The following is a 61,780-nucleotide window of genomic DNA, read 5'->3' on the forward strand; positions in this document are numbered from 1 at the left end:
GAGGGACCAATTAAATAAATAAATAATAACACTTTCACAACAATTTTTTGGCAACATTTTAATATCGTGTTATTTTGTGATTAGTCTAAAATTACTTCACAATCAATAATAATAATCATAAACACCAACATAAACCAATAACAGAATAACACATAAATAATATTAAAATATTATAAAAAAAATTATCAAACAATTATTATCCTAAATAAAAAGATTGCAGTTCTTAAGTATCTTTGGTCATTTTCTCCCCTTGAGCTTGGAAACAGTTTAAATTGAAGGGCGGATAATTTGAATTGAGAGAATGAATGATAGAGAACTTTAATCAAACAGATTGTGTGTATTGCACGGGCTCAGCATCAACATCACCTCACCTCTCATATACAAACCTTTTTTCGTTATGTAAATTAAGTTCTCACGACAAACTTATTTTTTCCTTCCATGACCCTACCTAAGTTATTCCAAAATGTGTAGCTTCATGTCATGCCTCACCAAAACTTCTTTTGTTGCCTTTAAAGAAACTTTAACAATCTCACTTAGAATGATAACGGATTGGGTCTTCTTACTCCATATACTAAATAAATATATCCTATTATTTATCCCATTATTTATCATCATGAAAAAATATCTATAAGTTTTCTTTTATATATATATATATATATATATATATATATGCGGGTATTTATGGATACTAACGGATATTTCTATAATTTATCTTTTAATATTGAAATAAAATTATTTAAAAATAATTTTTTCAAATATAGATTCAGATAAAAAATAATTTTAAGTACTATTCAAATCAAATTATAGTCAATAAAATATTAATATAAATAAATTTGGGTTTTTAAAAAATAAATTTAAATGAGCAATATCGAAATATAAATATTTAAAAATAAATATTTTATAAAATAACTTCAATTTTCATATGCTCAAATAAAAAAAAATTAGAAATATTTGAAATCAAAATTTAATTAATTATTTCATGATTCATATTTTTCTGACTAATAATAATTTAATTTTAGTAACTTAAATCTACAAATAAATACTCAAATAAAATTCATTAATAATTATTAGTGAATATCATGTAACTTATTAGTAAACGAATAATTAAATACTTACTTATTATTTACATATATTTATTTAAAAATATTCATTTAATATCTATTATATATTTTATTCATAAATATTCGAGAGTATGGACTTTTTTGTCACAATAATCTCATTCTATGTATCTTGGAATTTATGAAAGTTCCCAATTTCCTTTTAAATTATCCATCTAATATTTTCAAAACTAACTAAAGAAACCAAAAAATGAAAAGAATAAATTTTAAACTTAAATCCATACAAAATTATACTAAATGGTTATAATTAAAGTTTAACGAGCATAAGAAATATTAAATTTGGAATACTTTAAAAATATGTATAGATGAAAATGATCATGGAAACAATTTTCTTTTAAAAGAAAGTTAAGCTCTAACACATATATTGTTTCCAATTTATTTATTTATTTATTTATATTAGCACATGTATTTTATTTTGGGAAGATTAGGAAATGAAGAAAATAAACCAACTACATGGCAAGCTAACACTCATGACATTAGCCGATAACAAATGATTATCTCACTAGGAGGTTCATGCACCTAAGTTGCCCTAAAAATTCTTACATTGATTATCTTTTCTCCAATATCATTTATAATCACTAGACTAACACATGATAAATTTTTAAAATAAGTTAAACAGGGAAAATATTCAATCTTAATTTTTAGTTTTAGTTGAGCTTTGAATTTTCACTTAGTCCTTACAATATGTTTGAATTTATGGATGTAATTTTTAAAAGATAAAATTGAGAAGGAATAATAATTTACTATTGAGATTTAGATCATAGATTTTGAAAGAGAAAGTCAAAAATGAAAATACCAATTGAAGATCGAGTGAAGACAAGTTACAAAGAGAGACATAATTGATTATGAGTTGAGAAAAATAAAGTTAAGTTATAGATATAATTCTCCATGACTTCCGTATCCACACAAACATCTGTTTCTGATAGAAAAAATGATCACTCTAATAGTTCTTTTGGTACTAATAATGTCATATTGTTTTTAGTTTGCCGTTTCATTGTTTATCGTTTACGTGGTTGATTTACTTTAAGTCAACAAATACACTTTTGAGGGTAAACTTTGTTAAATTTAAGAAATTGAATTAAAAAACAAATAAAACAAGAGTCAAATTTTAAAATATAAGATGAAGGGAAAACGTTGAAATTTAAAGATTGATGTGTTGGGAAGTCTGTAAGGAAAAGAACAACTTAAGCACAAATTCTGGGAAAGGGCACCTAGAAATTAATGATTCACCTGTGGGAAGGGGAGAACAGCAATGATCCACCCAAAACATTTTTGTCCCATGTTCTCGGTCTATGCTCCTATATTTTGTTTCCAACTATTAATCAACCATCAATTTACTCTCTAATAATCAAATTAAATCATTAATTATTGCCTTATAAACAAACCCACATTTTTTTCTTCAAAGGCGGCAGTTTGCAATTTGCATCTCTGCGTTGTTCACAATTATTTAAATTTCTTAATACACTGTTAGCCTCATGTTTCATCAATACCTACAACGTACGATATAAAGTCAAAAACATTCATTTTTATTAGTTTGGATGGATGTGAATTATTCAAAGAAAATAAAATTTGAAACAAACCTGCAGGTGAAATGAGTTGTTGTTTCAATTTGGATCAATCGAATCCTTAAGTTGTTTTAGGAAAAAAAAATACATTTATATAATTATATTGATAGGCTCTCGTTGAAGCTATTAAATTAATACTACTTTTCAAGGCAACTTCAGTATTGCCAAGTAGTATTCAAGAAAGTAGACAGGGTTGAAGTAACCCTGAGTCGTCTCCCAACGAACACGAAATTGCTTTTGAATATCTGTGACTCTTACGAATGCTATGCAATGCTTATGAATTAAAGTAATGGTTGAAGAGTGTTTAAAGAATAAATAAGAAACTTAAAAACAGTTACGATGAAATAGGCTAATTCCACTGCTTTTCCAAGATAGATTCATCATCGGTTATTCACGGATAATTGTTCAATTGATTATTGTTTAAGTTTCAAATTAATTAAAGTACATTCTTAATTAATTCGAGGACGATCATGCATTTAACCAAAGTAAATTCTCAATCAAATGCAAAACCTTTCTAGATTTTTCACAATAAATTCAACCAAAGTACATTCTCAATCAAATTCTATTGTGTTTAATCATGTCTATTCTTAAATCTCCTAACCAAATTAAAAGCTAATCAATCAAAGTAAATTCTCAATTGATTATAGTTGAAATTATTACTAATCAATCAAAGTACATTCTCAATTGATAGTAAAAACCATTTAATCATATGAAAGTTCCTAAATTAAATCAAAGTAAATTCTCAATTAAACCTAGAAACCCTAGAACTCATATAATCAATATGCATGTATTATGATGCAAAAATCTTTACTTTTAACAAGATAGAGAGATGAAAGACATAGAGAAAGAACAACTTAAATCAATAATCAAAAGAAACAATTGTATTACATCAATCTAACCTCAGAATCCATAATGGAATTATGGCAGAATAGCCCTAGATGCTTAGCTCTCCATGAATGGAGTTGAATACAAGATGAAAGAAAAGTGAGAGGAGTATGAGAGAATGAATGAATTAAGTGAAATCCCTTTTTCTGCCTCCCTTGGGTCTCTTTATATAGGCTTGATTGGGCTTGAACTCTGAATAGTTTGTTGATAAGATATTTTCTGTTGATATATTATATCTTTCAAATATTCATTAGATTAAATCAGTTTTAAAGAATATTTGATAGATATTAACTCAATTATCTTATATCCTATATCTTCCAAATAACTAAAAGATTTAGATAATGATAAAATTATTTGGAAGATATTTTCTGTTGATATTCCCAAATTAAATTCAACAACTGAATTTTATCTTTTAGATTTTCTGACTTTCCAAAATTACACAAATACCTTGAAATTTCCTCTATCTGCACTTTAGCCCCTTCTGAATTTTCCAAATAAAATCTGATTTGGGGCCTTGAATTGCCATTTGGACCAATAAAACTTATATTCTCAGCTGCACAAATAAACATTAGAACATCCAAGAATAATTATGCACTAAAACTCACTTTTTACGTCTCTTTATTTCCCAAACCCAACAATTCCAATCATCACAAATTCACTTAAAATCAACCATTTAAGCACAATTATCCCATCAAAAATTTGAATTTTAAAGCATAAATGTGGGCATAAATATGCACTCATCACACCCCCACACTTATCCTTTTGCACTCCTGGGCAAAATTGATTAATTCCAAGACTTTGTTCTGAGTCATTTTATTCCATATTTGCATTTGGATCAAAAGAATGAGTAGCACTAGACATAGATCAATCATCTAGACATTACTTTGTCATGGACATGCAAATGAAATCACTCTATTCTTCACACATAAGTTGACCTTTTTTGAATTCTCAAGAAAATAAAATATGAAAGATAACACTAAGTCAATATGTATCTATTCCTCTCCAACTCTCTCAAGTGTTTTTGGCTTGTGTTTATACTCAAAATACCCATGTAAGTAGACACCCTTGATATTAACAAGACTCTATCATTCACATACTTCAGAAAACATGCAATTATTGATCATGAGGGCTTTTTAAAGGTTGTATTGAGGCCAAGGCAAAGGTAGGCAATTTTCTTGGAATTTCTGAGCTTTTGAAATTGATATAGAAAGAGTAATGACACTTGATTTCAAAAACAACTCTATTTCTTGCTCTTTTGAGGAAGATTTTTTTCTTTTTCTTTTTCTTTTTCTTTTTTTTTCTTTTGAAAACTCCAACTTTTCATCTTCCTTTTTGCTTTTTTAATTGTTATTTTGTGGGTGAGGTACTCACCCACATACTTATTCATCACTTTACTTTTAACAGAATCCATTACTCCTTCTTCTTTCCAAAGGTAAGGAACATATGATTCTTCTTTTCTCATTTGACAATGACTGGAAACAAGAAAAATAGGCTTAAGGCTCAAAGGGGGTTCCAATGGATTAATGTTAGGACAAGTTTATTTGGCCAAGTAGCTAAAACAAGAAATGCCTCAATCATATCAAATCATGCATATTCTCCTTAGTTGCACAACACAGAATCAAGCTAACTTTTAGAGTATCAACAAAACATGGACAAATCACATAAAAAAAATAGGTATGGCACATGGTGGTCCATCCTTAACATTAAGCCCAAAACTCACATGGTTCCAAATTTCTTTCACAAAAGATTTAATCAGGAAATTCTCAAGTAAACTCAATTAGCAAATCATAAAAGCAATCCACTCATATCAACATGACTCATTTTTTTCTCTTGAATTCATGATCATTCCAGTTACTGATTCAAACTCTCAAATCAAATGCAAATATTTATTAAAAACAAACAAAATAGACAAACAAAATAGGGAACAAAATTAATTGTTCCCCCACACCCCCACACTTAAACTATGCATTGTCCTCAATGTATGCCTTATAAAATGCAAAGAAAAAGTATGAGGGAACTTACCTCCTTCATGGTGGAAGGAATACTAGTAGGACTTCATTGGAGAAGTCATCTTGGATAGGAATGTTATCTTTTCCCTTTTCAATCCTACTAAGATGGTCAACTACTACATTATGTGACCCACCTCTGTCTTGAATAGGAGTCAACTTGTCCTTCTCGTTCTTGACCATTGTGATTCCATATTTCTTGGGAACCACATGTATAGGGCCTACCCAAGTGCTGTTAGAATTTGAATATATAAGACCTGTTTGTAGCAACTTGGTGTCCTTTTTCTTTACAACCCCCATCAGTTGAGGATTCAGTCTTCCTTGAGGTTGTCTCACTGGTTTAGCATCCTCCTCCAAAAGTATTCTATGCATGCAAAAAGAAGGGCTAATACCAGGAATATCTGCTAAAGTCCAGCCCATTGCTCTCTTGTGGTCTCTGATAACCTGTAATAGCTGTTTTTCCTGCTCATCAGTAAGCAATGCAGATATAATAACAGGGAGTTTCTCATCCCTCTCAAGATAAGCATATTTCAAATGGGACGGTAAAGGTTTCAACTCCAAAATGGGTGGCTGCACCACAGATGGCAAACTTTTATTGCCTAAGGTAATCTCAGCCACCTCAACATCACACTCGAACGCCACAGAGGTATCATCTATTAATACCGAGTCCTCAAAATTACCTGTTTTACATTTTCCTTTTTCGTCCAAAATTAGGCAAGACATATTTGAAAAAGAAAAATTGTTTACAACATCACTTGATAAATCAATACAAAACAAAGAATGATCTTTAATCTGGTGCTTCCCAGCTTCCAACACGTTGAACCGCACCTTCTCGTCTCCTATCTCCATTGTCAATGATCCTGCATGCACATCTATCTTGGTTCGTGCTGTCATCATGAAAGGTCTTCCCAAGATAATAGTTGTTGGACTGATTCCTTCATCATCCTTCATGTCCAAGATATAGAAATCTGCAGGAAAGATTAACTTGTCTACTCGGACAAGGACGTCCTCAAGCACACCTGCAGGGTTAACTGTGCTACGGTTGGCCAGTTGAATGACCACACTAGTAGTCTTAAGAGGTCCCAAAGATAGAGAAGTAAACACTGATAAAGGCATTACATTTATGGGAGCCCCTAAATCTAGCATGGCATTGTCAAACTTTGAATTTCCAATAACACATGGAACAGAAAACATACCTGGATCCTTGCATTTTCGCGGTATTTCAATATGCTTCTTAATCAAACTTGACACATTTCTTCCCAAATTCACAACCTCATTATCCCTAAAACGCCTTCTATTTGTGCAAATTTCTTTCAAAAACTTGGCATATTTAGGAATTTGCTTAACAGCATCTAGCAAAGGAATATTGATCTCCACCTTTTTGAAAATATTTAAAATCTCTTGGTCTAATTCCTCCATTTTTTTGTTTCTCGGCTTCAACCGATTTGGATATGGAGGAGGTGGAGAATAAGAAGAAGAAGAAGTTTTAGAAGAAGAGTTAGAGGATACTAACCTGGATTTATCAGTGGTAGTCTCAGGTGATGGTTCACTTGATCCTCTATTGTCATCAATTTGCGCTCCTTCTTTCTCCTTATCTTCATCCTCTTAGGCTCCTTCAGGTCCTTCTACTTGCTTACCCGTTCTCAAAATAATAGCACTTACATTTTGCGGGTTGATCACTGTTTGTGCAGGTAATTTATTTGACTCCTTAGCCTCTAATTTTTCCACCCTGTGAGTCAACTATACAATTGATTTCTTGATTTCTGAATTTTGCTCAAGTATTGTCTTCATGAAATCTTGCATTGACATTTTAGGCTCAGATTGTTGCCTTCGTTGAGGTGGAACATAAGGTTGCCTGTTCTGCTGATATCTATTGGAGGACGAATCATGATAATTCTGGTATGGTCTATTTCCTCCAATCATGTTTGCAGCAAAAGCTTGAGATGGGTTTTCCACAGTGGTTTCCACCAAGCTAGGACATTCATCAGTATAATGGTTAGTTGAAATGCAAATTCCACACTTCTTAGCAATTTGTGGAGTTGAGGTTTTAAACAAACTTGCAATCTCGTCGAGTTTGCTTTCTAGCTTATTCAATCTTTCATCATCAACTGCACCATTATCAATTTCATGCACTCCCTTCAACAAAGTCACTGAATTTTCTCTTGTGCCATACTGTTGATTGTCTACTGCCTTCCGTTCTATTAGATCTATACCATCTTCTGGTGACCTGTCTAAGAAAGATCCTCCACTTGCAGCATCTGCCCATGACCTATCAGTAGGACTTAAGCCTTCATAAAAGCTTAGAATAAAATCTTCCATTTGGAGTTGAGGACATGAAGAACATAGTTTCTTGAATCTTTCCCAATATTCACTAAGATTCTCTCTATCTCTCTGTCTTATATCTTGAATTTCTCTGCGGATAGCTGATAATCTGGATGCAGGAAAATACTTCTCAAGAAAGAGCCTTTCAATAGTTTCCCAATTTGTAATCCATGCAGAGAGATAATACCACCAATCTTGAGCTGCGCCTTGAAGAGTAAAAGGAAAAGCTCTCATTTTAAGGCTCTCTATTGTGATCCTGGGAGATCTAAAGTTTTCACACAACATGTGAAATTGTCTCAAGTGTTTGTGTGGATTCTCCCTTGATAACCCATTAAACTTTGGTAAGGCATTTAACAGGTCAGGTCTCAGCTCCCACTCCTCATTAGGATATTCAATGTTACTTCGGATAGCTGTATTGTGGGAGGTGGCTAATTGTCTGATTGTTCTTTGTGCCATATTATTTGGGTTAGGATCAGGTAAAGGATTGGATGGTATGTTTGTGATTGGAGATAATGAAGGTGGAATGACTTCAGATGTAGGAAGTGTTCCCTCAGTAGAACACCCAAATTTCAATCTTCTCCGCAGCTTACGCAAATTCCTTTCAACTTCCGGGTTAATTTGATAAAATTCTCCCGGGTTAGCTCTGGTCATGCACTACGCAATCTGCTAGAAGTTGTTCCTTTGTTACTTCTCTTTTTCTTTTGGTCTTGCTTTAGACAAAGATTTCAAATAAGAGATAAGAGAGACTTGTTGGGTCCACTCCCAGGAAAGAGAGGTGCGTCACAATGGACAACTTAAGTACCAAGTCTTTCCTAGCCAGAGTGTACTCAAACTAGCCTCAAGTATTTCTCAAGAAAAATTCTTAATAAAAACAAGAACAAAGATTCTTGCTAAACCAAGAATGACTAAACACTACAAAATAACTCAAATTAAATTAAATGTATGTGCGTTAAATAAAAAAAATAAAGATAAAATAAAAAAAAATAAAAAAAAAAGAAAAATCAAAATAAGAATCAAAATATTTAAAATACTAACCGTATTCCCCGACAGCGGCGCCAAATTTGATAGGTTGTCGTTGAAGCTATCAAATTAATACTACTTTTCAAGGCAACTTCAGTATTGCCAAGTAGTATTCAAGAAAGTAGACAGGGTTGAAGTAACCCTGAGTCGTCTCCCAACGAACACGGAATTGCTTTTGAATATCTGTGACTCTTACGAATGCTATGCAATGCTTATGAATTAAAGTAATGGTTGAAGAGTGTTTAAAGAATAAATAAGAAACTTAAAAATAGTTACGATGAAATAGGCTAATTCCACTACTTTTCCAAGATAGATTCATCATCGGTTATTCACGGATAATTGTTCAATTGATTATTGTTTAAGTTTCAAATTAATTAAAGTACATTCTTAATTAATTCGAGGGCGATCATGCATTTAACCAAAGTAAATTCTCAATCAAATGCAAAACCTTTCTAGATTATTCACAATAAATTCAACCAAAGTACATTCTCTATCAAATTCTATTGTGTTTAATCATGTCTATTCTTAAATCTCCTAACCAAATTAAAAGCTAATCAATCATAGTAAATTCTTAATTGATTATAGTTGAAATTATTACTAATCAATCAAAGTACATTCTCAATTGATAGTAAAAACCATTTAATCATATGAAAGTTCCTAAATTAAATCAAAGTAAATTCTCAATTAAACCTAGAAACCTAGAACTCATATAATCAATATGCATGTAGATTCAAACACATTATGATGCCAAAATCTTTACTTTTAACAAGATAGAGAGATGAAAGACATAGAGAAAGAACAACTTAAATCAATAATCAAAAGAAACAATCGTATTACATCAATCTAACCTCAGAATCCATAATGGAATTACAGCAGAATAGCCCTAGATGCTTAGCTCTCCATGAATGGAGTTGAATACAAGATGAAAGAAAAGTGAGAGGAGTATGAGAGAATGAATGAATTAAGTGAAGTCCCTTTTTCTGCCTCCCTTGGGTCTCTTTATATAGGCTTGATTGGGCTTGGACTCTGAATAGTTTGTTGATAAGATATTTTCTGTTGATATATTATATCTTTCAAATATTCATTAGATTAAATCAGTTTTAAAGAATATTTGATAGATATTAACTCAATTATCTTATATCCTATATCTTCCAAATAACTAAAAGATTTAGATAATGATAAAATTATTTGGAAGATATTTTCTGTTGATATTCCCAAATTAAATTCAACAACTGAATTTTATCTTTTAGATTTTCTGACTTTCCAAAATTACACAAATACCTTGAAATTTCCTCTATCTGCACTTTAGCCCCTTCTGAATTTTCCAAATAAAATCTGATTTGGGGCCTTGAATTGCCATTTGGACCAATAAAACTTATATTCTCAGCTGCACAAATAAACATTAGAACATCCAAGAATAATTATGCACTAAAACTCACTTTTTACGTCTCTTTATTTCCCAAACCCAACAATTCCAATCATCACAAATTCACTTAAAATCAACCATTTAAGCACAATTATCCCATCAAAAATTTGAATTTTAAAGCATAAATGTGGGCATAAATATGCACTCATCATATATCATAACTTACTATTCCATTATGTAATTAATGACTCTTGGATCGACGAGATGAAATAATCAAGGAGGGATAACTGGTCTCATAGATCGCGATCAGCAGTATCATGCCCTATTCAACCAAGATAAGTACTGCTTATTAACCAATCACACACGATCTCGAAGATAGGAAACCAGATGGACAACTTCCAGCAATAAAGATTACTGGTAAGAGTTAATGGGTCATGATTGGGCTGTGATTAAGATTTCACTAATCACAAGCCCATATCGAAACCTATAAATAGAGATTAAAGGTAAGAAAGTATGTAATTGTATTTATTGCAAATTTAAGATTTAACTATGACTGCGATTGAATTAATACTAATTTGAGCGTCGGAATGTTTTTACAGATATATTGAACGATTTGGAACGAGAGTAGAGAAGAACTTTGATTAAGAACGTTCAGAACTATCTAAGTTTACTCGAAGTAAAGTGTGAATGAGTATTTTATAAACATCCTCGACCCTACTCTCGAAACACATTAGTTTAGTTATGTTAGTTTATAAATGCGAAAAAGAAAGTGTGAAAGGTTTTTTTTCTTAGGTCTACCCATTTGTATTGATGAAAAAGAGGAAAATGAATAATATCTTAACCTATCAAGAGTGGACAAACAGAAAACTATAGGATATTTTTATAAGGTATTGTTATATAAAAATAAGATAAATTCATAATATATAAATAAATGTGAATTTTATTTATATGAAGTTAAATTTAAAATTAATATATTATTGATGATATTAAAAGTATAGATTTATTATTTATTAGATTTATAATATTATTTATTATTGAGTCATCTTAATATATTTAGTTTTATATTTAAAATATATATCTTTTAATATAATAATGGTATATTAAAGATTCTATATTACCTAAAGATAAGGTGTAACATCCCAAAAATATAGTCTAAAACTATATAATAGAATAATCACATTAATTAATAATCCAGATCAGTCTTACACTAGAGTCGAGCGTACGCTCATGGCCGAACGGCCTTACAGAAAGAGTTACAAATTTAGGTTGTACAAGATAAGCAAACCTGATCGAACGGTTTATAAAAGAAAATACCGAACGGTCATTCCTAACAAAAGAGAAGGTGATCAAACGACCACCTTACTATAACTAGACTATTGATCGAACGTCCTACTGTTCGGTCCTACTGCTCACATCCACACGGATGATCATTGCAATGACAAGGACGGACGTACAAAAACAGACAACACAGGAAAACACAGGGTAAGCTTATATAATTTAATTCATATATACACATACAATTTACTCAATCAAACACGTACGATATATTTCATCCTATGTTTCATATAAATCATAATACTAGACTGACTCGTCCGGACTGTATGAAATTTGCGTAGCTACAGGCGTTCGTGCACCCGGGTGATGTAGTAACTAGGATGCCCTCAACAGCTGCCACCCGAGGTTAGCCCTATCTGTCCAAAGTACCCCTAAGGACTAGGACCTCCTGCCGTTCCCACACATGACCTACCCTCCTCTACGTGAAGACGAGTACCCACGGAACATCAGGATGAACAGCCAGCTTAGCATGCCCACAGTCATACTTTACAATTCCAATATTCATACGTGAGTCGTTCCTCCCCGGAACGCTCGTTCATAATCCAACACATTTCATTCATGTCATATTCTTCTCCTCTTCTATTATCAATCATCTTAATTTTATCTTTCATTATTCATCATCTCAATTTCATCTTTCATTATAAATCATTTCAATTTCCTCTTTGTTCAAAGATTTATAAAGACACCAGATACCGAACGTTCAATCCTCACTCAGAACGAGGACGAAGACTTGGGACGAGACCGAGAGGGTTACTGTCGGTTTGAGAAAGAAACCGAGTGTAATAGATATAGCAAGAAACGAATGGATCGACCGTTCATTACAAAGTGAATTAATTATATGAACTGACCCGTGATAGCACTAATCGAACGCTGAAAAAGACCTCGCCGCTGAAAAAGACCTCGCCGCTGAAAAAGACCTCGCCGCTGAAAAAGACCTTGCCAAGTGCTACGACCTAGGCTGGAGCCAATCGATACAAACACTTCAAGACATTCCAATAACAATACTTAGAAGAATTCACATCAAGAAACCGAACTTTTATGAATATTTAGCTTATTTAAATTTACGTCAAGAAATCCGAATGCCAGTCAATGACCGAGCACGGTAGAGAAGAAAATTCTATTGAAGTTAGACGAACACTATTTTTCATCAAGATAGATTATACAAGAAACGAGTACGAGCACTTGGTGTAAGATCGAGCACTACTCAGTACGAGCGCTTGGTGTAAGACTGAGCACTAATAAACTTATAATAAAAGGCTTGATAAATATAATAAGATACTATTGAAGTAGTGTTTACGAAAAACGAAAATATACAATTACATAGATATAAAAATTTTAAGTTTAGCACAGGATACCCAGATACAACTATGCTTGGCCGAATGCTCAAGCATAGTATTATCATACGAGGACGCTCGTCCTCAACTAGGATTCTCCCCAAATGAAAGAATCCCATTTCAACTATGTTTACCAGAAAAACCGAACGGTCAATGACCGTTCAGTAGCGAACGTACACTTTCATATGAGAAATTTCATACCAAAATCATTTGTTTTCAAACTCATTTCTTAACATATAGTTTCATAACTTTATACATTCATATCATAATCAACTTTCATACTTCATAAGATCCATATCATATAAGTTTCATATAATTCATACATCAGAACATAGCAACCATCATATATCATATAGTCAAATATCACAATAATCATACTTCACTTTGATTTAGCAACTCGAACAAACGTTCATGCAACACCGTAAACATACAAATTAAATTAAATAAGCTTCCCTTACCTCTGAGCGTGAACGAACGTTTCCAGAGGCAGAATACAATTTCACCACTACCGGTTTCCCTACCATCAACGCTCGACAATTCCAACTACACAAAGCGACAACCCAACACTATCAGAACCACTCATTTTGAGAATGGTGATCAACATAGGAACCCAGAACTGGGTTTGCATGTTTAGGAAACGAACGACTGAGTGAAAAGAAAGACTTACCCGCTTAGCTTCACAAACCGAACGGTTTATCTGGAAGCTCTTGACGCCGGAAGTGCTTCTACGGTGGCTGAACGGAGATCGGAAAAGGGAAAGTGAGTGTGTTCTTAGAGAGAAGATGAAGAGGATGTAGAGAGAAGGATGAGAGAATGGAATTCTTCAGAAATTTGAAAAGAGGATGCATGCAGAGAGTGGAGTAGATTTTCTGAAAATCCAAGTTTTGCTTCCCACGCCAAAACGAACGTCCCCTCATCTGTCGACACCTGCTTTCCACTAACTGATTTCCGGATCCTCTTCGCTTGACACCTGGCGTCTGTCATATGAGTGTCGAGCTCCCCTCTTGACACGTGAACTCCACTAAAACGATACGTGCGTGGATTTTACTGGTTCTGACATAAGGTAAATTTACATAAATATAAATTTTATTTAAATTTTTTTTTTGTTAAATTTAGAATTTTTCTCTTAAAATATATATTCAATTTTGATATCGTTTTAAATATTATAATCCAAATTAGTGTAATAAATTATTTAATTTCATAACTTCACGATGGTTGCGATATAAAAAAATTGATGAAATTATTGTCTTAAATTTTTTTCAAAAAAAAAATCATATAATTATTACTTTTGTTCTTGTTGAAAATCTTTATGCATCATTTCATTATATGTCCTGTTCATATGGACCCATTGTTATTGATTCATAAATGTTTTGAGGTAGTTTATTTATTTTGAACTTAAAAAATATATCAAACAACTGAAATGAAAATTAAATATAATAAAATATGTTACATATGAAAGTATTATGATGTATATAATTGCAATAAAATTTATATATATATATATATATATATATATAATATTTTATTCATTGTTAATTTAAGTTGATCTCAAAAATTCTAATCACTAAGTTTTTATTTAAATTGAAATAAAGTTAATTATTAAATATTAAGTTTATATTAGTGATTTTGATTTTGTTTCTTATAAAATAAATATTAACAAAATAAATCAAGTTATAAGATGTATATACAATTATATTAAAATTTTAATTCTTCATAGTTTTATGAAATTTTATTAGTGAATTCAAACATTATTTGCAATATTATAAATTAATTACTTACTAATCAATTATTATTCTATTTTAATTCATACTCCTTCTTATTGAAATTAAATTAAGAATATTTATGTAATTTTTTATATTATTCAAATAATTGATTTTCTCCAACGTTAATGAAATTTATTAAAAGAAATTTACTTTTAATATTTTTCACATTTTCTTCTTCAATCCAAACAATTTCACCTTACATATACATTTTCTTTCTTCTTTTATAGACAAAGTATCGGTTGTCAAAACAAGCATTTATTTGTGTTAGATGGAGAAAGAAATGGCTAACGTAAGAAAACGAACAACTATTTTATTAGAAAACAAATCATTAATTAAGATTCTTGATTTATGATAGGTAACCTTAAAAAACAGATAAAAAGGATTGGAGGAATGATAATTACTAATAAAAGGCATATCATTGGTTTAGTTGAGTTTATTGAATTTAAAATATCAAAATTGATATCTAAATTAATTATGATTGAATCTGTTTGGTTTTGGTTCAGACTAAATTGGATTATTTACGGTAAAAAACCGATTAAGGATGATGTCGGTTTTTACTTGTTCGGACAGCTCAATATCATTTGGACATATCATCAATGGTAATTATGATTAAATTAAGACAATGGTTAAAATACATTAGCATAACAACTTGAGGATTAAATTATTTTTGCAAGCATATTTTTTTCGATCTTAAAGAGAATTGAAACCAGGAAGTGTAAAGTTAAAATAAATTTGATTTTTTTTTGTAAGATCTTTACATAATATATTCAGTATTTTAATAACAGATTAATAAGTTAAAATTTTAAATAAATTTATAAGGTTTGGACTGGATTTTCAAGTTGATGGGATTGATTTCAAATTGATGGGACTGAATTTATAAGGTTCAAATTCTTATTTTTGAACTCTGGGTAGCTTTGCAATTAATGGTGAAGCTAGAAACTTACATTAAGAACTGAAAAAAACGGTAAAAAATGAAAAATTAATTATTTGTTTCTCATGCAAAAAGACAAGAGGAAGTGGCAATTATGTTGTAGTGAACTATCAATAATACAGAAATTTAGATTTATGTTTCTGGTGCAAAAGAAATGTCTTTGAAAATGTTACTGTTGTGCCAGAATTTAAGTATCTTTTAATCAGTTCAAGAGTGAAAGAAGATATGCATAAATTTGAATGAACATAACTTTCCTATATTTAGGATTTATTTCGGTGAATTATTTTTATAAATTATTCTGAGAGGGAAAATTTTCTCTTTTAATAAATTTTTTTATAAAGGAACTCATCCAATAAACTAGGAAAAATAAATTTAGAATGACTAAATTATTGAATTCAAACGACATTTTGAATAAAGGGTTTGTTTGTTTCCAATGATGCAACTTTGCGATGGTTGTCCGAAAATCGAGGCAACAAATTGCCAAAAACGAAAAAATATTACACCTTCATCTTTTCGACCATACATGGGAAGAAAAACTAGGAAAGTTGTTTTTTTCGAAATTTTATAAATTAGCGTCTAAATTTAGTCTAATTCAAAATTTCAGATCAATTTAGAATCAATAATGCTATTTAGGTTTGAAACTTGTGTTTTATGTTTGTTCCAGAATTTATAAAAATACATTAAGTATTTCTCGGTTGTCGTCGGACAAAAACAACTATAATATCTTATTTGATGATACAATTTTTGGGATTAAAAATGTTGGAATTAATTTTAGTGTGGGTCTAAATTTTATATTAATAGAAATGAAAGTTAAATGCTATATAAGGTTTTGGGTTAAAAATTGTATCAATTGTTTACTTGAGTTAGATTAAACACACATACATTCGAATATTATCTATCGAATCTTTTCTTGAAAAGAAGAAAAAATCATTATGTTGTCCGATTAAATGATTCATCTTGGTGATCAGCTTAATAACAACACCACAACAATAATAGCAGTATAAGTAAAGGTCAATGTACACTTGTGAAGAAATATATCATATGAAAGAGATCAACCTTAAAAGAAAATTGTTGGAAATAATTTAAATGTAAGTCTAACTCTTACACATAGTAAAAATGACAAAATAAAATACTACATAAGAAAAAAAAACTCAAAAACCTAATATATTGAGGTTTTCGGTTAAAAGTAGTGTCAATGTGAGTTGAACTAAAATCACATATATGTAATATTACACTAATGAAACTCTTTAAAAAAATCTCAAAAAATACAAATACCATATAGATGTTATTGTTTGGATGAAAGACTAGAACTTAAAATAATTTGAAGTCCATATGAAAAAGCATATCCTTTAAAGAAGATTATTTGTGAGGTAAACAAAGATACATATGTAAAAATGATATAATCATAGGTGTATTAGTGTTATCATGGATCATTAAGAGATATAAGGTTGGTTTGAAAAGATGGTAGAAGAGGTTATGGATTCAACTTCCTTCATTAACCTTTGGAAAATATAAGATTAGTTTGAAAAGTTTGGAAGAGAGGGTGTAAGAGACTATGAGTTCAATTTTTCCACTATCAAAAACTAACAACTAACATTTACTTAACATCTACTGATAAAAAAATCAAGCTAAAATTATTAAATTGATCAAAACGTTATAAACATTTAAAAGAAGAATCGAACCACATCAAGAATAATAATGAAAATAAATAAAACAAACCACATCAAGAATAACTATGAAAAGAAATAAAACAAGAACAGAAATACAACCATTAAATGTAGAATTGGATGTTAATCAGTACAAAGGTGAAAATTTGAAATTTAAATTAGAGTAGCTTGTTAAAAAAAATGACTTTATAATTGAATTTCGAACATTAAATTATTTGTAAATCCTCTTTTTTAAAAATATTGAGTTTTAACATTAAACTCTTTTGGAAAATCTGAGAAAAAAAACACCAAGAAAATCTTCACCATTTATTCAATTGAAACTAAATTGAAATACACAAAAATAATTAAATTGTTTTAAAAAGAGCATTTGAGAAAAAATAAACTTAATTTCTATAGTTTAATTTTTAAAAACTGGATTTTGAACTAAATTTAACTATAAATTATAAAATTAAAATATATGCTGTAAAATGGAAGATACTTTGCTAATAATTCAAATATGATAATCATCAACAAACATACTTTTACAAATTAAAACTCCATGGTTGTGTAATAAATTAATAACGAAGCTAGTTTGTAATGCCATGTAATTGATAATGAAGACTAGTTTTCAAGTCAAAATTTGCCATATTCATCAAACACTCGTGTGATAACATCCTTCCCGCTAATATGTTCTCTGCTGCCGACAATCTTGAATGTGTTTAGCAAAGAAAAAAAAAATCTATCAATAAAACTAACAACCCAAAAACATATGTCTCTTTAATTCAGTGATATCATTGGTATAGCGAGTTTATTATTTAGACCATTTTGATTATGCAAAACAAAATTTGATCAAATCACTAAGCAATAATCACAATTTAATGAATTTTTATGGTACTGTGTTGTAGTAGTTGAACAAGATAAACCTAAAAGAAAACTTTACCCATATAAAGTATATTGCTTTGAAATGAAATTATATATATATATATATATATATATATATATATATATATATATATATATATATATATATGTAGATATCAAATATCAAGAAGCTTGTTTCTAAGTTTTAATTTTATTCATTTCAACCACTTTGCTAAGTAGAAAGAGACTTTTGCATTGCTTGGAGTATTCCACAGAAAAAAAGTGTTCAACGCGTGGTTGAGATGGCAAAATTTAAAGCAATTAATGGATTTTCATGAGATCTACCATGTCTATAAAATACATTAAAATTGACATCTAGTCTTAGGGGATATTTTATAATTTTCAAGAGATCATTTTTCCAATGGCAACTGGCTCTTTGAGACTCTTTCTTTCAAAAAATGAAAATATTTTAACTTTTTTAAGAAAACCATAAGGAATAATTTAAATAATTAATGAAGACTCCAAAGTATATACATGCTAGCTCCTGTCCCCTTCCCACAGCCACATGCCAGAACACAACATATTTAATTAACATATATTGATTCTTCCTCTTCGGAATAGCACATTTTAAAGAACAACCATGACAACATGTATCTGTTATGGCAAAAAAAGTATCAATATCAATACATATTCATCTTTCTATTGTTTTCTATTGATAATGGCAAATAAAATTTCATGTATGTTTAGTTTAAGTTTATTGATTTTCTAAACCTTGTAATTTTTATAGCATTCAAATAATGAGTTTTACTGAAACTCGTGTAAAAATTATTTTAATATTACCTTAATTATTTATTGATTGTTCCGATACGTTTAATATTCTGCATTCAAAAGATTTGACTGCACGATTGCACTTTAACCTGCAGCAGTTAGCTTTGCTGGTACGTAGTTTTGACCAGTTATCGTAGTTTAAATTTTTTACCATAGAATTGGTAACTTATTAGAAGAAAATTGGACCCACACGTTACTTCGTACCCCATCATCTACTTTTTATGTCATTCATGAGAAAAATGCAAGCAAAAACAAACCGACACAAACCCATGATTAAACTATATAAAGTCAGTAACTCAAGTCTTTGTGAGGAAAATTATGTAACAAGTTGTGCCCTGACCCCATTGAACTTTTCAGCAGCTCACTGTATATCTATAACTTATAGTTACAACCTAAATAGAAATTGATTTATACATATAACCCTATTTAAAAATTATGAATGGTTAATTTTTTAATCATACTCTATTATCATTGAAGAGACTTTTCAATTAATCATTAAATCAGTTCTCAAAATTAGTGATAAAGTTTTAATTATTAGTTCAATCTCTATAAACAATCTTAGTACATTGCCAAGTAATGTCTGCAATAACATTATAGCTAAGGATTTTTAATTTTTCTCAGTTATTTAAGGATTCGCGTGGTGCACGAATGGTTTTTATTGGATAGTGACTTTTCTTCAATTTGTTCATATGCCATCTACTCGTATAGTATTCTTTAAAAATAATTGTTGTATTAAATAGCAGAATATATAGTCTATTGGCGTTGTCTTCATATGTTTTATTAGACATCGATCACTTCTGAAATGTAATTCTTTTGTTGATCGTAACCCTGTCGAATGAATTACTTTCAGAAATTGGCATGATAAGTAAACTCTAGGCCACTTAAACTTTTGATCTTTTAAGTTTATCAATTATTTTATACAAGTAGAAAGATTCTTGTGTACTTTTTGAGGTATATGAGAATGAAACTGAATTGTTAAAAGGTATATAAATTGTTGGATTAATTTTTAATACATATTTTAAATGTGTAAGAAAGAGATTAAAGTCTAATTCAATCTTAAAAAAAATTTGTATTTTTATATATTTTTTAAATTAATTTTATCTTGTTAAAATAAGTTTTAAATTATAATTTAGGATAAGTTTTAAATCATAATTTAGGATAAGTTTTAAATCATAATTCTAATATATTGAAATGAACTTTAAAATTAATTCTACATTGTAAAATTGAGTTCTGCAATTATTTATATATTTTAAATTGACAGATATACGATTTCCAACACAAAAAGGTGATAGATGAGAGGAAAACTTACAGTAAGATTTGTTGAATTGAAATTAATCTGCTATCACAACCTCATAGAATTGAGGATTCGGTAGTTAATTAACATAAACCTTATTTGTTTAAGATTAGAAGCGTAGTGCAGTAAAATTATTTAACTATGGTGGTGATGATCTGGTATAGGCTATTGAATCCCAACATAAAGGGACTGCTACATATAAGTCTAAAATCAAGAGTTAGAAATCAGAACAAGAGGTGAAGGTAAGCAGGTTAAAGATATATGATGCACTTCATTACTATTAAAATCAGTTTGGCACATACAATCTATCCAACTAGGCACGTTTATTAACACCAATCATAGACAGAAAAGAGCTACAACATGTCACAGAAAATCTCCAAGAAGTACCTTCTTGAATATCGATGAATAACACCCTCGCGACCTGGCATTACCAAAACACAAACTGGAACCAGTCACCTCATACATGTCTTCATCTTCTACACCCTTCCTTGGGTGTATCATCGGAGAAGATGGCACGGAATATGATGTGGGCCGTGGCGAGGAGAATGACAAAGATGACGATGATGAAGAAGAAGACGGGGAAGAAGAAGAATAAGACCAAATGTTTTGAGATCCAGTTTGTGAAGGAGCACCACCTTTTCTAGTAGCACGTTTGGGAAATAGAGTTTGCAAAAAGCTAGATTTTGGCGAGTTCTTGTTCTTGACCTTGGGAGTGGTCTTTCCGGAAGCATTTTGGAAATAAGAGGGTGGTGGTGTGAGGGGAGGGAGAGAGTTTTCTTTGAATCTAACCTTTGGGGTACCTGGTTGAGATTCCCACACAAAGGGAACCGAAGAAGATTCAACATGGTAAGCTTCATTGGAGAGATTGGAGAAATTCCTGGCTAGCTTATCATGATCAAGGAACGTCACCATGTCCTTCTCTTTCCTATGAGGCCTTTGTACAACAATGTTAGAAGGCCTTTGGAGAGTGGTATTAGAAAGCTTTGACATGGTAAATAATTACGAGCTAGTTATGCTATGTAGGTGTGGCTGAATAGTTATGTTATGTATATATGAGTAAGTGTTGAAGATGGGAAAGTGCAAAAGAGACATGTTCAAAGGGTTTTGGTGATGTGAGGGAGTAGTTTAAGACTTTTTTTTTATGTTAAAAATGGGAATCTATGGCCATGAGATTGGCGATTGGTAGTGGGTGGCCTATGTATGTTTAAGTGGTTTCCACATTCCAGTGGAGTTTGCGATGGTTGAATATATTAGAAAAGAAAGTGAAGTCAACTATATACAATTGTGGCAGGTTAGTTAATGGCGCTTAGTTCACGTAAAGATAATAAAATGCCTCTTTAATGATTATTTTCTCATAGATTTATAGTTCCTAGGATCCACTCAGATCGATTTCGTTTGTTTAATATTCTGTCAAACATTATGAACAAAGGATGAAGTGGAATACAAGGCTCTATCATCCCACTATTTTTCTTTTCCTTTTCAATCTCATCTTATTTACTGATTTTGACCATCTTCTCCACAGCTTTGCTTGACTACGATACTGTCGTGCCAGAAACCCTAGAACGACACAATCAAAGCCTGAAAATTGCTGAGATATTGTACGACAGAGAAGACAATATCAATAAAAATTCAGCATACATAAAAAATTAAATAGGCTTCCAATCCAAGACCAAAGTTCTAACAAAATACTTACTTTAAGACAATAATGTTATAAGGTTTTTTTCGTATATGATATCAAATAAAATTAAAAATAAACAAGAGCTTATGTATTTTTAAGTATAAAACAACTGATACTCTCGTCTAAGAAAATTGTATATAATTATCTTAGTTTGATACAATAGGTAATAGTAAATAAATGACAATGTAAAACAGTTTTGCATTATCATCTGTATATATAGCCATCAAATCACATGTTTCCAAAATGATCCATTTGTTTTAGTTGGTGCAATGTTTTTCGTGAGTTGAATATAATATGAATAAGGAAGAATGATTATTGAGAAACTTTTCTTTAAGAAACAAAAGTGTCGGGATATAGCTTTTGAATTGAAAAGGCTATAAGAAAAAAACTATTTTCTATCTAAAAAGCAAAAGTTTAACTAATCATCTATTTTAGTTTCTGTAATATTTTTTTCAGGATATCTCTGAGATAAACGTGTCGATTTAACATCTTAACAAATAGAGTGAATAATTCAATACCTTAACAACCGTGTTAATTGATTTACATTGTACAAAACATATTCTATAAAAGTCTTGCTAATATGTTAAAACAAAGAACGAGTCACATCACTGTTCAAAGAGTTCTTCCTTTTAGTTGTAACAACGTCTTCTGAATTAGTCTTGCAATAAATCTTATACAACCAATGGTTAAAAAAACATCCCTTCCCAATGGGGTTATTGGATGTTTATTATTGCATTACGCAATTCAATGTTTGTTTGAATACAAAATGATCTTAACCATCCATCTCAAGAACAAGACCAAGACAAGAAAAGAAAAACATGGCGTAAGGCAATACCAACCCTAATTAATGAACGGAAGAAAGATGAAGAAGAACACGTGCTACTCTTTCTCGAACCACGTGCCTTGTCAGTTCTCCTTTACTCTAATTGTTTTGGTCAACTATTTTAGATCCAATGCTCCTTTTCCCTGTCATGCAGGCAAATAAGGAATACTTCATTCATTCATTTCATTCATTGTTTTTAATTATAGATTTTGCATAGTCAGAATTAGACAGTGTCTGCATATTAAACTCTAAAATGGAAGAACCTTATTTAGTATAATATAGCAAAGAAAATTGTGAGTGGTTTATGTTGTGTGAAGACAAGAAGAGAGTGAACAAAGATGCATGTTACCCACTTCCCAATGGCACTTTCCCAACAAACAGCATCAGTTAGGCCATCACAATCACTGTTAGTATGGCAATACTTTTGTAATATTTAATGGAATGCTAACATATTATTTGGTGAAAGAACAGCAAGACTACAAAAGTGATGAGAAGGCACAAATTGAGACTTGCTAACGGCATCTCTTAGTAACTTAAATCTGACTCTCGAATTTTGATCTCATCATCCACATCAGAAAAAGTGTAACTTGTTTATCAAAGTCCACTTCTCAAGGGAAAACGACTCAGAGATTGTTTTTCTGTAAGGAACCAACCAAGAAATAAGAATATACACAACCAATCTTTGGTCTTTTTCTAGATTATTACCAGCTAAGTTTTATGTATGATATCTAAAATAACCCAAGTTGCTGCAATTGTTTAGTTTCCTACTTAAATCTTATGAGATCTTGGCATTTATATATGTGTATACATGCATTTTAATTTTTGGATTTTTGAAGAGAAGGGATGTAGTTTCAATTTGTATCTTTTTTAATAAAATTATAAAATTATAAAATTATATTTTTTTATATTTCATAATTTTCTAATTTTATAATTATATATATTTTTTAATTTATATTTTTTAATTTTAAAGGACTTTAAAAATAATTTTTTAATTAAATACAATAAATCTTTAAGGGATATTAATCATTATTGATCTTAACACATCATTATATGACATATTTATGTAAGATAAAATTACTATAGCAGTAATATAGTTAATAGAAAAAAATCTAATGACAGAAATTCAATTGAAAATTTACAAAAATGTGAGAACTCAATACATCACAAGATTTAAGAGAGACTCAATAAAAAATTTTGAAATTTTTTAGTTACTCAAAATACAATTAAAATTCTGTATATATTTGTATATATTTAATAGTCGTGAATTAATTACAAGGAAGTACACATAAAAATTAGCGTCCCATATTTCTAGCTTGAAAATATGATTAATAAAAAAAAAAGAGGAAAATGAATTAGTTTTTACCATCAAAGCCTATAGCCTATATAACTCATTAAGATCTGATTTGGTAGTCTTATTTATCATAAAAAATGGTTAACTGATTTGTTTTAAAAGGTCATTTTAATTTAGTAGGATATATTGCATGTTTTTAGAAAATCATAACTGATCTATTTATAAATAATAATATTTTTTTAGCATAAAAAATATTTAATAGATAATATTGTATCTTCATTTTTTTATTAATTTTTTTTATGATGGTTATAAAATGCAATATGTTTTTGTAATTGACTTTCGGGTGATAGACCAATTGTGGTTGGTCGAGTACATATGAATGTATTATTAGTCATAGATTCATGAAGAAGTAAGTTTTATTGAGTCATAGAAAAAAATTCAATGTATTATTAGTCATAGAAACCTATTTCCATGTAAGTTTTATTGAGTCATAGATTCATGAATACGTAATATTAGTGATTATATTAGTCTTAAATAATACTTAGATTTTATTGAATCATAGACTAATAATACGTAAGACTAATAATTTAGTCATAGATTCATGAATAAGTAAGTTTTATCGAGTCATAAATTAGTGAATCACAGAAAAAATCCAAATGTATTATACTAATAAATTTATGAATATAAAAAATCCAATGTATTATTAGTCATAGAAATCTATTTTTTTTAATTCAACCTTTAAAGTTTTAATATGAAATAAGTTTTTAAACATACTATTGTTAGGTTTCTATAATAAATTAGGTTATACTTATACAAAAGGTGCCTAACCTAAGAAACTATAACAGATTACCTGCCATTTTGCATTAATACATGGTTTAAGAAAAATTCTATGGGGTTGATCGGGTTTAGATTTTTATAAATAATTTTAGGAGATTAAAATAATATATTTAAATTAAAACACAATTTTAATCTCTAATCTTCAAGTAAAATCTTCTCTTTCTTTCAAGTATTATACCACCCTAATTACTTTGCATTTGAAGAAAAAATAGGAAAAAATATACATTTCTTAATCACCAACAAGAGTGTATATCTGCTCTATAAGAAAAAAAAAGCAGTGGATCCACCGATAGGATTATGTAGTCAAGACTCATGTTTTTAACAATATTTATGGATTTAATGATATAAAAAGTTTATCTTTTAAAATGTTTTTGAGTATTTATTTAAAATTTTAATTAATAATACTTTATGAGTAATTCGGATTAGGTGAAGAAATTAGCAAGACATTGACCTAAAAGCTTATTTATATCAATTATACTAAGAAAATAAGTTTACCTGATTTTGAAGTGGATATAGTGGCTTTTGGAGTTTTAGCACGTATCAACCTTCATCTATTATAAGTAGTTCTTTATAATAGTAAATTTTATAATACCATTAATATAACAAGACTCAAATATATGTCTATTTAGTTTACCTAAACTTTATTCGTTATATTGTTATTTTTATATGAAATTAGTCACTTTTTATTTATTGAGTCGAGATTTGGTATAAATTTCTATTTAGTTTATATAAAGTTTTATTCATTATATTATTAATGTTATGTTTATTATTTATATGAAATTAATCACTTCTTACTATTGAGATTTGACTCAAATTTGAAAAAAACTCATATTTTAGAAAATATAAATAAAACTAATTAGGATTAATGTTATTAGGAATGAGTTAATTCCAATAATATCTTTAAATCATTGATCATTAATTAAAGTTTATTATTTTATGGTAATTATCAAGAAGGAGATATTAGAATAAAATAATTTAAATTTAATCACTAAGAAATTTAAGATTGGAATAATTAAAAGGTTAGTGATATATATAATTTTATTATAAATTAAATACAATTTTCAAAATTTTGCACATGGATAATTTTGTAAAACTCAACTCAACTCAGACATTTACATTCATTCAACATGCGCCTAAACTATCTTCTATCTAGTATTTTATTTCTTTATTTTTATTTATATATTTTTGCCTTTAACATTAATTTTATCTATTTATTCCTTTATTTTTTTTACTATTTACTTTATATTTATTTTTTCCTTCATTTTTTTATCTTTTATTTTTTATTTATATGTTATTCTTTTAGTTTTTATTTTTACTTTTCTATAAAAATTAGACAAAAGTATGATGACATAATAATTGTAAGTGAAACCCTATTTCCTAACTAATCCAACCAAGCTAAAATGTTACATTGATGTGGTAAATTAGGAAAATAAATGTTTTTTCTTCATCAGAAAAGAAAAGACATTGTATTTAAACACCTACAAGTGGTACAAACATATTACAATTAGTAGAGGTTTATTTGATGTTTGATTGCTGCAACTAAATATAAAACAGTCTATTTTATAAAATAGTATTACTTTTAAAAATAAATAAAAATATTATAATAAAATTTGTATTGAAACTATTAGTATTAGTCCTTAAAATTGGACGGCATTAACTTTTGCACAAACGTGGCAAACGGCGAGCCACCTTCCCTTTTTACTCTCTGCCACGTTGCTTTTCTTTTTAAAAATTGATTGCCATGTTACCAACCCTTCATCGCCGGTTACCGCTTCGGCTTCGTCGTCGTCGCACACAATGGAAGTCCAGATAAAGAGCCAATTGCCCTGGGATGAAATAGCTGATTGAGAAAATAGTAATAGAATTACCTGGTCCCATTGTGGGTGCAAGGGTTTGTGCTTGAGGAGGCGGCACTGATGCATATGATGATGAGGACGGATTCCATGAAAGAAATGGATTACCCATGTTTAAAGGGTGCTTTGTAGCTGAAGGTATTAGCAGAGCACCTTGCAGAGATGACATGGGAGGAAACTACAACCAAGGAACACCAATCTTACAACATTAACCCAAACAAGCAATTATTGTATGGATGACATAGATGTGTAGATAAAGGAAAGAAATCATAATTATTGATTTGATCTAAAAAAATCATATAAATTCGATTTGGTGTAATTAGGATCTGATTTAATTTCATTCTGCTTTTAGATTAGATACCACCCCAAAATCGAGAATTGCAATCACAACGGCAGAGGATGACTTCCTCGACCTCTCTCAGGCCTTTAGTGATTTCTCCGCATGTAGCAACGACATCTCCGGCGAGCTGTAGCGCCTTGCGACACTCCCATCAGCGGAATGCGTGCAGAAGAACAATATATTTGGAGAAGTGGAGCTGGAGCCCTGCACAACTTTCCTGCAGAGGGAGAGCTTCTCCATGGAGATTATCAAGAGCATTTCGCCGGAAGATCTCCAGCCGATGGTGAAGATTTGCATCGATGGCCTCCAGTCGCAGTCGGTGGCAGTAAAGCGCTCCGCAACGGTGAAGCTCCGGCTGCTAGCGAAGAACCGCGCTGACAACTGGATTTTGATTGCGAAGTTCGGCGCGGTGCCTGTTCTTGTCCTCTTCTCCGTTGTAGTGATCCTTGGTGAGTTTTTTAGTACGCTTTACTTTTTCTGTTTTCATTGATTCATTATTTAAGGAGCTATTTTGAACCACACAGATCCATCCCCTCAACTATCATCATACATTCGTTCATCTTCCCCACGCTGAGTTTCGAACAGAGAACGGAGCGGCGACGTGGCCAGAGGAGAAACCAACTGGGGAACAAACCCTCACATAGGGATGAAGGCGGCGATGACATGGCCAGCTAACGGTGCTTCCGATCTCATTGCGGAAGCGAGATGCAGCGTTGGAGGAGATGAGATCCCTGAAGACGGTCGCAGTGTGGAAGTAGAGGCAAAATGGGCCTTAGCGGCGGCGCCGGAGGGACTTTCGTAGCGGCCAACGTTGCCGAAGACGAACTTTCTAATCGGATTTCCGGGGCACGAAACCTGTCAATTTTGTTAATTTCAGGAAATAATTTTTCTGGGTCGATTCCTGAGGGGATCTGTGAATTGGTTAATCTGAGATGACGAAAAAGAAGAACTCAACTTTGCCCCAACTGAGATGACGAAGAAGCAACATGGCAGATACTTAAGAAGAAGACGTGGCCTCGCCGTTTGCCAGATCAACTAAAAGTTGACGCCGTCCAATTTTAAGGACTAATACTAATAGTTTCAATACTATGAAGACTGTAAGATCCTTGAAAAATATTTGTAAGTTAAATACTAGATAAAAAAAAAAAAAGTGAATAGTAAATTGTGAATAGTAAAAGGTGAATAGTAAAAAGTGAATAGTAAAAAAAAAAAAAACAAAAAAAAATATTTTTGGAAAGGATAAGTGTTCCACGTAGCTTTGAGATCAGAATTTATCAAATTGCAAATAAAAAATTATTTTTGTAATAGTAAAATGAATAAAAAAAATGAATAGTTAAAATGAATAGTAAAAATGAATAGTAAATTTTTTTTTGCTATAAATAGCCAAGGGGGGGAGGCTGAAAATTTACACCAAAGAACTTAGAAAATTTTTGAGAGAAGAGAGTTGGAAGAATTTCAAATGGGATATTCTGGAAGTTTTCAGAGGACGAGGGGATTAAGTCTGTAATAGAGGTAAGGGGAGCTAACTTTGAGTATTTCCTTTTGTATTATCTTGAGTCTTGGATATGCTATATTTTGTTTTTTCTGATCTTATATCTTGAATATGGAGTATTTTGTTTCTGTATGATCTTAAATTTTAAATGAGAGTATACTTTGTGTTGATATCCAAGTGTGATAGTTGTAAAATGTAATGTTGATTATGTTATGCCACTTGTATGTTATCAGTTGTTTATTTTTTTGTATTTTGGAAGGATTAGAAATTGTCTAACCGGCTCTGCCAGATTCAATTTCTTGTTTCCCCAAACATTCTATTGTTTTCCTTATTTAATTTTATTGTATTTTGGAAGGATTAGAAATTGTCTAACCGGCTCTGCCAGATTCAATTTCTTGTTTCCCCAAACTTTCTATTGCTTCAGTTATTTATTTTATTGCACTTTTGGAAGGATTAGAAGTTGTCTAACCGGCTCTGCCAGATTCAACTTCTTGTTTCCCCAAACTATTTATTACTTTACTTATTTATTTTATTGCATTTTTGGAAGGATTAGAAGTTGTCTAACCGGCTCTGCCAGATTCAACTTCTTATTTCCCCAGACATGTATTGTTCTTGTTATTTAATTATATTGTATTTTGGGATGGATTAGAAGTTGTCTAACCGGCTCTGCCAGATTCAACTTCTTGTTTCCCATGAATTTTTATATTAAGATTATTCTTATGATTGTCAAATATTGTATTCTTCTATGACCATTTATAGTAATATCTTATTATGGGTAATTGTTTATAATTATCTTGTATGAATTCTATCATGAATGAGTTTCTTGGCTGAAATTGATCTTGTTGGAAGGTCTGGAGTAAGGATTCTGTAATAACTTGTATATGAGTATTAAATAGATGTAGTGATACTATTTGAGGTTGTTGTAAGAGGAAGTAAAAATATTAAAATTAGGCATTTTAGATTTAGAGCATAAGCGAACAAGGTAGATAATTTAAATAAATAAATTGTTAATTATTGAAGGCCTCCCTTTGTTGGTAGGATAGAGGAACCTTAAAAACCTGAGTTGGCACATCCCTGATCATAGAGCAGCCCTGGCCTGGTCCAGTCAGTTGTGACTAGTCATATGTGTTGGCGTCGAAGGTGAGTTTGATGCGTTCAGACATCTGGGTCCTCTCCGGTGACCAATTGGGGTAAAGAAAGATCTCTAATAGGATGAAATTAAAATAAAATAAGTTAATTGGAGATGCATAAAGTTATCATGGTAAAAACTTCATATATATTTTATTTATCGTTACATTGAGCTCAGACTTTAATACGTAGTGGCTCAGATATGATGAAATGTTTTGGCTGATCTATGAATCTTTAATTGGTGAAAATATGTTGAGTTATACTCGTTATGGTCAAAAATGAGTTTATAATATGAAGTATGATAGCTGGCGATATGTTTAATTTATTGACACCAAAATAGGTTATTGTCAAATTATGATTAGAGAATGAACATGATTGAGTTATGTGGAGAAGAGGTTATGAATTGTTGATTTGATGAAATGTTGGAGTGGATAAGAGAGTATGAAATGTTGATGTGATGAAATGTTGGAGTGGATATAAGAAATTATTGCTTATGAAATGATGTTTCCTACGGGAAGTAGTATGTTCGGTTATACCATGAGAGCTTGGTATGAACAAAGTAACACCTGAGGTTAATGAAAGCAGGCAGCAAGTGGTCTGACCATAAGGCTTTGACATAAATATGTGGTTTATAAGTTTTATAGAAGCAGGCAGAGAGCGGTCTGACCATAAGGCTTCAGAGAGTAAGACATAGTATACAGGTGAGGCTTAAGGAAGCAGGCAGAGAGCGGTCTGACCATAAGGCTTCGTGAGTAAGCATAGTATAAATTGTAAGGTTTATGAAATTGAGGAAGATGATTTTGATAATGATGAATTAATGACATCGGGGTAATGATATTTGAGTAATTGTAGAAATAAATGATTAAACTATTCTTATTACAAGTTTAATGATTGATTTGATATGGTTGGCTTACCCTTATTTGTTTATGCTATGATCATATAACTCATGTTATATGTGATTAGATAATGTTGCAGATGTGGTTGAAAAAGCTTAGAGATGAGAGAGATGCGGGGAAAACCTTTCATGGATTTTTTGTAAAAAGAATAAATTTGTATTGGGAAGATTATGTTGTGTAAAATTTAAAAGTTGAAATGTCAACGGTGAAGACTATATTGTTTAAAGTTTGTAAGTTTGGTATTGTACTTTGGAGTAATTGAAATAAAGTTTGATTGTTTATATGAGATATCGAATTAATTTAGTCTCTACTATCAGTAATACCCTTTAAAATATTTGGGTGTTACAAAGACTAAAAAGCATCAAAGTTTCGAGTAGGGACTAAAACCAAAATCGTGTGATACTTAAGGGACGAAAAACATATTTAACCCATATGTAAATGATGTTTTTAGAAAAACATTTATGCATAGTTTTTAATTATGAGATTAATATTAAAATAATTTTAAGAAATTATATTAATAAAATTGAAAACATAATTTAAAAGAATGCTATAAAAAAAAGAGTTATAAACAATCTAAACAATTCATGTTCACTCTTGATCTTTTGAAGTCAAACTTAAATATTTAAGTATACTTAATTAATTAACAAGTCATATTTGAGCATTATTTTTTTTTTAAATTAAGTTCAGAGTTTAATGTTTTGTTCACCTAAGGTGATTTGTGGGAGATGATTTTGAGGAGAGTAATTGAATGGATTTGATGGTAATTTTTTTGTTGTTTTTTTGAGTGAATTTGTGAATAATTAAGAGAGGATTTGGAAGTAAAGTTTGTGAGAACTAGTGTAGGACTTGATTGATGTGATAAATTTAAAAAATTAGTTTAATTGGTAGAAATTAAAGATTACCAAAATGCCCGTAGATATTAAAGTAATATAAAATCTTATTTATTAATGTTATATTTAATTGTAAAAATGTATATAAAAAGACCAAAATTATAAATAATTATTATAATTAATTTTTAAAAATTAAAAAAATTATAATGTAGTAAAATGAATTTATTTTTAAATGTAGTATTTGTTAATGTTATATTTATTTGTAAAAATATTTATAAGAGTAAAAAATTAAAAATAATTATTAAAATTAATTTGTTTATGAGAGACTGTGCTTTATGGCAATGTGTTTTGCCACATTGTCACAATGTTTATGATCTTATTACTGTTATCTTTTGTTTTCTGTTTTTACTTAATTACAACAAAACTGCAATTTCATTTTCAATTTATGTCCAATTTTGAAAGATTTGTAGAGGAAACAATTTTATTTCGGTGTCTTCTGTAAAAATATTTGAAATCAGGGAACATAATTAAAAGAAGGTGATAGTTCTGTAATTAAAAAGTCAAAAGAGTAAACAAGATCAGGAAATAAAAATGGAAGCAAAGAAGACCAAGTGGTTTTTCTCCTACAAATTCCTACATGATACGCTGCTAAAATGTTTGGTTTGAGTTTGTTTTGAAGTTCTGTTGTTCTTCATGACACATTGCTTAGATTTTTCCATTAACAAATAGAGAGAATTCAGAGTGGGCAAGAAATTTGGAAGAAATCAAACCCAAACTTTCATACCAATCATAAATAATATATATATATATATATAGCATTCTACTATATACTATATATAATTTTTCTTTCCCTCTCTAACATCTAAAATCAAATATCTTCTACGTTTCTTCATCCAGCCGCTTGAGCGTGGTGTCCTTGGCTTCACGTAGTACGTACAGTTACAGCATCATATCCTTCTGCCTGGCAAGATAGATTAGAGTCCAAGAAGCACGTAGTAGAGTATGGTTATGGGCAATGCAATCAGCATTCCAAATATAACCCTGCACAATTTATATATATATTGTTTATGATTCCTTTGTGTTGACAGCATTTTCTATGGCTATTAGGTTCTTGACAGGTCCAACTGTTATTGCTGCAACCTCCATAGGCATTGGACTCTGTGGAGTTCTTTTGCATGTTGCAATTGTCCAGTTATGAAACCTTCTTTAATCAACTATCTATTACACTCAAAGTATATAATTCTTAGTTGTTTATGATATGGCCTATATATTGCAGGCTGCCCTTCCCCAAGGTATGGTTCCTTTGTGTTTGCACGTAGTAGAAAATGCTGCAACAGATTTTCCACCGGCAATGATCTTGGGTTGTAATGCCATGAACAGACCTGATTACAATTAAGATTCCCATATATAATTTACCCTTTTTTTTCAAACAATCGAATATATGATATAGTGCGGATAGAAACGAGAAATAAAATAATAAAGGGTTCATCACAGGTACCTAGACTGGACATGGCCATTTGCAGTTCATGGAACCCATTTGCGGCCAACCGTACGCCGGAAAACATTGCAAAACGTTGCCCTTCACCCTCGACAGAACAGTCCTCCTCCACGTTATGCCACCTCCACCTAATGCCACCTCCATCCCCATCAACCTCACCATACTATTGTTCGGCCAAGACCACCAGATATCCTCCACCGCACAAACCTTCGTCCTCTTCTCCATGCCAGACATCTCCGTGCTTTCCGTCGTCGTTTTCTCCACCTGCGTCTATGTCTACGTCGAATCGTGATCGTAACAACACACCTCCATTCTCTGAGGCCTTCTCCTCAACCCCAACCCACCGTTGCTTTCATGGCAGATGTACACTTTCACACCGACGCCACGAAGATCATAACCGCATCACCCCATGGGCGGCCGTAAACACACTTATGCTAACCCAGTTTTGGCGACAGAGCAAGTATTCTAGGTATGGGGAACCGATTACTCGAACTGGTTATTAGAACCAGAACACAGAGGTGTCGTCCGCAGAACCGGATATGAAGCACGCTGCAGAACCGGATATGAAGCACGCAGACTCGAGACGCAAAATTATATGGAACCGGATATAAAAAGCATGTAACCGAATACACCTCTTTCGCAAATTCTTCCAAAGGCTGGAACCGGATACGCTTGACAGTGGAACCGAATACATGAAGATCTCTTCTGCTTCAAGCTTTCGTCTTCTTCATCCACTTGCCTCCTCATCATCAACCGCCTTCTTACTTGTCCTTCGTCTTCTTCATCTGATTGCCTTCATCATCAACCGCCTTCTTCCTCGTCCAAACACCCATGTCTTCGTCTTCACCAGTTGCAGACGTCTTCAACCTGCAAAAACCACATAAATGTGTGCGAGAAACATTACCTCAGATGAACATCTTCACAGCTGCTACATCTCAACTGAAAGCTTCAGCACACACACAAGTCTCAGTCGCGCAAAGCTCCGCAAAGTAAACACACTCTCACAGTTAATACACACACCAAAGTTATCTACCAACACCGTCTTATTAATGGTGTTCATGGTCAGGCTTCTTTTTCAAATTCAAACACGAATCTCTCATTTGCATTGAGTGGTTGTGTCAACCAGAGAATCTCGCTAGGGCCACTAGACTGCGCTGCAAAAGCATGGCGAGAGACAGTGCAAACTCCTCACATGGGCAGCGACAATAATATCTCTCGTGATAGCACAGTGTTATTGCTTCGTTGATTGGAATCAAGTATCAAAATTTAAGAATCGAATACGTTTCAAGGTTTATTTATATTATGCATGCCTTTAAAATGGTTGTGAAATTATAGAAATAGCACAAGGGCATATAAAACTTTTCGATATAAATCATTGCAAATCTTGGAAAAATTGCGAGATGCAAAAAATAGTAAAATCCTCGCAAATCCCTGCTTTTCATTCTTTGCAAATCAACGAACCGAACAACGTTTATCACGAAAATCTATCCTTGCTAATTCTCCTATACAATAAATAAGCGCAAGCGAACAACGTAAGAATTTTATTACTTTGTCTTAGTATCTAATGTGTTTGTTTTTCATAATATTTTATTATTTTAGAATATTCACAAAAAGAAATAATATAGTTTTTTAATTTTCTGAAAATGAATTTATACTGATTATGAAAAAAGTTAAAAATATTATTATAACAATAAAATAAAAGTTTAATGACTCGTATAATCCTCACTTTTGATAATAATATATTGAGTTGGTCTCGTTTTTTAAAATTTCAATTACATCCTAATTTTTTTAAAAATGTCTCAATTATATTTTTTTGAAAAAAAAAATACTAAAATTTTAAGAAAAAGATACTAAAGGCGTTAATAACATGTTACGTGTTAATTTGTGATGATTTTTAAAAAAAATTGTTTGTAAATTTTTTTATTGCTATGTATCAAGTTCATATGACATGTTGTACTTTCACTTTTACACGTTGACATGATATTGTTTGTTTTGATTTTAATTTAACTCTTATATTCCATCTCCAAATTGAGACAAAGTTTACTAAATGTTATACTAGTATTTTTATTAAAAATAATTTTCTAACCTATTGTATTATTATATATTATTAATTAATTTTTTGTTAATTAATGTTTTTTATAAGATTAAAACTAGTTAAATATAAATATTTAAAGAAAACAAGTATTTAAAATTAATATATTATTAATCCATGTTTTTTCAAAAAAAAATTAATATTATTTATATAAATAATAAATTTGGTTCTCTTTTAATTGACACTAAATTTATTATTTTTATAAATGTTATACTAATATTTATATCAAAGCTTAGTAATTAAAGTCATGATTAACAAATCATGGATTAATAACATACAATAATATAATAATAAGTAAAAAGTCATTTTTAATAAAAATATTAGTATAATATTTGTAAAAGTAATAAATTTTGTCTATTTTAAGAAAAAGAATTGAAACTAGATTGAATCAAAGAAAAATATTTAAAAATTAAATTGAAATCAAGATAATGATACTTAATATAAAATACGGACAATGTCATGTATTACACCAAAAACTTGATATGACAATATAAACATTTACAAAAAAATTTAAAAAATTACATGTAACATGTCATAAACGTCATTAATAATTTTTTTAAAAAAATAAATCTAATCAACACACTTTTACTAAAATTAAGACATAATTAAAACTTTTTTAAAAGTAGTCATAATTTGATACTCTACCACTATAGTAGGTATTGTATAAATAATTAAGCCTATAATAAAAGTGCCATTAATTCTAAGAAGAAAGAAAAGAAATATATCGATAATAAAAATGTACACCTTGAAAAGAAAGCCATAGGCTGAATTTGGTAACTTTTATGATGGTGTGTATCGGTTATTCGATCGAAATCAATCACCTACCTAAGCAACACGAGATCATCATGAGTGCCAACGTGTCAGTCACCATCCACCTGGCACAACATCATCAATTTTGCTTAGGTACACTACCATGACGTGGAAACTTCCAAATTCATTCCTTTTCCTCATGCATTAATGTCCGTACACGTGTTCGGCTACATTTCTCTGGTGATGGCACACCATGACATGAACAATTCCAAAACATTACAGAAATATCCATACTATATATGAATGTTGTATGCAAACAAGTAACAGCTCTAGTACTTACTAGTTAATTTATTTTTCTATACAACCACCGTACTATATCTCTACCATGTTTGGTGCTACAACTGTTCAATCTCAATTCTGAAGGTTTGAGGTTATTTTCATTTATTTATTATGGAGTTTTTGGTTTTATTTTATGCTTTGGATTGTGCTATTACACCAACATGTTTCTTACTATCTCACTATTATTTCAGCAACAAATTTCTCTTGCTAAAGATCAATGAATTACGTGTTTACTGTGAGGCTGAAAACATACATCATTTTCTAAGATCTTATAACTATACTACTGTCACTTTGTATTTATATGCGTTCAATGTGAAATCATTTTACATTGAACTGTAATATCTGCAACTGCCTTTCGTAATCAAATTTTTTACTTTTATGTTGGTTACAATCAGATAAGCTACTGTGACAGTCACTCTGTATGTATATATTTGAATTCAACTTATACCAAAGTATACTATCTGTCATGAACTATCAGAGCTATGATTAATTTTTTTTTTTGTTATTTATATATTATTTATACATATAAAACATTAGTTATTGAATCGAGTTTGATTCTTCTATGATTTTCAGACTGACTACATCGACAGGAAAATCATCTTCAATTTTCAGTATAGTTCTGAAGTTTGCTCAGCTATCTATGGCGCACATATATGTATATATTCTTCAACAGTGCATGACATAGCCAGAGAAAGAGATGCAGGAAAATGAGCTCTGTCTCTGAGATCCATAAGGTTATGTTCTTGCTATCACTGCCCAGCTTAATTGGTAACAGTGGAGAAAACATTGCTGGCTCAATCTTTCAGTATCCATTGATGCATAATCGGAAAACATGTTATTTTGATGTGCCTGTTGTGTTAGTACATCACCTGCGTGAAGACGGTTGAGTAGCTTATTTGCTATCATATAATCTCTATACTGAGTACATGATATAGATATTTTAATTGGCTGAAGGAGTGAAATTTTATTTTGCCCAACTCCAATGTCTTCTAGGGAGAACAAATCAAACATCTTGATGCAAAAATATGAACTAGGAAGGTTACTAGGTAAAGGAACGTTTGGAAAGGTTTACTATGGCCGTAGTACAATAACTAACCAAGGTGTGGCCATTAAAGTGATTGACAAGAATAAGGTTATAAAAGCTGGGCAGGTTGATCACGTTAAAAGGGAAATATCTATTATGAGACTGGTGAAGCACCCAAATGTTATTGAGCTTTTTGAGGTCATGGCCACAAAGAGTAAGATTTACTTTGTTATGGAATATGCTAAAGGTGGGGAACTGTTTAAGAAGGTGGCCAAAGGAAAGCTCAAAGAAGATGTTGCACACAAATATTTTATTCAGCTAGTGAATGCAGTGGATTTTTGTCACAGTAGAGGTGTATGCCATAGAGATATAAAGCCAGAGAACATTCTGTTGGATGAAAATGATAATCTGAAGATCTCAGATTTCGGGTTAAGTGCCCTGGCTGAATCCAAACACCAAGATGGCTTGTTGCACACAGCTTGTGGAACACCTGCCTATGTTGCTCCTGAGGTCATCAAAAGGAAAGGTTATGATGGTGCAAAAGCTGATATTTGGTCATGTGGGGTAGTTTTGTTTGTCTTACTAGCAGGTTACATCCCTTTCCAAGATCCTAATTTGATGGTGATGTATAGGAAGATAAGCAAGGCAGAGTTTACATGTCCTAGATGGCTCCCAAGAGGAGTTCGGAGGCTATTGAGCAAGATGTTGGATCCAAATCCAAACACTAGGATTTCCATTGATGAGATTAAGCAATGTTCTTGGTTTAGGAAGTGGCCAAATGGTATACAGACAACACAAGAAGGGGAAAACAGGAGTGTCTCTCCTTCAATTACACATCATTCTGAACAATATGGTGATGGAAGTAATGGCTTAGCAGCAGAAGCAAGGCAAGAGTCAGTTGTGCCAGTAAGTATAAATGCCTTTGATATAATCTCCCTCTCACCTGGGTTTAATCTTTGTGGATTCTTTGAAGACAGCTTTCAGAAAAGGGAAGCAAGATTTACTTCAAGACAACCAGCATCTCTCATCATCTTCAGGCTGCAAGAAATTGCAAATCGGCTGAAGATGAAAATAAAGAAAAGGGCTGCCGGTTTGTTGAAATTGGAGAGCCTTCATGAAGGTAGGAAGGGGATCTTATCCATTGATGCAGAAATCTTTGAGGTTACTCCACTTCTGCACTTGGTGGAGGTGAAGAAATCAAATGGAGATACGCTGGAATATGAGAAAATACTGAAAGAAGCCATAAGGCCTGCTCTTAAAGATATTGTTTGGGTATGGCAAGGTGACCAACAACAGTAATCACAACAGTTGGAGCAACTGCAGCAACAACAATCTCAGTCCCAAAAACATAATTTCTTAGTTTCCAGTGCCTCAAACCTTTGTGCATTAGGAATATGAAATGCCATTGTAAATGATGCTGTGCCTGTATATTTTCTTGTTCTTTACAATGCCATGACCTTATTGTAATACATAGAGTCTCAAATTTGACAGATGTTGAGTTTGAATATTTATGCAAGTTTACTGGTTAAACCGGTTGTAGTGGTAGTGGCTCAAAATGTTTTAAGGATGTGGGTGAATAAAGAGTGTGATACATACTGTCCTAAGAGAAATCAATAAATTGTGGAGTTTCTTTATCAATTCCTCTTATACAAAGACCTGCATCCGATACAGGCAAAGGCAATTTTTTCACTAATTATACATAATCAACCTCAACACATTAACCCAAAAACATACCTTGTCACTCTTCTATGTCTAGAACTGATTTTCACAAACAATTAATTTAAAAAAAATGTTGGGATAAAATCATCTTTATCACAGATTATAAATTACCATTTTTTTTTTAAAAAGTCTTAGGTTTTATATTGTCTACAACCAGGAATCTGAATTATACTCTTCCAAAACCAAATCAAATAAAGACAATATACTCCTCACAGCAAAAGTATCCTGGTAGCATTTTAAATCAGTTCCAAATTATTGAAGAAAAAGGTTCAAAAGCCTATACTTGCCTTGTATGAAGAATTTTAAGACTAAGATATTTTCTTTGGAGCAGGTGAAGCGTGTTGCATTATCAATTGGTGGTGGGTTATCCTTGTAGAACCCCGCTAGTCTCGTAAAGATTGATCACTTTAGTCTTCTACTCTTTGAAATTCTCATTTCAGTCTCTAATTTCTTGAAAATAAAACATAAGAAAAGAAGAGCAGTTTCTAAGGGAGGAGAACCGTACTTAATTCACAACATTTTCGTGAACTGAGATATTTTCATTCCAAAAACTCAAACTAATCTGCAAAATACTCTTTTATTGAAATAGTTGTTCTGCTAAATTCATAGTGAGCAAGACACACAGTGAGTAAGAAACATGGTTATTTGTCAATCAATTACACCATATTGGTATTCCATTTAGAACAAGCAATTACTTATAAGTCTAAACCACGTGTTAAAGAGTGGACAGTAAGTAGTGCTATTGCAGCTAAGTTATGCTTATTATCACCATTAAAAGCAAATATATACCATAGGAACCGTTCATTCAGGATTTGGGGAAGAGGAAGAGACTAAGTGCCTCCAAAGATAGCGACCGCTAGCCATGTCAAGGAAGGTCCAGAATCCAGATTGCAATACATCACGAACCTGTAGACTCACCAATACAGTATATGAAAAGACAACATTTTTGTAAAATCTAAAGCATAAACAGAAATAAGTGAAAAATGGTCCTCTTTGTACCTTGGAAGTTGCATTCTTTAAGGTTAGGGTGTGTTCATTGTTTGCATCCAACTCAGTGTTAGTGATGTGAGGTTGAGATCTGAAATTTCTGAGAACCAAGAAACCGGCAAGAGTTGCCGACAAGAATACAAGAATGAACCTGAGAGGACACATGGTTTCTTCGGATTTACAAACTTTTGTGTGTATATCAGAAGAATAAGGGTATGACTCTGTTGTGGTGCACCCTGACTTAAGAAGACACTAAATAAGTTAAAATTGAGAAAAGACTCGAAGTCGAAACATAAATAAAAGACGTGGTTGGTGGGCTGGTCTCCATCAACTTTTGTCCTATTATCAAATTCTTTACATTGACATAACTTGATGCTACTTCTTTCTTCCTTAAATTAAACACTTTCTTTCTTCCTTAAATTAAACACTTTCTTCTTCCTTAAATTAAACACAGGGATGGCTACCATGAAGAAAAAGCATGGTAGGCTGTTTTATCTCATCCTATTTATTTATAAGGTTTAATTTTATTTTTTTTCTACTTTAACTTTTTTTAAAAGTTTTAATTTGGTTCACATATGATAAAATTTATCTTAATCTAATCCCTTCCGTCCATTAAATATATAGAAACAAAGTTAATTGGTTTAGTGACGTGGCAAAAGAATATTATATCACAAAATAAATTAATTTTTTTTAATAATTTAAAATAAAAACAAATACAAAAACAAATATTGGTACAAAAAGGTCAAAATTATAACAAAGTTGAACAACAATTAAAATGGGTTCATTTACTATTTATAGTGATTTTTATTTTTTTTATGTAATATTGAAATTCATCAAACCAATCTTATATTACTGGAAAAGATTTGAACTCAACCTTTTCCATCTTTGCTTCCGGTCTTCAAACTTAATCAACCATATATTTCTACTATCCTAATAATACGTACATTCAGATAATTTTTTATTTAATTTAAGTGTGGTTAGTGCATGTTAACACTTCGATAAGTGTACTGAATGATATCAAATAATAATAATTGGTAAGACCAAGTATCGTTTTTCTAGAACTCACAACCTAAACATTCATGTGGCTTCTTGATTAATTACGACTTGTAACCAAAATCATAGTGTTTATAATGCAAAAAATAAATATGAGTGCAAGTGTTGATCAATTGACTTGAAGAACGCAAATGTGATTGATATAAAATATGGAATGATTATATTGTTGGAGTTTCCGACTTATCCTATCCACTCTCATGTATTTATGAATTCATCTTCTTCATTAATGTTAATGTCACTTTCTAATTTACCTTAAACCCGATGTCTTGTTGAAGAAAGTCTACTCTTAATTACTAGTTTACAATGTCTTGTATCTCCAACAATTAATTATGCATTACATTCGCACAGAAGCTTAAAGGCAACCAACCCTCCTATCCCTATGTCTAGGTAATATTGCTTTTGGAAGAATTTTTCTAGTTCTAGATTTTTTCATATGTGTCCATATTGACAAAATCAATAATCATGCAATTGAATGAGTTAAACAAAGCATGCATAGAGCGTAGAGGAAAAACCCTAACAATTAATGAAGTAAAGCATTTATAATATAAATCAATTCAATACATGAGAGTTTCAAAGGATTACATCATTTTCCCAACAACAAAGGAGGTTTAGTTCACCATAGACATGGTGAAACTAGATGAAAATATGAAAAAGAATGAAAGATAAAATCCTTAAAGTTGAAGATCGGAGCTTTCGCATCCAAAATCTGCCTCCAAGGGGTGAAAAGAGTGTTTTTGCGCCTCCTTCTGTCCAAAGATATGAACCATAAGTCCTCCAAAACCTTAAATAGAGTGCAGAAAAAGTCCAAGCCCACGAGACTGGCACTCAGCGCCCCACTTATGGCGTTCAACGGTAGCTCAAATGACGCTCAGCGGTGGCGCCCAAGCGTGAAACAATGCTTTCAAAACCAAATTGGCGCTCAACGGTGGTGCCTAGACGTGAAACATGGTTGAACTTCTAGAATGGCGCTCAATGGTGGCGCCCAAGCGTGAAATAGTGGTTGCACTTCCAGACTGGCGCTCAGTGCCCCCAAATGACGCTCAACGCTATCTGTGATTCTTCTATGTACCACTTTTCCAGCCTTTCATAACTTCAGCTCCTTGCTACTTCAACTTCTTCATCCAATTCATCTTAATTCCTATCAAAACAAGGAAAAACAAGCATAAAACCAATAATACCACCTTCAACTCTCTTATTCTCACAACTTAAGCAAAAACATGATTTCAAGCTAGTTTCTAAGTCATAAAGGGTGTTTTTAATATCAAAATTAAGTATAAAAGAATGGTTTTTCAACTGTTATCAGTGCACCATGTAGCGTTTGTTTTCTTATCATTTTAAACTTTCTCCAAATGCATCCTTCCTTGTTTTAATGTTTTGTTAAGCACTAATTGATTTATCATGATGATAAATTTACACATTATTATTTTCTTCTCTAAAAGGCTTAATACCAATTTTGGTCTCTAATTTTGTTAGTTGTGTTCAAAGTGATCATCTTATTTTTGAATTGTTCAAAGTGGTTCCATGTTTTGTAAAAATGGTTCAAGTTAATCCTTTTTACTGATGGTGTTAAAAACACTAATGGTATAATGTCCACCTTAGCCAATAGTGAATGACATGTCCAGTTATTCATTACGTGGCAAGCTTAGGTCAATTGACGTGTAAATGTCAAGTTTACTCATGTGGAAATGTTAAAAATTAAAGTTATTAAGTAAAAGGAAAGGGTAAAGATTGGTAATTGAAGAAGGTTACCTTGAATTGAGCAAAGTCGTTGTCTCGAGATAGGTATGACTTCTTCCCAAGGTTGTTCTTCTTGTTCCAATACATAGGGCAAATGAATTTCTCATTCCTTACATGGTGGTGGTTGGATGGGAGGTGAGATAATCTCTATTTGCAACTGTGGTGATATTGTTGTAACAAAAAAGGCTAGAAGTGCAAAGAATGCTAGCAGAAAATTTTGGGAATATCGTCATTACAAGGTTTTATGAACACCTTTTTCACTTTATTTGTATTGGATTTATGTGTTGATACATTCCATTTTCACTAAGCCTCTCTAAAATTAGTTGAATGTGTAGGGAGGGACAACACACAGACATAGATCTCCACACTGGTAAGATATTGTCCACTTTGGAGCCAAGCCCTCACGGATTTGCTTTTGGTACCACTCCAAAAGGCCTCTTACCAATGGAGGTATCTTATGTGTATATAAACTCATGTTCATCTCTTATTTTATCTGATGTGGGACTTTGTTTGTATCCAACATCCTCCCCTCAAACAAAGGACTATGATTCTCCACCTCTACCTCCCATGTAGCGGAAGTCTTTTCTTGTCCTCGAGTACACCATGGTCAACACTCTCTTTCAAGAGACATGGTCACAACACTGAGCATCTCTTGCTCTCCACCTCTCATGATACATCCGGCCACCTGCCAAGCTTCACTTTCACTTTATCATGGAGGGACGTACTCTACTGAGCCCGGTCACCAGATCCGAACCATGGGCTCTGATACCATTTGTAGGGAGGGTCAACACACACATACATACACATAGATCCCCACATTGATAAGATATTGTCCGCTTTGGGTCAAAGCCTCACGGATTTGCTTTTGGTACCACTCCAAAAGGCCTCTTTCCAATGGAGGTATCTTATGTGTATATAAACTCATGTTCATCTTTTATTTTATCTGATGTGGGACTTTGTTTGTATCCAACAAAATGCTTATATAATTTTTCCTTCAACATGGAATTTAGCATTTTAATTTTTAACAATTAAAAGTTTAACTTGTTTCCCATAGTCATTCCCTTCTCACCAATCAAACTTTTAAAATTCAAAACACCTAAACTAATAGCCTTTGATACCAATCCTCTATAGAACCCAATCAAGTTCCACCCAATTTTAACAAATTTCAACCAAAATTAGCCAACATCCCATGCCTAGTATCTACCATTAATAATCACTTTCAACCTTCAAAGATTCATAAAAAAAAAATTAAGAACCAAACTAAACATAACTTAATTGAATCAACCACCTTCCTCCATCTTTTACAATCTTACAATCTTGATCGAAGTAATTTCATTCTATAAATACTTCGATAAATCAATGAAAGATGTAAGGTTTCTTTATCTTAATCTTTCTTGTCTTTTGAAGCTTGACTGGAGAGATTCAATTCTTCAAGAACTTAATGAGGTTCATGTTGCATATACTTAAATTATGTAGTACACCAAGATACGACATCGCATAGCTTGGATAACTAGCTTATTGGAAAAAGAGAATTGCACATGCAGTTTTATACTGGTTTGAATTAAAAAAAATAACTCTACATCCAGTTGTTAATCTTTTTAAAGAGGGATTAACTAATCACTAATAAATAACCAATACTTACAATAACAAAGAAAGATTAAGGTTAGAAAGCACCTATCTTGAAAACACAAGAGATGAACAATATCTCCTTTGACACACAAAGGATGAACAACACCTCCTTTGACATACAAAGAACGAACAACACCTCATTTGACACATAAAGGATGAGCAACACCTCCTTTGACACAAAAGATGAACAACACCTTCTTTGACATATAAAAGATGAACAACACCTCCTTTGACACACAACTGATGTACAACTTTCTTAACAACAATAACAACACTCAATCATAAAACACACTTAGTGAAAATTATCGCCCTACCTACACTAGGTTTTTCAAAGCCCCTTTTCATAAACACAAAGAGTTTCTCTTAGGCACACAACTCTAAAACTCTTAGTGAAAAGTTGTCTTGAAAGTGTTTATATGCAAAGTATTTATAGGCCCAAGTTTGAAAGTAGGTCAGAAGCTAAAAAGGTTTTTGTAGCTACCATCGATTATCCTAAGCGATAATTGATTATTCCAATGCCTTTTGCCAATACTAAATTTAACTCGGATAATCGATTATTCTAGTGAATTTTTAAAATAATGTTTTTTCTCATAGTCCTCCAACCTATTATACATCTTTCCATCCTAAATCTAATATATGACTTAATACAAAAAGTTTTTGAATAGCATGTTCTTCTAATCTTCAATAGCTAGCTTCATTATCAAAACATCCTTTGAGTTCAAATCTTCTTTTGTTGCTAACATAATTGAGTTGTTAGATGATGGATCGTTTGTAGGAGTGTATTCTGATTTGTTAGACTCATTTGGGAGTGAACATGATTGGTAGACGCGTCTCTCTTGAACTAATTCATTCTTTAAGTCTTCAACACTTCTCCATACATTATCATCATCAAAATTCTTTATTGAATATCTTCTTCTTTGGCCAATAATTATCATTCCTATCAATGTAAATACATAATCAATAATAGATATTTATATATTAAGATCACTTGCGAAATTTAAATTGATGTAGTCCCTAAAAACAAATGTTGGTCCTTTACAACATAGATAAACACCAGAGTTTCCTTTAATGTGTTTAAATATCCACTTAACAACATTTCAATGCTCTCACTTCGATTTGTGATGAATTTACTAATTGATATCAATTTTATGCAATGCTTAGTCTTATATAAATCATGATATATATAAAGTTTCACATCATTAACACATATGATACTCGAGACATATTCATCCTCTTGGCTTCATTGTTATGATACATACTTAAAGATAACTTGTAAAGGACAAAAAAGATAGATAATTTTACTTACAATTTTGCAAGTCGAACCATGTAATACTTTCAACAAGTAATTATGTTTAAAAAGTCAAGCATTCCTATCTCTTTTGTCTTAGTTATTTTTTTTCTTAGAATTCTTATTTATTGTTCCCAAGTCTTTTGTATCAAACGTTCTAACTAATTGTAGTTTCAATTCTTGGATTTGATATTTCTTGTAATTTACTGGCGTGTCATCTACAAGTAATGAAATAATGTAATCGTTCTTGTCAAATCTATTGCAATAGCTAAAACTAATAATAAACGAGTCAATGTGAATAAAATCAATTAATTAAAGAATTAGAGATTTATAATAAAGATCTAATTAATAACATATAAAATAATAAATTACTTGGTACATATTCTATTAAAACTTGTCACATGTTATATATATGACTTAATTCAAAAGTTCTAAATTTTGGTAGAAAATTTTTTCATGCACCTTCATACATTTTTTCTTGCAACTCTGTATGTCAAGTAAAAATATATTTTGTTTGCCCTTATCTTCTTTCTTTATTTTCTTTTTCCTCCACCAACAAACTTCTCTTCCCTTTTAATCTTCCTCCACCTCCATCGGTGCCTTTAACTCCAACTCCATTGGTGTCCTTTCTTTTTCCTCCACTTCCATCGAAGTCCCTTCATCGACCTCCACCAACATCCCTTCTTCTTCATCTGCATTGATATCCTCTCTTCTTTCACTTCTATTGGCACCTCCACTCATCACCTTCTTCTTCCTTCACTAGCCTTTTCACCTTACTCTTCACATTTTTCTTCTGCAAAAAGACATTTTAAACTGTGCAATTTAAAATACAAAATAAAAAATATATTTTAGATTTTACAAGTCAAAATGCATATTTTATTTTTCATTCTGAAATGTATAATCCAAAATATATTTTTTTTCTGTATTTCAGAAAACATAATCTAAAATGCAAAAATTATATTCCAAATTGTATATTCTGATATATAATTTTTGTATTTCGAAACGTAAAATTTGAAATATATTTTTTTCATTCCAGATTTTATGTTATGAAAAGTCTCCTGATTGTATATGCTAGAACTCAATACGAAAAGATGATATAATTGGAATTTTTTAAGTATATGGAGAAGTAAGAAGAAACTATGAAGCTGCAGAAAGAAATTATGGAGGTGAAGGAAGGAGCTGTACTTTGGGTGTCTAAATGGGCTTAATTTAAGGGAAATCATGAACTGTATTTGCTAGCCATTTTATATAGTTCTTTTATGACTACACCATACCCACTCCCACATCTTTCATAATTTATTTTAGGTTCTGGTCCACATATTTTGTTTATTTATTATTTTTTATATATATTTCCTCCCGAGACATTTTTTTTTTAAGTTTTTCTCTCTCATTTATTACATTATTTTTAATACTTTTTAATATTAGTTATTTTATCAAAATGCTTGTAATTATTTTAGTTTATAAATAATCGATATTTAGAGTTGTTTATTTTATCTCTCCTATGAGAATTAGAGTTGGAGAATATTAAAAAGTTTTAATTTTAAAAATAAAATTTTACTAATAAAAATTTTACTAATAATATTTTTTATATATTAACTATTTAGATGAAAAGTAATTAAGTAAAAAAATATTCTTCCTCCTTCGGAGTTATATGCATTTGAAATTTATCATAAGAAATAAATACATATAGGAGATTTAAAAACACCTTTATTCAAGATCATAATTATATTACTAATAGTTTGATATTGCATAATTAATGTAATCAATTAATCAACTTACTTAATATTTATTGAAATGTAAACTTTTTTATGAAAATAATTAATTATATATGTTATTATTCCATTGATGTATAATGTATTAAACTAAATGTACTTTTTAAAATACGCAAGTTTGTTTATTTTTAAATATCACGTTTTATAATTAAAATAACGAAGTTTACTCCTGCTTTAAGAAAAAAATTATAAAATTATATTTAATCTTTGGCTATTAAAAATAAAATAATTTCAATTGAAAATTATAAATACAAATGTATTATTATTATTACATAAAAAATGTTAAAAATTTCAATAAATAAAAGAATAAACATCAAACATAATAAATTGATAACTACTGAATTTATTAAGTATGTTATATTTGATAAGTTTAATAATTAACACTAAATAATATACTTACGTATATATTCATAAAAAACAAAAGTGAACTTGTAACACCAAATGTTACATTAATTTTATGTGACAAATATTATTAGTATGAAATAGTTAATTATTGTTAAATATAATTAAAATGCATTAAATTTTATTAGATTTAACAATTGTGTTAAAGGTTTGTAAAGTGAGTTGTATGTTACATGCGCATTCATTCAGTTCCTACTAAAAGAAACAACTACTATAAATTTATATTTCATTCAATAACTATAATATATTAAAGTTTTTTTCCGCAAATTATAAAGATATATAAATATTACAATCACAAAAGTAAAAAACAAATTATGTATATAGAGTACTTATGAATAAAATCAGACACTAATACAAAAAACAGCTTACAAACGTCGAATATTTTGGGTCTTTCACGTCGAATTCGAAAACGACGTCATATCGGGAGACGTTAAATTTAACATCGAATTTTATCAATAAACGACTTTAAATTTTTTTTTATTTTTTTAAATTAATTGTCTCTACGAGATCTGAAAAGCAGAAAAACAACAAATTTCAGTTTTTGGTATTTTGTAAAGCATGAACTATGAACGTGTAATATAGTATCAACAACAAACAACAATTACAAACAAACAAGTTCAATCAAACAACAACAACAAACAAATTCACCCAAACAATAACAAGAAACAAGTTCAACAAAAAATAACAAGAAACAAGTTCAACAAATAAGTTCTTCAAAACGAAAAAGAAAACTAACCTTGGTTCATCGGAATAAAGTGTTGCCACACGTGAGAGAGAAAGCAGAATGCGTCTTTGAAGGACAACAACATGAAAATAATCGGTCAAAACAAACAAAAATCATACAAATGAAAGAAATATTACATGTGATGGTCGTCAAACTTCGCTCGAGAAAAGTGAATGAATTTTCAATCTTCCGCTCAAATTTTTATTGAATTCACTAATTTTGACGCCTAATGCTGGGGCATTCAACGTTTTATATCCTTTTACGTCGAATTACAATTCTAAACGACGTTTAATAATTGTATTTATTTACAATATTGAGTGGTTCAACGTTGAACGCGTGACGTTATACGTTGTTTTTACACTAGTGAGATCAATATTATAAATGAATATTCATGGATAATTGGTAGTATTTGCATATTAACAAACAGACTAAGATATAATAATAGTATCCGTGGATGCTCGTAGTCGGTAATCTTTAATTTATTAAACACTAATTAAAGAGTTTTTGTTAAACATGATTTAATATTTATTTTTATAATTTTATTTGGATTTTTATGAACTTGAGTTTATTTAGACTTTGTTTAAAACTTGTGATAATGATGTATTTTTTTATTTGAACTTATTGGAATGTTATTATCTTTGTTGAATGTTTAAAATTCAGTTATATATATAGTTGTTATATATATATATATATATATATATATATATATATATATATATATATATTTAAGATTTTTATAACTATACATTTCTTTTTATAATTTTATACTTTTTTTATAAATATTTTTTTTATAGATTTTTATAGTTAAAATATTTTTTGTGAATATTTGCAGATATTAAAAGAAATATGTAGATACCAGTATAACAAATCCACACGAATATGGGAATATGTACCAGGCGGATATTTATCCAATAGAAACGGTAGTAGGAAGTTACTTTGACATTGTAATTAAAGTAAAAACTTAAACATAAGTAAAACTTTAGAAAGAGGAGTTTGAATAGAGTTCTAAAACTTCTTTACAAATAAGTGTTAGATGTTTTTGTAGGGGTTAGATGGTATGCAAATAATGTTAAACATTAAATATTTATAAGAAGAGTTTGAGAAGCTTTTAAAACGAAAACGAAAGCGAGAAGGAAAAATTATTTTATACTGGTTCACTCCAAACTGAGTTGCGTCAAGTTCTCCCTTAAACACTCTTAAGGGGTTTCAATAATCCTTCAAAGATTACAATCGACTTTGACCATTCCTGATTTTACAAATTAACCTAATTGGTTAGACTAGTTTCACCATTCTTGGTATAACACTAACTCAACTCATTAGATTGTTTAACTCCACTGAGTTAAACCAACAAGTGTTTTAATTCACTTTTGAGTCTAAAACAACAAAGTGTCTTTTAAATTAAAAGTATAATTACTCTCTTTGAGAGGATATAAAATAATTACAATAAAGATTTGAAAACTTATAAAGAAATTTTTCTTTTTTAAAGACAAAGTCTAGATAGTGTAAGCTTAAGAGAAAAACAATAGTGTAAGCGTAAGCAATTATAATTCTTGTTATCTTCTCTTTATGTAGTCCTCTTTATATAAGTTTTTTTCAAAATGATCTGTTACTCAAATAATTGACTTTCATATAGGGATGTAACCTTTTAGTACAAAATCAAATATGCTATGTTTGGTCATGTAGAGGTAATTGTGCTGCTTGTATGGAAGAAACAAATAGAATACATAAATGAAACATTTTTAAAATACCTTTCTATCTCTTAATATTCTTCTTCTTATTCAATGCAAACTTTTGAATAAAGTTTTGTATTGAATTAATTTAAAAAAGATAGCACAACACAATAAATAAGAGAGTATTATTTCGTACATGCATTAAAAACGTTAGACATTCTTAAACGTGTGTATAAGCATTTTGGCACAGATTGTTTGAAGAACGTTTAATGTTTAAGATGTTGTTTATACATAGAGCGTTTAACGTATTTAATCTAAAAAATTTATTTGAAAAAAATCATTTTTTAAAATATTTTTATTAAACTTGAAAGCAAAGTTTGTTTAGAGGATTTTATATTAAGAAAGACATATAAAACATGAAATTCTGTATAATGGTTATTTTCGAGTATACATTACTTATAAATTTATATAAATATTAGTTTTAATATATTAATTATGAAACAGCATCCATATAGAGTTAGCAATATTTATATTATTTCACATAGTTTTTTTTTTTCACTTTTTGTATGATTAAATAAAAAGAAGATAAATTTTTAAATTTTCATTACATTTTCTCTCTTTCGAATTTCATTTTCCTATTTTATACTTTTTTTTTCAGGCGACTAATTAACTATTCGTAAGTAAATATTTAGTTGCAAATGTCACCATACCCATCACACACAAGAAATTAATTCTTTATTTTTGTGGTCATCCGTGGCCAAAAAAGTAGCAATAATTGTCCAACGCCAAGTCAGGTGCATGTTTCATGCTCTTACCGTGGGGTCAACTTTGTTTTCCTCATTAAATATAATTAAGAAAACGAAAGGTAACTAAAACGGTTTAATTTTTGTTTAATTATAAAGGATGAATAGTTTTTTTTGTAAGTTCTATTACTATGATAATAATATTTTTTCAATTTTTTCTAGTTATTTTAAATATTTTGTTAGTTTTTTTAAAAAATAAATTAATATATTCCTTAATTAGATTTGACATTAGGTTCGTTAAAAATGAAAAATTGGATATATATTGTTTTTGGTATGAGTTGAGGTCAACACTTCACTCTATTACAATTTCTGTCAAACTTGGAGTTTATTTGTAGAAAATACTTCAATACCTAAATAAAGATTCAACTGTTCAACAATAATCTAATTACGATCCAATTGATTTTAATCATACTTTATCTTGAACTGATTAATGTTAGAGGTAATTTCTCTCTAGAATGACCGTTTGACCTCTTATCAATGTCCTTGATCTCATAGTTATGTGCGGTCATGTTTGCGATATGATTGACCTCGTTTAGACAATTTGTTCCAAAGTTGACCAAACGATAATATAATACATATATTAACAATAAGATCAAATTACACCATATAACTATTATATAATAAGTACATATCGCTTTCACTAGTTAAATATAGGCTTAATACCCTATTTTGTCCCCAGTTTCGCTCGAAAATGTCAAATTAGTCCATCCTTTAAAAAATGCGTCAATTACGTCCTCCTTTGATAAAATTTGCATCAATGAAATCCCTTCCGTTAAATCCGTACAAACGGCGTTAATTATTTTTCTCTCTTATTAAGTAACGCCGTTTGTACGGATTTAACGGAAGAGATTTCATTTATGCAAATTTTATTAAGTGAGGACGTAATTGCCGCATTTTTTAAAGGATGAACTAATTTGACATTTTCGAACGAAACTGGAAACAAAATAGGGTATTAAGCCTTAAATATAAACTCACTTTTTTTAACTATCGAAGTTTAGTCTAACAATAGATTTGTTAAGTTGATTATATAACTTCTATCATATTATCCATTAATATTTAATTTTATATTCAAGGCAAGATAGTAGGTTAAAAATAAAACGTAAATTAAATAAAAGATTACATTATAATATATAGACATGAATAAATTTTACTTTTAAAGTGAATTTTAAAAAATTAAATTAAATTTAAAGTTAAATATGTTTTTTGTTAAAATATTTTCAAAAGTTATTTATTATTAAATTTTATTTATTATTCATTTTTAAAAAGATTAAAAATACTTAAATAACCAAATTAAAATTTTAAAACAAATAAAATATCATCTCAAGATTTAAACCTTATATATTCTACAAGCAATACTATAAATATTATTTCATGATTCTCTGTTATGGGTCCGTGGGAATATTCGTTCGTTGTTTGGCTATTATTTTTAGCCAGTTTTGTCAGTAATCATTAGTCGCAATATTAGCATGATTAACACACTAATTTACAATTATCATGCATGACATGTTCCACACAGAAGGAAATGACACATATATAACAATAATAATATTCTATTCCATCATAGACAACCATGTTAGGTATACCACATTATTGTGTTAAGTTATCTTTCTATTTATCATTTTGAGGTAGATATTTAATATCACATAGGATAATCTTTATTTATATATATATACATGTACCGTCCGGTCCTCTCGATTCATAAATCGAATGTCCATCCAAGTCGGCTATCAAGATCGAGCGTTCAAGCTAACGCTGTCCGACCACACATGGATCGAGCGGTCCTCCAAGGTCGATCATCCATAAATCGAATGTCCACCCTGATCGGCCATCAAGACCGAGCGTCGGAGTGTCTTTGACAGGTACCTGACCGCCCGACTTAGAGAGCGAGAAGAGAGAACAAATGCTACAACCAGGACTTGAAGACGGGAGAGCCGGTTCTAGTGCCCCCTAGAGACAGAGCCGCTCGGTTTGCTTCAATTCGTGGGATTCAGCAACGTCTGCCCGATCTTCGACAAACTCTTATGTGTTTTAAAGAGTCAGACCAGATCCGACCGAAACAATATATATATTAAATATGACACTATCAGACTTATTTTGTAGAATCTAACGCTCACTTAGATAAGACGTAACTTCTTAAAAAGTGTTTACTGAAAATAGAATACATAATCTAAGTTTTGATTGAAAACTTATCACTAAGATAAAAATTATAGTGTTCAATTAAGATGTACTTCTTTTACTTAAAAATATAATAAGTTTAAGTACTATAATTCAACTGTGACTTAATCTCAGTTATGAACAAATTATCTTATAAAATCCAAAGTTAAAATTTCCAACAAGCAAACTAATATTTGGTGTCAAGAGTTTATGATTGAAGTATGGATTCCAATACCAATCATATTTTGTCTGTGCAGCCAACGAAAAGCGACAATGAACTTAACGTAGCATGCATTAATGGAGGAACAATCCAAAAGGATATAGTATTTGAATTGGATGGATAGAGAGTAACATGGTTCAATTAATAAAATGGTTCAGTTCTAAGCAAACTTCCTCACATGCTATGCTTGAAATTTGGATCGTTGCATAGCTCTGTCTCTCGTGTACCATACCTTGTTGCCTCTTTTTTTTTTTCTTTAATTATAAAAATAATGAATGAAAATAAATTTAGAATAAATAATGTTAAAAATTACTTTAAAAAGTTGTGTGTCGATAGATACTTCTAAATCACCTAATAATTTTAACTTGAACAAGTTTGAAAAGTTAGGATACTATTTGAATTTTGGACTGGACCACTTGAAGTAGCAGAGAGAATGCATGCATGTGATACTGCAGCATGTCCATTTGCTATTAATTAGACGCCACAATATAAGACCAAGTGAATGTGACTGAACATGATCATGAGCTCAGGAATCGTACTAATGATTCTGATCTATATTACTATAATGATTATACGTTATTGGTGTAATTTGTGGACAAAAGCACCCAGCAATAAATTCTGAGACCTATATTTAGATAATTGACATTTCATTGGTAGATAAATACTAGGTATACACGATTTTATGTTATTATATTTTAAACTTAAATAACAATTTGGTTTTTTTAATTTGTTTAATTCAGTTTTAATATTATTTTAAAATTTAGTCTTATTTTTTAATTTTTAATTTATTAGTTTTTTTTGTTAACACCATTTAAATAATTATTAGTGAATAGTGTATGTTATGTTCAGTTCATTATCATTATCATTTTTTTATTTTTTAATTTCACATGGGGTGGTGCATAATAACAATGTGACGTAGTATTTTATATTTAATTTGATTTTTATATTTTTCTAATTAAGTTTTCATTTTTATTTAAAATAGATCAATTTTTTTAAAAAAAAGAAACTAAATTTAATTTTTATATGAATATTATATTTCTTAAAATTTACAATTTTATTAAATACTTTTTATTTAAAATTATAATTAGTTTAAAATTAGAACACAAATTTTAAGAAGTTCGAAAAGGTACATAAGGTATTAAATAAAAAATTAAAAAATTTTATAATATTAAAAAACTCATTATAATTATTATTATGATAGAAAAACAAAGAACGAAGAAAATTAAAAAAAGGTATTTTTACCAAAGAAAAGTGGACAGTTTTATTTTATAATCTTTTAATATAATGTTGTATCACATTTTAATTTAATACTTAATGTAATTAATTTATAAATCAATGGTTTTAGTATCTACTTTTAAAATTTTCATTTTAATTTTAAATTAATTCTAATCATAAATTATAAATATTTAATACAAATGTTAATTTTAATAAAAATACTAGTATAACATTTATATAAAAATTAAATTTGTAGTAATTTGAAAATTAACATAGATTCTATTTAAAAACAAAGATTGAGAATGAATTAAACAAAATTAATAAATATAAGGAGCAAATTGAATATAAAACATTAATACATACCAACAAGTAACATTTTTATCAACGTAACATGACGTGAATCAACATGTAGATATCTTTTTTTAAATTAAAAAAATATTAGAAAAAAAAAAACAAAAAAACCATAAACTTACACGTGACCTACATTATTTTCACTGTTCTTTAATTATTTAAACGATATTAGTAAAAAGCATTGAAGAAAATTTACAAAAATTAGAATCAAATTAAAAAAAATATCATAATTAAAATGAACAAAAGTCAATAAAAAGTAGGGACCAAATTAATATTTTAGTTTATATATTATTATTATTTAATTAAAGTATAACACATAATTATGACTTTGTTATTTTAATCTTTTTATTTATGGTGAAATATTTTAATCTAATTTTTTTGTAATTTAGAATAGTTGAAGTTATTGTTCTTATAAAATTTCAAAGTGAAAAAAAAGAGAATAAAAATAAAAACCCAACCTAGATTACTTTAATACTTTTGTCTTTATAACTAGATATACTTTATTCAAGTATTTGTTAGCTTTGACAGATGTCCATAAGCTAATTATACACCAGATGAATGTTAAGAATACTTTTTAAAATGGTGAATTAAAGGAGGAAATTTATATGAAAGGTGTGTTGTTTCTAGTTAAGAAAAAAAAAAGTGTGTAAACTTTTAAAATCTTTATAAAAAACACCAAAACAATGATATGAAAAACTTGATTGTGTTTTTATGATGGTTTTTCACCTAATGATGTTGATAAATGTGTGTACTCTAAATCTAAAAACGACGAATGTGTCATTTTATGTAAATATGTGGATAACATCCTAATATTAGACACATGCAATGAGATGGTCTCTGGAACTAAGTTATTTCTTGGATCTAAATTTGAAATGAAAAGCATGGGTTAAGCCAATGTGATTTTAAGAGTTGAAATAATGAGGATATATTGAACACTCATAAATATCAGGCAAGTGCATGAACTAATAAGCGTAACACAATGATAACAACAAGAATTATGATGATATATTGTGATTGATAAACCACTAACACAAATCAAGTTGTTTTTTATTCATAGATCTTGTTATAGCAACTACATTGTGAGTTATATTTCTTAATATAAGACTAGTTCATGTAATTTTCTATACCAACTTTAAATGCATTACATCTTACAAGACCCATGATTTTCTTCTTTCATTTCTTTCTATCTTTTGCCTTTAATAATATGTGGAGGAATTTTGTGAAACATTTCTTCTTCCCTGTTTTTGACTCGCACAACAAAGTGAATTAAGTGTTAATTATTGCAAAAGGCTTACACTTGATTACAACCTCACCTGAAATCAGGCACAACAAATCAAAGTGAATCCAAATATGGTGTCGTTATGCATGAATGGAGTTCTAACAACTCCACAATCCGTGAAAGGTGGGCTTCCTCTATGGAACAATTTGATTCCTTTCCCGCACGTGTATGCATCTCTGAGATCTTCTCCAACAAATGCAACTCATGTTGAGTTGTTTTTCTGCTCCAATTTTTCTTGCTACGTGTGATGGGTTTCTAACCCCATCCATCACTGATAAATAGGTGCACCTTCACTTCTCTAAAAATGCATTCACTCATATTCTCTTCTCTTCCTCTTCCATCTTGAGTTATTTTTCTCTTTAAAAATATTTCTTGCTAGTTTTGAGTTTCTTGAAATATTCAAGAAATTTCTATTGTATCTTTAGAAACTTACACAATACACAACGATAAGTTTTAAAAGACAACAATGATTATTCACATATCAAAATATTATTCTTTTTTGGATGTGAGGTCGAGAATCACGATCAAAACACTCATTCACACTTTTCTCCATATCCTCGTCTTAGGTTTCCGTTACATGGTTATTCTCCGTCCTCAATATTCAAATTCTAGACTTTGTGAGTAAGTATCTGTGAAAGACACTCTGATGATCAAGTCAATTATGTAACTGATCGGTTATCACATTGAATTTTTTTTGTTGAATTTTATTACAACCAAAGGAGGTTAATGGATGAATATTTTTATCTTATTCAATAATTTAAACCTTAAATGTGAAGTTTCAATTTGTGTTTTTAATAATCGCCGAACATGGTTTTCGTGTTGTTATATCTCTTATATATTTTACAATTGTAGAATTTCATCAAATTAGTTTAATTATGAGACAATTGACTTTTAACAAACCAGTCCCAACACTCATTAAACTTATATTATTTTCATAAAAACATGAGAAAAAATATATTTATCATTATCGTTTTACAATCCAACTTCATTTATGAATTGTTATCAGTTCAAATAGACGACTTAAACATCTCCAGTAGAAGTGAAAATAACACCGATGATCATAGACTTGCTACACCAGCACGACGGCCACCTATCCAACAAGATTTAACAACCTATTAATTTAAGATACGACAAGTGAAACACATAATTAGTTACTACTTTGGTCATTGAGAAATGTCATGAAAAATGTTAAGAAGATCACCCATTGTTGATGTTGGGGGAGGCAGGCACATGGACCAATGGGACACGCCATTGCCAAATCATTCCAAAAATGCAATGCATTTTATTATATCTGAAGCTGGAATTTAATCGAGCACTTTATATGCAATCAAATAAGTAAAAGGCACATACTAGAAGAAAACGTGTCAGGACGAGAACGGCCTATCCAAATATTTAAATCTCCTAACCGCACAAAGAAATATTATACAATAAGCTTGACTCAACAAATTCCAGAATTAAGCATCATCATAAGAAGGTTTTTGAAGAAGTGAGAATCAAACTAGAGAAGTTACGACGAGGACAAACTACGAAAAATGCTGACACTTTCTGCCAGAGAGAACGCGACAAACATGTTCACGAGAAATAGGTTTTTGAAGAAAGTTGTTGATCTTCCTTTATTGTACTTTTTCTTGCAAGTGCAGCAAAACCTCAGGTTACAGGTTTTTTCTTTCTACCAGTTGGGCCCTCCCTTCACCACCCCATGCGTATTATCTATAATTTATGTTCTACTATAAAGAAACTGAAGGAACGGAAGAACTTGATTAGTTTATTAAATATATTATTCAAAAGCTCAATTTTTTTTTAGAATTAAATCATTGCATTATTTATTAAAATGATTTTAAAGTATCCGATTGAAAAGACCGACTTAAAAAGTCTTTTTTTTTTTCAAGTAATGATTAGAAAGTTAGAAACTTATTGAAATCGGGTAAGAAGAAGTGATGAGATTGTAAGCTATTTTTATAACAAAAAAAAGTTCATTCAAATGTTCGTCTAGTTCCATTTGAACCTCCAACCAGTTCAAGGGAATCCTGAGAAACTGGTTGTAATAACCTGCAAATGCAAGAAACAGAGCAAGAATTAACTTATTAGAACAACAATTATTATTTTCATAAACTTCAAGCAAACCACTTTGAAAATAATAAGGCTAAGCAAAATACTGTAATACTTTACATATAAGCATGATAAAAATATACATAGCGAACTTGCACGCTTAATTAACTGTGTTCCACATCTATTTGTGCCCTACTACGTTTCAATTTTCAATTCTCCACTTCCAATTCTCTTTTAAAATTTTATTTTAAATTTACTAATTGAAAAATAATAATGACGCGGAATCATGATTCACCGGCAACCGGCTGCGCACCGGTTTCCTCCCGATCCGACGTCGTACTGCTACTTGCAGCACATAGATACGGCCTAATCTTATTCCTCCACACATCCCTGAAAACTCCGCCATTCCCATCCCTCCTTCTCACCTCAACCACAACCAGTTCCGCCGATAACCGGTAAACCTCCACCAAAGCGGCGAAATTACCATCACACCCCTCCAACTCCACCCCACACTCCTTCCTCCTCCGCACGATAATACCCTCCACAGTAGACGCCGCCGCAACTACCTTCTCCACCACCTTCTCCGGCGACTCCTTAAGCAGAAACCTCTCTCCCTCTTCCACCTCCTTCAATGAATCAAACAAACCGGAGAGATTCAAGCCTGTGGAGAAAGCAATGATATCAAACGCGTTCAAATCCTTCACATCATCACCTTCACTCTTCCACTCCAAACCCAAATCGCCAAATGTAACCTCCTTGTACCCCTTTTTGAACCACGCCTCCTTCAAAATCTCATCGACGGTTATCCTCGTCTCGGGATTCGTATCCAACAACCTCGCCAGAAACCTCCTTAACTCCGTCGAAAACCACCTCGGACATCGATACTCCCCCTTGTAAATCTTCCTGTACATCACCATAAGATTCGGGTCATTAAACGGTAGATACCCAGCCACAAGAACAAAGAGAATAACCCCACAAGACCAAACATCAACTTTAGCCCCGTCGTAACCCTTCTTCGCCAAAATCTCCGGTGCCACGTAAGCAGGGGTCCCACATAGCGTGTACAGCACCCCATCCACCCCCATCTGCTCCTTCACCGCGCCGAGTCCAAAGTCGGAGACTTTGAGGTTCGCATGCTCGTCCAGCAGAAGATTCTCCGGCTTCAAGTCGCGGTGGAAAACGCCCCGCGCATGGCAGTACCCGACGGCAGAGATCAACTGCTGGAAAAACCGTCGCGCGAGATCTTCGCCGAATCGACTCTTCGCGATTCTCGCGAAGAGCTCGCCTCCTTTCGCGAATTCCAAGATGAAGTAGATTTTTGTCTTTGTCGCCAACACTTCGTGGAGTTTCACGATGTTGGGGTGGTGAAGACGGCTCATGATGGCAATCTCGCGCTTCACGTTGGAGGCCATCCCCATTGCGGCTAGTTTCTTCTTGCTTACCACTTTCACTGCCACGCTTTGCCCCGTGCTGGTGTTACGCGCGTGGTACACCTTCGCGAACGCGCCGCATCCTAGGAGCCTTCCCACCTCGTATTTTTCAAACAAAACGGTGCTCTCCGCCGCCGCCGCCGCCTGTTCAATTTCCGGCATTGGTTTCACTAAGACTATCGTGCTCAGCACGATCTTAATTGGGGGATTGTTGTAGAGAGGTTGAAAGGGGATCTGGAAATTTCCCGAAAATTGTTGATGAAAGCTTTCGGGATTGATTTCCTTTTCTGCTGTTTTGGTTGGTGGAAGCGTAATTGGAAGGGATCGATTAAGTTATAAGGAAACGAGGTTTTGCTGGCACTGGCTGTTTGAGATGTTTCACGAAGAAACTGCTTTGGAACTTCGTTGGAAGATTACGTTTATTAGTTGGTTTGGTGGTTATTAATGTCTCTACTTACTGAATGGGGTCTCAGTAGGCTATGTATTTCTCATTATTTAATGTGTTCAGAGAAACAAAAAATAATTTGTTGTAATTTTTGTACTTTTGTAACTTCCATATACCTGTTCTATCTTTTTCAAAGTAATTTAGATTATATAAATAATAAGCGATAATGTAAAATAACGTTAGAAAATAAAAACTGAAACATTTCAAAAATTTAAATATAAAAAAAAGAAAATGAACTATAGATATTGGAGGAAAAATATGCCCCACCTTTAAATCTTTTTCCAATATTTTTTTATCTCTTTGAATAAGATATTTTATTAATTATCTGATACATCAGTTATATATCTCTACAAGAAACTTCTAATTATTCAAGAAATTTTAATTAAAAAATAAATATTAAAATTAATGAGGTAATGTCTCATTAAAATTGGAAAAAATGAGTAGTGATAAATTATATTAAAACTATGTTCTCTCTGAACATTAAATGAATAAAAAATTGAAATAGGAGAATAAAAATAAATAATTGCATAAATATTAAAAGTAGTTTATAAAATAATAAATTTAATTAGTTATCTTAATAAAAATGTAAAGCAGGTGGTTTTAATGACACGCGTGAAGGGCGCGTGTGTGGTTGGAGTTGGGAGACCGCTAGGTGGATCCATTGCTTGAATGGGAACGTGATTCCCCTTTTCTTTTCAGCAGTCGTAGGTGTTAACTATTGCCATACACGTGGGCGGTGGCGATGGGACATGAGATTGACTTTAGCAATAGGATAATGCCACGTCGGTGCCGGTTTTACCAAAATAGTTGATTTTTTCTCTTGTACAGTTGGGGGCGCTTTGAGATTGACCTTTAATATGTTGAGATTTCTTGCAAAGATTAAAAAAAGAGTTTACCAGTGTTTTTGGACTCTTTCCTTGAAACGAGTATATTTTTAAATTTTGTATAAATAATAATGTTCAGTCTCTCAGAAAAGAAAAGCATTATGTGGTTTTAAAAAATAAAATAAAATAAAATTGTAGGACGTAAGAATGATTCTCAAAAACTGAGAATATACTTTAAAAAGGCGAGATACTTTCAAAATACATTACGATGTGCAATGGAATCAAATGAAATGCGTGTTCATGGTTTCTCTCAAAGGGATATTTTGACACACGCAAAAAAAAAAGGTTATTTGAAAACTTAAGATATCTCATTTATTTTATTTTTTCATTTTGAAATTATAATACATATTATTATTAAAGTGAGTTGTAGACTATTCTTTTTCTTCTCCTTTCACGACCTAGAAAACAACGACTAACTACAAGATTTCTTTTATAAATATATTATCAGACCAAAATATTTATCAATTTAATTAATATTCTCTACAAAATCTAATTCCATCAACATATATTGTCTACACTCAAAATTTAGTTTGAGAAGGAATCAAATGTTATATCCTAACATGACATTTCTTTATCTGTTACAACATGAAAAATCTTCACTTACTATATGTTTTGATAGAGATTTGTAGGATGTCATTCGGTTGTACTCTGGATGGGGGAGATACTTGCGAAAGACACTTCGATGCTCAAGTTAGGAGCGGTTTTATGAACTGTTTATCACAGTTTAATATTTAAGTCCTGATCAGACGTAAGTAGATCGCAGTGGAGTCTCAGTTGAACATACTTGGCTTTTGGCCCTGTTAGTGTATTTATAAGTGTTTCAA

General features: G+C 30.8%; 3 protein-coding genes and 1 pseudogene across 3 annotated transcripts; 1 reads left to right on the forward strand and 3 right to left on the reverse strand.

The window, feature by feature from the left end:
* Positions 1-20,500: 20,500 nt before the first annotated feature.
* LOC124835987 (uncharacterized) lies at positions 20,501-21,496 on the reverse strand. The gene has a single exon (XM_047311037.2). The coding sequence runs from the start codon at positions 21,262-21,264 to the stop codon at positions 20,638-20,640; it is 627 nt and encodes a 208-aa protein (XP_047166993.1). The 5' UTR covers positions 21,265-21,496; the 3' UTR covers positions 20,501-20,637.
* Positions 21,497-35,725: 14,229 nt separating this feature from the next.
* Positions 35,726-38,783, forward strand: LOC148204459 (CBL-interacting serine/threonine-protein kinase 10-like). The gene is made up of 2 exons (XM_088092229.1): positions 35,726-36,205; positions 36,695-38,783. The coding sequence occupies exon 2, from the start codon at positions 37,104-37,106 to the stop codon at positions 38,442-38,444; it is 1,341 nt and encodes a 446-aa protein (XP_087948355.1). The 5' UTR covers positions 35,726-36,205; positions 36,695-37,103; the 3' UTR covers positions 38,445-38,783.
* A 706-nt stretch (positions 38,784-39,489) lies between these two features.
* Positions 39,490-40,113, reverse strand: LOC148204460 (uncharacterized). Its single transcript, XM_088092230.1, has 2 exons — positions 39,864-40,113; positions 39,490-39,770 (listed from the first exon to the last, which is right to left on the reverse strand). Exons 1-2 carry the CDS (start codon positions 40,014-40,016, stop codon positions 39,666-39,668), a joined length of 258 nt encoding a protein of 85 aa, XP_087948356.1. The 5' UTR covers positions 40,017-40,113; the 3' UTR covers positions 39,490-39,665.
* Positions 40,114-58,292: 18,179 nt separating this feature from the next.
* Positions 58,293-60,113, reverse strand: LOC124835982 (CBL-interacting serine/threonine-protein kinase 11 pseudogene; annotated as a pseudogene).
* Between the last annotated feature and the right edge of the window lie 1,667 nt (positions 60,114-61,780).

Source organism: Vigna umbellata, chromosome 1, assembly GCF_029865625.1.
Source record: "Vigna umbellata cultivar VRB3 chromosome 1, Vumbellata_1.0, whole genome shotgun sequence".
NCBI lineage: Eukaryota > Viridiplantae > Streptophyta > Magnoliopsida > Fabales > Fabaceae > Vigna > Vigna umbellata.

Bases quoted from the DNA above. Each gene is read 5' to 3' on its own strand.
- LOC124835987 (XM_047311037.2), bottom strand. From the start codon at position 21,264: ATGTCAAAGCTTTCTAATACCACTCTCCAAAGGCCTTCTAACATTGTT.
- LOC148204459 (XM_088092229.1), top strand. From the start codon at position 37,104: ATGTCTTCTAGGGAGAACAAATCAAACATCTTGATGCAAAAATATGAA.
- LOC148204460 (XM_088092230.1), bottom strand. From the start codon at position 40,016: ATGTGTCCTCTCAGGTTCATTCTTGTATTCTTGTCGGCAACTCTTGCC. The intron at 39,771-39,863 runs GTACAAAGAGGA...GTGAGTCTACAG, and splicing joins TAAAGAATGCAACTTCCAAG to GTTCGTGATGTATTGCAATC.